General features: G+C 40.5%; 1 protein-coding gene across 15 annotated transcripts; it reads left to right on the top strand.

The window, feature by feature from the left end:
• The first annotated feature begins 3,161 nt into the window (after positions 1-3,161).
• On the top strand, positions 3,162-41,387 carry GPBP1 (GC-rich promoter binding protein 1). 15 transcript variants are annotated; one of them, XR_004237390.1, is made up of 15 exons: positions 3,199-3,214; positions 3,730-3,929; positions 4,060-5,104; positions 6,018-6,085; positions 20,761-20,880; positions 26,095-26,243; positions 26,726-26,949; positions 27,579-27,645; positions 29,727-29,911; positions 30,876-31,016; positions 31,493-31,657; positions 35,287-35,471; positions 36,702-36,846; positions 38,913-39,015; positions 40,085-41,387. XR_004237390.1 is itself a non-coding variant. In XM_032095586.1 (13 exons), exons 4-13 carry the CDS (start codon positions 20,828-20,830, stop codon positions 38,946-38,948), a joined length of 1,350 nt encoding a protein of 449 aa, XP_031951477.1. In that variant the 5' UTR covers positions 3,231-3,929; positions 4,060-5,104; positions 6,018-6,085; positions 20,761-20,827; the 3' UTR covers positions 38,949-39,018. The 15 variants fall into 15 exon arrangements, 4 of the variants coding, with proteins under 4 accessions (XP_031951477.1, XP_031951481.1, XP_031951478.1 ...); XR_004237394.1 differs by lacking the exon at positions 3,199-3,214 and adding an exon at positions 17,172-17,263 and having other exon boundaries at positions 3,232-3,929; XR_004237399.1 differs by lacking the exon at positions 3,199-3,214 and adding an exon at positions 17,172-17,263 and having other exon boundaries at positions 3,233-3,929; positions 26,120-26,243.
• The last annotated feature ends 19,561 nt before the right edge of the window (positions 41,388-60,948 follow it).

The raw sequence follows: 60,948 nt of genomic DNA, 5'->3' as shown, positions 1-60,948 counted from the left end.
CTGCTGGAAACTCAGCCCAGTAGAGAGGAGGAATTCTAGGTTCCTGGAGCGTGTGGAAGACAACTTCCTCACACAGATTATGTGTGTGAGCCAGCAAAGGAAGACCTCACTGCACCTGCTGTTTGTGAATAGAGAAGAACTGGGGCTGATGTGATGGTCAGAGGCTGTCTTGGGCATAGTGAGAGCTCTCACAAAATGAGAGGTTTCAATTCTTGGTGAAAAAAGAGAGGGCATCAACAAAACTTCTGCCTTGGCCTATCAGAGGGCAAACTTTGGCCTGTTCAGGACAGTGGTTCAGAGAGTCCCTTGCAAAACAGTCCATAATAACAAAGGGAACCAGGAAGGCTGGACATACTTTAAGAAGGAAATCTTAGAGGCACAAGAGCAGCCCATCCCTATTTGCCGAAAGATGAGCCAGGGCAGGGAAAGAAGACTGGCCTGGCTGAATAGGGAGCTTTTCCTGGAACTCAGGGTAAAAAAGAGATTTTATGACCTTTGGAAGAAAGCAACTCGGGAAGTGTACAAGGATGTTATTAGGTCATGTAGACTGAAAATTAGGCAAAAGCTCAGGTAGAACTTAATCTGGCTACTCCTGTAAAAGACAATTAAAAGAGTTTTTATAAAAAAAATAACAACAAAAGGAGGACCAAGGAAAATCTCCATACCTTATTGGATGCAGAGGGGAACATGGTAATCATGGATGAGAAAAAGGCTGAGGGATGAGAAAAAGGCTGAGGTACTTAATTCCTTCTTCGCCTCAACCTTTAACAAGAAGACAGTTATTATAAAAGCAACCAGCCCTCTGAGCTGGTAGACAGGGACAAGGAGCAGAATAGAGCCCCTTTAATCCAGAAGTTAGTTGGTGGCCTGCTTAGACACTCCAAAGTGTAGAGAGCTAGATGGAATCCACCTAAGGATACTGAGGGAGCTGGTGGAAGAGCTCACCAAGCCACTCTCCATCATTTACCAACAGCCCTGACTAACCAGGAAGGTCTCAGTTGACTTGAGTGGAGGTTGGCCAATGTGACACCCATCTACAATAAGGTTTGGAAGGATGTTCTGGGGAGCTACAGGCCTGAAGTTGGTGCCTGCCAAGGCTGTGGAACACATCATCTTGAGTGTGATAGTGCAATCATATGGCACGTGCAGGACAGCCAAGGGATCAGGCCCACCCAGCATGGTGTCATAAAAAGTAGGTCCTGCTTGGCCAACCTGATCTTTTTCTATGACCAGGTGACTTGCTTAGTGGATGAAGGAAAGGTTGTGTATGTTGTCTACATGGACGTTAGTAAAAACTCTGATACTGTCTCCAATGCCAATCTCCTGGAAATGTTGGCAGCCCATGTCTTGGACAGGTGCACTCTTCACTGCATAAAAGCTGTCGGGATGGCTGAGCCCAGAGTGTGTTGGAGAGTGCAGTTACATCCAGCTGGTGGCCGGTCACGGGTAGGTTTCGCCGGGGCTCAGTACTGGGGGCACTTCCGTTTAATATCTTTATCAATGATCTGGATGAGTGGATTGAGTGTGTATCCTCAGTGTTGCAGACAACAACAAGCTGGGTGGGAGTATTGATCTGCAGAAGTGCAGGAAGGCTCTGCAGACGGTTCTGGACAGGATGGATTAATGGGCTGAGGCCAGTGGTGCGAGGTTCATCAAGGCCAAGTGCTGGGTTGTTGGTTCATAGCTGGGCCAGGTGTTTCCTGTTCACAGTTTCAGGTTTGGCATCAGGCTGTGCAAATAATCAAGGGGCACAGGGAATGCTCTCACACCCTGCCTGGGAATCCTTGCTTCTGCAGCACAGGCAAATAAAAGGACAAACAGTTTCAAGAATGAGGAGAAAGGAGATGTCACTGCAGTCCAGATTGTGATGAGAACCTAGAAAAACACTGCTGGTGTCAGAAATCAGAACTGGGGTTTAACTGCTCAGAGTTCAGCTGAAGATTAATGTAACCATAATTGTTTCAGAGCTGTTTCAGAGCTTCTGTCAGTTTAAAGATGAAATTAGCATGTGCTTTTTCTACTTTATTTTCTCAGCTGTTGATTTTTAGTAAATTTTCTGGTAATTGTTACTTTCTAGTGATTTCTATTAAGTTATGAAAAATAGTTTACTTTAGCCACATCTACAAGCCTATAAAATGCATTTTTAAAAAAAGAATTCTACAGCTTGAGACAATTTTTGCCAAAAGTGAGTGCATAATCTCACAATATACAACAACTTAAAACTTGGGAAGGAAACTGCCGAAGAAAATCTAGAATCAAATGCAGGGGCTACAAACACTTGCCAGCATTCTTTCTAACGATACCTAAATATAATTTTCTAAGTTTAATTTTTACCTCATCAATTGAAGAAAACAATTTTAGTTGCGTTGGTAACAGGATTTCAAAACTGCAAACCCCCAATTTAAACAGTCAGATCCCAGGCACTAAGAATCTACCCGTCACGTTTCTCTCAAAACTGCACGCGCGGAGTAACTGCGCGGAACACCTGAGCATTTCCACTCGTGCTCTTGTACACCGAAGCCGTTTCCATCGATTTAGAGAAGATACTGATATTTGGTTTGATTAACTGGTGGTTATTGGTTCTTACTGGCCTCGGCCCCCGCCGGTGCCGCGATTAAACCGCGCTGCGGGCGCGGGCGGCGCTCGGCCCAGCGCCGGCTCTGTCCGCAGCTCCGGGCACGGCGAGGGCTCTGCGCTTGCCGGCGCCCGCCGCACCCCGCCTCCTCGGCCGGCGGGGACCTCACCGGCACACAGCAGGCTGGCGTCGGGCCGCGCTGGGCGGGCGCTCCCACCCACATACGCGGCGGACGGACCTTCCAGCCGGGGTCCCGCGGCGCCCACCCGGGCCGGTCCGACGGACCCGCGGCCCGAGCCCGTGTCTCGGTGTGGGTGCCCCGTGCCGGCACCGCCTCGGCGCTCTTTCCGCGGGCGCAGGCGGGGCTGCGCCACTGCACGGTTAATTACGGCGGCGCCGGGGTCTCCCGCCGTGGGGGCGGGGCGCGCGCTGGGGATTCCCAGTCCCGCGCGGAACGTTCGGGATGGCTCCCGTGACGTCACGGCGGGGGCGGTGCCGGGGAGCCCCTCCCGCCCCTCCCGGGCTCCCGCGCGGGGGCTCTCGCGAAGCTTGCGCGTGCGCGCGCGCGCGGGGAGCACTGCGGCGCGGAGCAGCGCCATTTTGATAGAGCGGGGCGAGCGCGCGGCGCGTGTGCGCGGGGTGCGCGCGTGCGCGTGTGCGCGCGTGCGTGTGCACGCGCGTGAGGCGGCGGCCGCCGGGGCGTCCCTGGGGGGGACACTCGGGATACCCCCAGGACACTCTCGGGAACGAGCACGGGGCAGACACGGAGCAGCCGGGCTGCCGCTCTCCCTCCCGCGCCGTGCTGCCCGGACCGCCCTCGAGGACGGCAGGGGGAGGTGCTCCCGGTGGCGGGAGCGGGGCGGCTCCCGGGAGGGCAGAGGACGAGCGCCCGGCGCAGGCCGTGTGAGCCGAGAGCCGGGGTTCTGTGTGCCTGCACACCCCGGAGCGGGCGGTTTGTCTGTCCGCACACCCCGGCAGCGGGGTCTGTCTGTCCGTACACGCCGGGAAAGGTCGCGCTGGAGCTTCACCGGCGGCTCGCTGGCCCAGCTCAGCGCTTCCCGCCCGGGTGCCTTCTGCAGATCTGTTCACCTTTACCAATAAAACGAGAAATGACCCTTTCTTTCCCTGTTTTTTCTGCTTCTCTTTCCCCCCAGCCCCCACTCCCTGTCTCCCCTCGCTCCCGCCCTCTCTTTCTCTCGGGATTGAGAGGCAGGGGAAGGTTTTCGCTGATAGGCTGCGTCCTCCGTCAAGCGTTCCTGCCGCCCTCTCCGGGATGTGAGTGGAGGTGTAACCGAGGCTTCCGTTCTCGGGCTCGGCTCCCTGACTGCATCCGTGTTTGTTCTTTAGGATCCAGGTTTCTGCTAGTTTCTGGTTTTAAGATTCAGGTTTTTCGGTTTTGTTTTGTGTTTGTCTAGCGCCAGTCCAGATTTCATAAGGGAAAACTGATTTTTCTGTGTTTTGTGTTTTTTTTTTTTTTACCGTAGGTGGCTTGAACGACAGAGTCAGTCCTGGATGTTTGCAGCCTTTTGCTTCAGCTCGCAGAGAAGAAAAAAGGTGAAAACTGACCTGCAGCAGCTGCTTCCTCTGAAGGAGAAGAAATATCAGCCACTACTCTGGGATTACTTGTCCGTGCTTCGTCCTGAAAAGGCCTCTGAAACAATCAGACATCTGAGAAGAGAATTGAAAAAGTCTTGAGGTTTTTTCTTCTAGCAGTGTCGAGCACATCACCCTTGGATTCTTTTGTCCACATGGCATGGATACATGGCTAAATTTATTAAGTTCTGAATACTTCAGCTGCCAAAATGAAGTGCTTTCCTCTTTTTAGATATCCTTTTTCTTCTCAGCAGCATTTTGTCTGAGTCAGAGGCGTAACCAGTTTTGTTAACTGGCTACAGGTTAAATGTGGCCTGAGTCACTCTGGAGGCATTGCTGAAAAGTTTCATGGCAGATTGTTTTTCCTCCCTTATTTTATTTTTTAGATTTTCTGGCATAGTCTTCTCTCACTTTGCAATAAGACCTATTTTCTAAATGAAGAATTTAATAGATGTTTGTTTATCTTTTTATATTTTATTTAATATTTTTGTTTAAAAATGTTGTTGCCTATAGGCAGTATGGCAGTATCCAGATAACTGTTGTTTACAGTTGCCTGTGCTGCCAGAAGGTAGGAAATGTTCTACAGTTCATATGTGAAATTTGGGGTTTTGCCTTCACAGTCTGTGGTCTAAAACCTGTATTTATTTCACCTGGAACTGATGTTGCGTATAGTGATATCTACATGGAATAGACAAGAGAAGAAGCTGTCAGAGAAAAGAAAAGGTTTTTAGGACGGACATTTGGCAGACTTTGTAAATAGCCTTGCAGGATCTGTAAGCAAGAAGGATGGGTAGCTGATTTCTGTGAGGTCAAATCTATGTCAAACTGCTACGAATGTAGTATCAAGGGGAACTCGGGATATTATCTCAAGGAAAACAAACTGGAAAAATATAAATCACGCAGTACCTAACACTTTGTGCAGTCCTCTTGGATTAGGTAAGTGTTGTAGTGTTCATAAATCAATTTACTCTTGAAAAAACATTTTACCAGTAGGACAGTTAAACCAGTAATTTTTACTGACTAGAGGTTCTTTTGTTGTTGTGGTTTTTTTCGTTGTTGGTGGTTTTTGGGGTTTTTTTTGTTTTTTTGTTTTGTTTTGGGGGGGTTGTTTGTTTGTTTTGGTTTTTTTGTTTTTGTTTTTTTGAGAATGTTGAATATTGAAGCTTGTTAATTTTTACTTGATGGTCTTTATAATTAATGAAATAATTCCTTAAGAATTTGAAGAATACAGGTACAAGAAAAAATGTGTAGGTGAGAGTGTGATTTTTATGGGCGATTAAGAAGTAGATACACCTAGACTAAATCCATAAGAAAAAAGTAGATGCATTTAGACTAAATCTATAAGAAATTTAGCCTTCATGTTGATGTTCTAGTCTCAGCAGTTATTGTTACATCCTTTTGACCAAGTCTTCCGGATAGCTTGCATGTTTCAGTCCTTCCATTTGTGTTAGGTGTGTTTGCAGCATCAGAGTAGTAACACTATAGAGGTTTTTTTACTCTTTTTTTTTTTTTTTTTGCTTTCCACTATTCTTTGTCACTTATGAAAGCCAGAGGTTTTTTTACCAAAAGTTATTTTGCTGCTTATGCAGGCTAGCTTTTTTCTGTGTTGATACTTTAAGATCGGCTTCAGTGTATTTTTTATTCTGTAATGGGAATGAGTTAGTCTGACTGGTGTGCAAGTATAGCACCATAAAAAAACCTTGTTTCCTTTGAAGGATTTGAAATGAAATCTCGTGGTGAACTGGCTAATCTTCCTTGTTATTTTTAGATGTATTGTAGTTTCCTTCCTCCCACAGTGATTAAATATTTTTTAATTTTGGAATGAATGTGTTTATAATATTTTTTGTAGGTTTGCATTCAGCTGAACTGCTACTGCCTCAAAGAAAATTAAGATGGACAGAGCAACTTAATTCAGAAGTCAGTGGTAATTTTACTGAAGTTCTCTATCCCCTACCCCACCTTGATGATTCATAAGGCTTTAAATAATTAAAGCATTATTGGACAGACTTTAAACTGAGCGTCTGGTAGAGGTTACACATTTACCTCAGTTGTCACCTTTTAAAATATTTTTGAGAGCTTCTGCGATACTGAAGTATTATTAATAGTGAATGAAAAAAAAGGTTTTCTCTAAGGGCAGTGCAAAGATATTTGGGAAGATTGCTTGTGTTAAAACCTTGTAGAAAAAGTGTAGTTAAGCATGTGAAACTTAAGCCTAAGTATTTAAAAATTACTGTAGTGTGTGTTAAGTCCTGTAGCTTGTTATTTTGACCACAAATGAAGGACTTGCATCTACATAAATTTTGTAAATTCTCGGTCTCACTAAAGTTCTTACCTGTGTGTGTCAGTATCTAAAAGTTGAACTGGCTTAGGTTTTCTGCTTTGGATGTTCTTGCTGTTTTGTTATTTTAACTTCTGTTTCAATTTTGTTGTTTTGAAAATATGGAAGCTATGGAATGTGAGTAGGGGGCTGTTTCTGTAATTTCTGGCTATGACTTGTGGCTCTTCTGTGTTGAGTCTTGGTGTGACTGGGATTGACTGGTGAGCTGAGCCACTTGTTAAGGAACCAAACTAATGGAAAGAATGATCTTGTACATTCCTTTACTTGTATCAATACGTTTTGTTTGAAAGCATTTGGTAAATTGAGAGTTCAGGTGTGAGTAGCCATTTCATTTGATTGTTGTCTATTGTATGCTCATGAGAGTAATAGAAATATTCACTTCTTAACTCATAGAAACATGATGTGTTGCTTTTTTTCCCAATATATTAGTTTTCAATGCTGTGAGATACTTTTATTTCTTTTCAAGAGGCTCTCACTGAAATCAAGGAGCTACAGCCCCCACTTACTATTTTGGGTGACATTTATCTAGACTCTTCTCCTGCAAGTTTTGAAGAGTTTGCTTTTTAGCTTCATTAAATTAATTCTGTATTTACACCTCTCTGTTTGCTGGTAGGATAATTCTTTTATTCCTTTCACAGTACATACGCTTGGGAAGTTGTAGTGTCCCACACTTAAGGGGAAAGGAGAGCCCAAGATTCATAAATGCTTGTGGTTGAAAGGGACAACAAAAGTTAGTGGAGCCACAAAAAAATCACCAAAATTACAGTTTTGTCTGTAAATTGCACACTTGGCATTGAAACGGGTATGTCTGTCCCTGGCCTACCATATAAGCACACAGCTTACATAGTAGGGATAGGGTAGAAGGGAAGAGATGAATTGAGGAGAAGGGAGAGAGAGGAAAAGAAAGAAAGAGAGAAAAAGAGATCACTAGTCCTGGTTCCTAGTGTTGGTCTAGCTGATGTGATGTCCTGGGGTGTGCAGCCAGGGCTTGACAGGGTACCTTTTTATAGATAGGTTTTCTTCCCCTGAAGCTAAGGTTTTCAGTTTCTATGCAGATCAGTTATCTTGCATGGTCCATTCTTTGAGGCCTTCCTGGAAATGGGTTGGAGGGGTTTGGGGGGACCTTGGTGGTCTCATTATCCCCCTACTGCATTGGTCTTTGGGTAACAGTTCATGCCCGCTTCTGTGCTGATGCTATGTTTTTGTTGTTTTGTCCATGGATTAGAATAAGGATGTTTGTCCCAGAAGAGTGCTGCCCTACCTCTGCATGGCCCCTTCTCCGGCCACATCCCGTTTACCAGCAATCATTGGTTGGCTCTGCAGTCATCCAGCTATTGATGTTCGAGATATACAAGTTAGTCCCTTACCCTCAGGGATTATATAGAAGGGTATTTTTTTCTTATTTGTGTGCATATGTGTTTGACTAGGATTCAGGAATATTTTACAGCTGTGCCCTTGTACCTGAGCAAAATTTGTACCTATTAAGGAGAGAATGCCAAGCATGCTGGTCCACTTTAATTTCTTCCCTAGATTTTTGTTTTTCAAGTGCTTATAGTCTCTTAAGTGCTTTGCAGACAACTATGAAGGTAATGTCCTTGCACCCAAAATCTTACACTTTAAGCCTTGATGTAAACATAGCTTTTGTAGTGGAATAAATGCCATCAGGTATCTTTTACTGATGTGTTTATTCTGGTAGGTTCATAAAATGGGTACAGTTGAACTGGCTAATTCTTTAGAATGGTGTAGGCTGCTCTACTGTTTGAAAAAACTGTTGGTGGAAACTTGGGAAAATAAGTACCCTTTAATCTTGCAGCAAAGCTGAAATGGAATTACATCAGTAAAATGGTAGAGGCAAATTGTGCCGGTATTTAGTGTTGTACAAGTTAATGTACTTGTGCTCCTTTTATTTTGTCCTCCATTCTAATGAGATTATTCCATTTAACATGTGTGGATGAAGCTGTTACCGTGACAGTTCATCAATAACGTCTGAGGAAGTTGCTTTTATTTCATTTTTTTTAGTAGTAGTAGTAAATTCTGTCCTGCAGCGACAACTATTTGCAGACCTCATAAACAAATGTGAATGAAACTTGGCATGCTTTTTGTTTTGTTTTTTCTTACTCTGTGTATTTGAGTAGCTGAACATGGCAACTGATGATAATGCTCTTTGTGGTGCTATCAACTCTTCCACAGTCTTCCTCCTTTCATATCTTGGGTAAACGTAGGGAAACAGCTGAAATAGGGAATTGTTTATCTGCTTTATATGCTCAGCACAGGGCAAAACTTCTACCTTTTTCAACTGCTACTTATTCCTTGTGATGACTCCAAAGTGCTAAAGAATTCCTGGTGATTTCCTACATAATGTATGCTAACTAAGGCAGTGATGTAATTGGACTCACACGTCAGCTTTTGAGTTTGAACCTTGCTAAAGGGCAAAAAATGAACATCTATCAGGCTTTAGGCTAAATGATCAGTACCATTTAGTTGAATCATTACACATCAAAGTCTGTAGACTCTCAAGTGGGAGAACCTGTGTGGCTGTGGTTTACTTTCAATTGTGAAGTTATTTCGTGTTATAAAATAGTTTGCATTTTGGGTTTTTACATCAACATTTTGGTACAGTGCCAAAATGAAAACTTGTGGCTAAAAAGTCATCATTATGTTATTTGAAGCACTTAGCAGCTTCATCTGCATCTAAAACACTTCTTAAAAGATGTTTTGATTGTTGTAACATCTATATTTGATTCACAAAGATGAAGTTTAAAACCTGTTGCTTGTGAACCGTAATTATACGTAGAAAAGGGGACCATATGATGAAGACCAATGCTCACATTCTAGATCCTTATGCAAAACAGTGTGCTTTAGTTAGTTCATTCTCCCATAAAGAACTTGCGCCCTAAGTAGAAATGAAGGTGGATTTTTTTTGGGTTAGGTTTTCTGGTTTTTGTCTAAGTCTATGTACAGCTAGGTGTTAAAGCTGTGGCCTTACTAAAGAATGTGTTGGCTTTAATTGGTTAAAAAATTGACCATTACATTTTGACTCTGTACACTTCTCATGCCTAAGCGTAAGTGTTCAGATCTAACAGAGGACCTTGCTCCTTCCTCAGTGCTCTGCAGGAAATCTTAGTTTTTATGCTTGTTTTTAAAACATGAGGCAAGAAGGTAAATTATAAATTCAATGGGTATCTTCTTTTGTACTTCTCTATTGTCCATTGGTAGAATATATATGAGGACAGTTCTGTATTAGATGGTGGGGACAGCAAAACTAAAACTAGAGATTGTGCTCGCTCTGCAGTAGCGTGATGGAGAAATAAGAGGCTGCAGTTGAACTGCTTCAGAATTTTTTGTTTAACCAGTGGGAGAGATTCTCAAAAATTTAGCTCCCTTTCCTTGCTATTGAAGTTATGAGTTTTTGGCAATAAATTCTAGAAAACAAAAGAATGTGAGAGAATTACCATACCCAAACCTAACCTTTTTTTAAAAACAGTTTTACATTGAAATGTCACAAGGGGTGACGTGACCACTTTCCCTTCAGAGTGTTAAAAGTTTGACTGTGAAGATGTAAATTTACTCTGTTGTTGTGGCTGTTCAGTTACAAAGAGAGAAAAGAAAGGAAGAAACTTCAACTGAAGATTCTATTTGTCATGCTTTTGCAGCAAGTTATGATCGGTAGAAATGCTTCCAGTTTCAAAAAACCTAAAAAGCTTGTGTAAGAGTTTAGTATTATATTCTGATTTATTAACATGCAAATTTTGGATAGCAAAATAACTTGAAATTAGCTTATTTTGATTTGTTGAAACCACATGAATCACAGAGTAGTAAGGAAGATGCCTAGTAAACTGTGTCTTCAAAAGAGAAATGAAAATTTGGATGTGTAGGTTTTAAATAGAAGTATTGCTTAGAGCTTACTTTTAGCAACTTGACTTCAAATTAGTGCTACTCTTGACTAGAGATAGCAGAGAGGTGTAACAGGGAAGGATCTGGTATCCCTGGAAATTTCTCTTTTGAGAGAAGATGTGTTTTATGGCAGAAGAAGAAACCTTTGGTGGCGTGGGTTATTTTGAAAGCCTGCTTAGTTTGAAAAAAGTCCCGAATGATTCTTTATATAAAGAGAGAGAGTGTATAGTCTGATGGCTGGGTCTTGTGCACATAGTTTCTTTGCTTAATTCAGACCAACACTTGGTAGTTTGCCTATGGCTCACGATAAAGAGCTGAAGCCAAGATTTGAAGCTGGCCCATGATGGGAGGACTGAAGGGACAGTATTCTGACTACTTTGTTGAACCCTCTGAGATTCATACATATGCTCTTGTTTGTCTTCTGATGAAATAAGAATTTGATATGTATGCTGGCGCTCATTATAAAGGAAGCAAAGCAGCAGCAGTAGCAACAAATTGAGACACTGAATATAACCTTTTTTTCCCCCCTGCTCTCAACAACATTATAGTGTACTTTAATTCTCATGGCTTACAACCTTCTTTTACCCCATTTATTATATTATGCTAAAAATTACATTGACAAAGTGAGGGTGGGTTGTCAGGTGTGTAGAGTAGAAGTGGAGTGAAGGGTCCCCTATGTAATTTGTGGTGTGTTGTACTTACTATAATGATAATCTGTGAGGCATTAGATAAAAGCTCATAGGAATGTGCCACTTAGATCTGCATACATGCTAATTTTAGACTTCCTTGGAAAATACGAATGCAGATATCATCTCAGTGCTTTTAACATTTATTCTGTTCGCGGTTTTCTCTGTGCTAATCATTTAACTGAATGTCTAAACTGGTCTTCAGGGAGCGTGAAGAAATTTGTATCTCTCTGCTAATTCACTGAATTCATGGCTTGAACTTTCCCCCCCGCCTCCATTACAAGATTTGAAATTCCATTCATAAGCTTCAAGTATTCCTACCTGTTTGAGTTTATATTGCCGTTTATTTTAATGGTCTTCTGACAATCTCTCAAGTTCCCAAGTGTCACAGAAACTATTTCCTGTAAGATGATGTAGACTACACAGAGACAGAGCATAAGTATAGAACATGAAAATACAGAACTATTTTCCCTTGATTTTGCTTGTCTTCTGGTGATGGGTTCACCTGTCAGGATTTGGTTTGGTTTTTTTCCAATTTTAGATTTATTTTAAAATTTGTTTTTCCTACAAAACTTCGGTGAGCTTCATTTAAATAGGATGTAGTTATACTATGGTAAATCCATTCCAAAAGCACACAACTTTCAATAGATTAAATTTTTAAAATGTAGGAGTTTTGGCTATTTTACTATGTTATTGGCCTGTTTTTTTCTTGTTATAGTAATGACACTGTTTTATCTGTTTCTTCATGTTAGAACATTATGAAAAAGCAAAGCTGTTTTTATTTATTCTCACAGTTCAGACAAATAGTGTTACCAAATGTATCTTACCTGTAGTAATTGTTTAAAGTATTGAAGATAGCTTTCTGAGCTAGAGAAATACCTTTATTTTGTTCAGTGAAAGAGACTTCCATGAGGTTGGATCTATTCAGTTCCAGTGAGACTGTCTCTGCCAGCTGAATACTGGTTAGACAAGTTAAACAACGGCCTTCAAATTGGGTGGGGACCATCTCTGGTCTCATGTCCTTGTCATCTTCAAGCTGTGCTGTGCTTTTTTCTCCACCCTCAGTGAAGAAAGAATCAGGTTAGGGAGCACTTAAAAAACTTCTAAGTCCAAGGGGCTTGACAGGATGCTGAGGGTTCCATGATGGGTGTTCCATTCTTCCATGAGTGCTGATGCTATTGCAAGGCCATTCCTTATTATCTTTGAGAGGTCTAATGGTCTTTGGGAGGGGTTCTCAAGTAAGAGAAGAGAGCAAGTATTAATCTTGTCATCAGGAAGGATGAGAAGGAGAATCCAGGGAACTACAGGCCAGTCAGGGACACTTCGGTCCATGGGAAGGTTGTACACCAGCTGATCCTGGAAGGGTGTTTCCAAACACTTGAACAACAGGAAGGTGAGTGAGAGCAGTCAAATGGCTTTAAGAAGGGGAAATCACACTTGAACAAGCTAGTAACCCTCTACAATGAGGTGACTAGCTTGCTAGACGAACAGAGAGTGATGTATGGTGTTCCTATTGACCTTAGTAAGGCTTTTGATATTGTCTTCCATGACATCATCACGGAAAAGCTGACAAGTATGTGTGGAGAAGTCAGCAGTGAGGTGTATCCAGAACTATCCGAGTGGTCAGGCACAGCTTGGCAGGGACGTAATCAGTGGCACAAAGGCCATTTGGAAGAAGCTGAACAATGTACCCCAAGGATCAGGACTGGAGGTCCTGCTGTAGAACATCTTCATTAAAGTGCTGGACAGTGGGGCAGAGTTTACCCTCAGCAAGTTTGCAGGTAATATAAGATAGGGAGAACTGGCCGATACAGACACTTGGTGTTTGTGCTGCTGTGCAGAAGAATGTGAATAGAGGATCCTCATGAAGCAAAGGGAAAATGTGAATTTTCTGGAATAGCAGCTGCATATGCCAGCTACAGAGAAGGACCTGGGAGTCCTGTTGACCAGCAAGCCAACCATGAACCAGCACTGCATCCTCATAATGAGTAAAGCCAAAATCTCTCTGGGTGACAGTGGGAAGAGTGCTGCCAGCAGGTTGAGGGGAGTTCAGCTTTGTCTTGTATGCGGCCCTGGTGAAGCGACATGTGGAGGACTGTGTCACCCCTGCAGGCCGTGTAACATGGTTACAGGGTCTCTGATATAAGAAAGGGTGGGACTTGGTGGAGAGAGTTCAGTAAAGGACCACAAATACAATAAAGGGACCACAGTATCTTTCCAATGGGCAGAGGCTGATACTTGGTTTGACGTTCTAGGGAGGTAAAATTGGCCATTAGTCTTGGTTTGAAGTTCTAGGGAAGTACAAGTTGGCCATTAGTCTTTCAGAGTTATCTCTGGGTGTTATATTTTAATTTTTCAGAAGGTTCTTTCCGCATTTAAAATTAGTAAGCCATTAAACTCACTTCTCATGTAGAATTGTGTAAAGGTGAAAATTATGAGGGAGACTTTAGTTTTGTTAATACTATTGATGGGACTAGAGACTCTTGGTACAAGAGTAAGACAGGTTTCCATCAGAAGATGTTGCAAGGTAGCTTTGTTATAGGGTGGTGCCTAAAGTTCATGGGCCTCTTTGTCATAAAGAGTTGCATTGTTGAGATTTTCCTGCTATAATCTGTGAAGGGTGTGGACCTGGAAAAAAAAAGGTAGGATTACATGTTTTTACGCTTGATCCTTAGGAGCTGTGAAATTGTTACAGTGTTTGTAGGTAAGTATATTGAAAAAGTAATGCTAAATGTATTTCCTCTAGAGCTACTTAAACTGAATAATGAAAATCTCAAATCACAGCACTTAAATTGAATGCATATTATTTTATATTCCATGGTCCTTTCCGGATTCTGTATTTTAATAATCAGGTCTATTCTTTTTCTTATTTGAAAATTTTCTTATTTTTTCTTATTTGAACTTGTTTGTAGAAAAACATAACATGGAACTGAAATCCCAAATGCTTTTATTACATCTTCTTTCTCTGTCCTGCCATCTTGCAGTATTTCAGAAGGTGATTTCTTTTACCCTGCCATCTATGGGCTCTCTTGTCCACTTATTCAGACAGTGCAGAGATTGCCTCCAGCTGAATTCTCAGAACAGTCAGTTTTCCAATTCCTGTATTGTGCCATTCCAGAGATGCTCTGTGGCTATTTTTAGTGTTGTGTAAATAGAGATATTTTTTTTAATGCTGTAAAGGTTTGATGAATACAGTTGAAACAAGAAGAAATTCTGGGTAAAGGATTGTCTTTAAAAGGAACCAGGAGTGACTAGGTGAATTATGTTTTTTGTGTAACCAGTTTATTCCAGACCTCAGTAGCCTTTGTTTTCATGATACATTTAAGGCCAGATTAAATACTTTTGTAGAGGAATTTGCTATTCTACTGTGTTGTCAGAAGCAGTGCAGAAGACACGATGTGACTTTCTACTATGTGAAAGTAGTCTGCTTACACTGTAAATTTTCCAGAGTTTGAACTGGAGACTTCCTTATTTTATTTTTTTTAAATTTTATTTTCTTTTATTTTGAATTTTATTTTTAGTTTATTTGTAGCTTATTTTTAGTGTAGCTTATTTTGTAGTTTATTTTATTTTTCATTTTAGTTTTAATTATTTTAAAGCTTTGTCTGTACTAACTGTTTCCAGCATTTTATAGATGCCTGGCATGGGGGAAAAAGAATAGTCTGTGTCTGTCTTCATGTCTTATCCTTTTTCTTGGTAATGTTTCGCAGCACAACTGCTTCTTGGTGTAGTGCTGCAGCTAAGTGAGGTAGTAAATACACACAATTTTGTCTGTACTGGCTCTGCAGTTGCCCTGTACTGGGTCTGGTGTGTGACTGCAGTGTATTCGCATTTTTGATGTGCTACGCAGAGATACAATCTGGAGTAACAGATGCTTGCTGGGGTTCTGCACTGTGCTTAGCCTGTGGTGCTCTCAGGCTGTACTAGTGGTTGGAAATACTGCCACATACCGCCAGCCAGCCTGCCTACTTGGTGGAATTGCCCCAGGGTGAAGGGTGTGAAATCCATGACTAACATGGCTGTGGTGGCAGCAGTCCCAAATTTAGCACAAATGGTGTGAGAATGAGCAAGCATTTTTTTCCCCATGTCCCCATAGTAAATAGAGGAGAAAAACCCCAAGAATTAAAGAAATTAATTTTTGCTGCAAGAAATTACGTAACTTTATTAAAATGTGACAAACTGTGTTTGTTAAAGCCCAGATGTACTCCATAACACTGTTTCAGCTAGTTTGTTTATCTGCATCTCCTTGATCTGTGTATTTCATGCCCCTGTTTCATGTGAGAATTGCATGGTGGAGGTTTTAGTTTATAAAATAGCTTTGCAAATGAAACTTAAATGTTAATAGGTTTGCTTGTCCTAGTAAGAGTGAAGCAAATGTTGCAGACAAAGTAAAAATTTTAATATTAAGATGAAGTTTGAGGAAGCACTTCACTAAAGTGATCTGAAGGCAAGCTAATCTGAAAGTTGTGAATAGAAGAGTATTTCTGCTTTTGTACCATATTGAATTCTATATGTGTTATTGCAGGAAAAAACCAGGATTTTACTTGCATGTTGGTTGTAGTGGGTGTTCTTCATGCTTAAAAAGTTAGTTTTTTAAACTGTATATTGATTTCAATTAACAGGGGAGAGAAAAAGAGTTGCTGGAGAGACATCAGTCTTGTGTGGTTAGCACTGAAAATGGGGAACAAGTGGATTAGCTTTTACAGCGTTACTTTTGTGTAATGCATCATCCTGGACGTTAAACTCTTTAATTACAATTATTAGGGTCTGATTTAGAAGTGTAATAGACATCGTCAGGATTGAGTATTTGTCTAAGTCTTAAAGCTGTTTCAGAATATTGTTCTTCTGATCTTCAGGACCGCGTGTCTGTCCACCCACCTTCAATCTACTGTGACTGATACCTTGTGATTCTGGTGGTGTTTTGGATTAAGATACCTCCTTTCTTGCTGAAATTTACTCCTTTGGATGTTCATAACCACTTTCTAAATACACCTTATGTCATTATTTTTTGAGGCAAAGTAAGCCAGTAGACTTTTCTTGTCTGTGATCACTGTAATAGCTTGTTACTGCACCAAGTAAAATCTTGAATTCCTGTGCTGTTATTCTTAAGTGTGATTTCACTTGTATCTTGTTCTGTGGGGATTTAAAAAAGAAAAATGTAGTAGTGCGGAGAAAATGGACTGTTGTCTTTAATGTTTGATTTCTTCATTTAATTTGGTAAGCACAAGATAAACTAATGATACTTGCTTTAGCTTCATTTTTGTTTTGCAGGTTTGGGTGTTGACTCTAGGTGTTGTTTCTTAGCCTTTTCCCAGAAGTCCTGATTCATGCAATTGCTTTCTGATTCCCTTTTCATAGCATGTTACTTTTTTTTGTAAAACAAAGGCAATGCAACAATTTTTCCCAGATGCTATGCAGATAACAAATTTGTTTAGAATATAGTGTCTCCTGCTGGTTTACAAATGGTGAGAAATAGTGTCTGTCACAAAAGAACCGATTGACTCAACCATGAAAGAAGCCTAGCCCAACCTCTTCTGTGTGTTGGTTGAGTGTATTTGGTGCAGTGTTCCTCTTTCAGCTGCAAAAGTGGCTCAAAGTAGATGACTGAGTAATACTTATGACAAACCTCTTCACTGTACATCATCTGGAACCAGCTATTCATTGCTCCTTGGTAGTCACTGACTTATTACTGAAGATCGTATGTCACAAAACTATAGAATTAAATTTTATTTAATTGAATATTGGATTAATTATTACATGTTACTTGAAGAAAAGTGCTTTACAGACTTCTTTCGGATCCCTCCCTCAAGATCTAAAACTTAAGAACAGGATTTCTTCCTTTGCTGTAAACTATTCTATTACCCACAACACAGCAATACATGACTTTCATCTAAATTTATGGGCTATAGAAGACTTTGTTTATTGAGGTCACTAAGGTCGCTACATACTACTTGAATTGGTCACAAGAGGCTATTGCTGAGATGAGACAATAGTTTGACCAGTCTGATTAAAGATGTTTAAATGTATTTGAGTGTTAATAGTATGAGGATAGCAGTATTTCAGTATCTTTTTCTTACCTTTCTAGAATTGTGCAGCTCTGCTTCAGCAGCAGAGAACCTGAGCCAAGTTAGCTTTTGCCACAGTTTGGTTGAAGAATGGCAGATTTTGTGCTAATAGGTAATGGTGGCTTAAATATTAATGATAAATTTTGGGCCTGCTCTTTTGTTATGAAGAGAGTTTCTGAAAGCACTGGAATTGTGTTTGAATCGGTGGTGTTTACCTCACTGAGTTTACTTCTGATAACTGTATTAAGGCTGGGAGTACATCAGGTGCTTTGTTAGTGTTACTGAAACAGCATTTATGTGGTGTGTATGCAAGAGAAAATTTGCTAGTAGACATATGGTTTTGTGTCAGTGTAATTAAAGTAGTGTCATGCTACTGACTTACATTCTATTCAAATACTTTAAATATTGTTTTTGTTTAATTTAAAAGTAGTAGATAGTATGTATCTGTGTAAAGATTGGAAGTGCTTTGGTGGACGCAGAATGCAGACACTCTTGACTTTTTGGGATAGCTTAGGTAGGGGACCTGAATAGCAGGAAAGGAAGGAAAAAAGAACCTTTTTAATGTTAGAATGTGTTGCAGAATAATTTGCTAGTTGTTGGTCTAGCTTAAAGTTGGAAAACAAGCAAGAAACACACTAGTGTTGGCAACCAAGCTGATTGCAAAGGGTTTAAGCATAGTAAATCCTGCCTGTGGCAGCAGAGTTGCCTTGCTGACATCTCATTCTTATGTTTTGTGATCTGTTTTCAATTTATCAAAAATACCTTCCTGAGAATGAAGAGTATCCTAGAACTATCATAGAGCTATCAAATATGTGTCAGATCATTTGAACAGAGATCATGGTTGTAATAAAAATGTTTTTATATATAGGGCAAACTTGTTGACAACATCAGAAAGCTAGAAGCTGTAGGAATGTTTATGAAACCTGGTAAAATATGGAACCAGCAACTTTAAGCTGGGTAGGCTATGTCCTTTAAAGCAGTTCTAAAATATCTTTTCCTGACCTGCCCTTTGTTTCCCACTTTAATTACGGCTGGGATGTTCGTGCCTAATCAGAATTAGATAGGTTTAATAATGAAAGTACTCTCAGTTCCCATGTCTAATTGCTAGACCAATCGTATGTACAACGAGGTGAAAGAAAATGTTTTCTTGACTTCGGTGTGGAGCATCCAGTATCCACAGGAGTTGTTTTTCATGTTAGTCCTTAACTGCAAACCTCTGAATTTGGTCAGGTAGTGTTTTAGAAATACATCTGTGCTTTTTTTCTTGCTAGTTTTTTATCAAACCTATTTGGAAGAATTAGCCCAGAAGTTTGTCTCTATAGGCTTATTGAAACTTACGTATATATTCTGTTGCTGACTTTGTGCTCTGAGTTTTGTGTAGTTTTGGTCTCTGTCTTTACCGTTAGTTTATTGCTTTCTAAGAAGGGGACTGACTCATCTGACAGAGCAGCACTGATGAAACTTTTCAGAGCTTTTTTAGCTGAGAACATGAGGAAGACTTGAATCTGCTTCTAGAATAATTTTTGTGTGAAGAAATAGACAGCCAGTGTCAGTGAGCTGTGGGAAAAGGTATTTTTACAAAATACCTTTCCAGTCCTTGGGATAGTTGGTGATCACCCAGTCTTTTGTGCAAAGGATTAAAGGTAAGGATGTTAGTGAGTTAATAACAAACTTTTCTCATAGCAGATGCATAAATAATGTTGGAAAGCTTGACTAGTTTTCTAAAAACAGTAAGATAAATCTATTAATAAAGTTAGAATGTTAATGTATTTGTTGTCCTGTACCTAATAGTTGATGCACCAGTAACTTGAATAATACTTTGTGGAATCTTTATGGTCTTACTCAGTATAAACCTAATCTTACTCATTGTTTCTCAGACTGTAAGTGCCTCAGTCTGAAGACTTTGTTGTTGTTGTGTTGATCGTTCAGTACTGAAAATCTGTGTTGATAATTTCTGAAGATTTCATGATTCTTCTGCTTGGAGATGAGAAGAACTGTGTCTAAGTGAAGGAGAATGAAATTTTTTGTTGCTGGAATCTGCTCAGATTTGTTGTTTCTTAATTTGACATCTCTTGGTTCATTTGTAAACATACGCCTTTTTGTATATTATTGCTGAATTGGATGTATCAGTAAAAGTGAACATGGTTCCTTTTAGAAGGAGAATCCATTTCTGTGATGGTTCATTGACTCTAGAACTTTTTTCATTTTTATTTTACTGCTTTGATATAACTCGAATATTTAGAAAATTTCTCTGGAGTTTTTGTTGAAATTAGTTCAGGAATAAGTGTTGAATGATTTCAGCAGAGTAATTTATAGTTACTTATAGTTACTTTAACCTTGTCTTTATTTAACTGTAATAATTGTACATCCTACCTTACAGTTTTAACTATGGTATTGGAGGTACCTAAAAAGTTAAGTATGAGCTCACATCATTAAAAAGAACCAACAGCTCATTTAAGTACAGTTCTATACTAAGTTAAATCTAACAAATCTGTTAGACTTTGTTTTAGAAGCTGGAATAGTCTTGTCTGTCAATGGAAATCTGCTATAGCTTGCAATATTCTGGTTCAGGCCAGAGAACAGCAATAATTATAGTTACCAAGTTCAGATTCTACATCTCTTACTAATACTAACATTACAGCAGCCATAGATTGAAGTGAACTACCTCTGTGCTCACTGACTAAAAGATATGCACTCTGCTGGGCAGAGATGTGGAATGTACATTTATCTGGGTCTCCCTGTGAAATGTGTGTGGGTGTTTATTATGTTTTCACTAGCTGAATTTCTAATAGCATGTATATCATGCTTAAAATATTTTTGAGTCATTGGCTGTTTTGCAGTGATCAGCTGCAGAGCATGATTCACTTACACTTGTATAATTCAGGCAGTGTTTCATCCATGTCTTTCCTGTCTGTGCTATAGTTCAGCTTCAGGTAATGCAGTTCACATTACCTTGCATTCTCTTGCTTATTGAGAAATATTTTCTTACCTGTGGAAGAGTGTAGGATAGAAAAAGTATTCTTAGGTTTTAACTGTAAACCATTACATTCTTTGGCCCTTTTTCAAACTGGAGAATTTTACTGGATTTTGACACTCTGGACATGCAGACTCTGTTTCCATTGAATCTAGAGACATCGTGAGGTTTGTGATGATCCCAAATATCTAGGTTTTTCATAAGGAACTTTCATATGGCCACTGAGACTAACTGTTAGGGATTAATTTTAAAAAATCAGCTTCTAGGAAGCTAATAAGATAGCTACTGAAATCTGTTCTAGATAGTACCAGAAAGTATTTTAGCAAGCTAATTCTGCCATAGTGTTCTGGATCAGACCTTACACAAGATGCTTCATCCTGTTTATAAGAGGAAATAAAGGAAGAAATGTTACAGTATTTTCATTATTCCTGTGATATATTTGATTTAGTGACATTTTATTTAGTTACAAAAGCACACATTTGATGCTGTAAATGAGATGAGGATAGTTAGATTCTAAACCAGATGTGAGGAAAATAATACAGAAAAACAGGAGGGAGATACTGAACAAAAGACAAGTGTAATGCCCTTGTAACATAAGCATCTGAAAGGACTAATTCCTTTTCTTCTGATTACAGGGACTTGCCATGAGGTGCTAAGCCTTTTTTTCTTTGATTCGGGGAGACTGGACCTAAATGGCGCAGCATGACTTTGCTCCAGCCTGGCTTAATTTTCCTACTCCGCCATCATCAACAAAGGTATGTTTTGTACTGTTCTTTTGAAAAGGCACTCTCTTTATTAGGGAAGTCTAAGTGTCATAACCTTAGTCACAATAAAAATGCAAATCTCTTCATGAATACTGTGATGACAGATGACTCCAGTAGAGTTTTTGCTTGAGCAGCTTAGTTCATGTAAAGAAGCACATGCCTGGCTTTAGCTGTGGTTGGGTTAAGCTTGCCTTCATCAGGAGTTTAAAATGAACTATTGTGTTCTATGCTACGAGTACCAAGATGGGGCATGTACTTGATGTTCTTGCTTCTGATTTTTCTCTGTGTCCTGTAAATTTTACAGAAGTATTATCCTGTGTCATAGGTTAGCAAGCATAGTCCCGGAAGGGATGTCCTTGCTAAGGGGTGCTTACAGTTTCTTCTGGGAACTGATAGAACCTATCAGCTGGCCAGTTTGAATATGGACAATTCTCTAAGCCACTTAAAGTTGTGACCACCTCTGTGATCCACATTTAAGAATAGGCAAACTCCCCCCCAAGCTCTCTCTCGTTTCCGGCGCTGGCACAGGTGGCTGCAGTCCCATGTGGGGGCCAGTGGGCCCGGCCAGGCCCTGCTCGGGCCAGGCCAGGCCGGGCCACGGCCATCCTGGAGCCGATGGGCCCTGTTCCAGCCGTGGAACCCCCCCCACTGCCTTGCCGTGGGCAGCCGGAGCGGCTTGGCTCTCCCTCCTCTCCACTTCGATAAGCCCCATTCCAGCTGCAAGGCTGCGGTGAGATTAACCGTTTTATTGCTGTGAAGAGCTGGAAACCTGAGGGAAGAGAAAGAGGAGATGCTTAAAGCTGAAATTCTGTTGTGAAGCTATGATATATCAGAGTATCCTGTTGTAATTCCATGAAGATATGGGGGGTGGAGTGTTCAGCTCGTAAGCAAAAGCACCTGTGCTGAGATAGGCAGATGCTGACACAGCTGTAATTTCATGAGAAGTTTGGACAGGGAGAGATGGACCAGATGGGGACTTTTGCTCCAAACGGGAAAGGAGAAACCTCAGTTCCTAGAGATGCTCCCAGAGATAGTCCTAATGATGATGATGATGAAGACCCTTTGCTCCCAGGGAAGGAGAAGGGCCTCTGTTTTTTGTTTCTGAATGGCTCAACCTTAAAATTGTACCCCAAAAAACTTCAAGAGTGGACCCTCGAAAGCAGTTGTGGGAAAAGCTGCAAGTTGGGGGAAAGGACTCACATGCAGGCAGAGAGACTCCTCTTCCTAAATGGACTGAACAATATTTGGAAGTGGGCGGCTGTCTCGTTGTGATAATGTTTTCATAGCACGAGCAAGAAGAGACTTCTCTTTCTAAATGGACTGAACAAGGTTATTATGGAAGTGGTAAACAGACTGAACATCTTAAGGGTTGTCTTTTTACATTGTCAGTGGGAGAAGGGAGGAAGGTGGGGGGAGGAGGAGAGTTCTGAAGGTGGTAAAATTTTTTTTTCCCTTCTTTTAGGTCTGTTAATAAACTTCTTTGTATTCTTTCAAGTTTGGTGCCTGTTTTGCGTTTCTCCTAATTCTTATCTCACAGCAGATAAACAGTAATGAGTATTTTAGACCAAACCACTACATCCTGTCATCCAAGTGATTAAAACTATGCTTTTTTAGACTTTCTGAAATGGCTCTGCAGTTGATGGTGGAATGCTTGTTGCTGCTGATGGAGTGTGATGCTTTCACTCTGTTACACATCTTTACTCTGGTTGTTTCATCTAGACTACTGTTACTTTATATAATGGGACAGCTTGGAAATGGGAAATAATAATCTCTTAATTGTTAGAATTTGTAAATATTCCTGGAAGTCTTGAGTATGTCTTTCTCAGAAATGTTTTTTCCTGGCCTATCTTTCTACTCTTCATTAATTTGTGGAATGCAGAAGCAGAGTCAGCGCTGGATATTAAAACTCTTCTCTGCTTCCCTATTCGTAGACCTATCTTCACTGTAATAGTTTGAATTCTATATTTGTATCTGCTGCTCTGAGGATTGCTTTGCTTTTCTTCAGGGTATTTATATAAGGTTCATGCAGTCTTTCATGTCCATGTAAAATGCTTAGCCTTGAGAAACTTAACGGCAGTAGGCTTGTGGTATTGTCAAATGCACAGATAGCTGGCAGTGTTAGTTGTGTTCCTAGTGCTTTGCTTATGTATGTCTACACAAACATGAAGGCATTTTTTTAGTCAGGTCATTAAATGTCCTTATTTATATCACTCTGTTTATGTTTCTTCTACCTTGACCTAGCTAGATTGATTGTTTAGTATAATCTGCTTCTGGGAACATCAGGCCTATCCGTTCTGGGATATGTAGTCTCTGAAAATCCAAATTAGGATGCAGACTCTTTGTTTTCTTTCTCTGTGATTTCTGATGCATTCAATTGTTTTAGTCTGATTTTTTCAATTGAATATGTTTTAAATTGGGAAAGTATTTGGAGCTTAATTTAGTATGGTGTCACAACTGCAAAACAATCTTCACCACATATTTGAAGAGTCTGCTGCAAGAGCTTTACCTGCATGCTTTGTGTCAATATAGCAGGATAAAAGTAAGTTCCAGAACTACTTCACTATCACTAGAATATATCTGGGTTGTACTTGTCACCTCATTTCTGAATTGAGTGAAATTTCATTGGAAGTGTATTTTGTGGCTTCTGTTCTCTTCCATGATTCTTTGCCTCACGGAGTTTAGTTAGATTTTCTTCTCTTTCAAAAGCTCCATGCTGTATGCTTACTCTCTTTTAATATTTGTGTGTCATTGTCAGAATGCACCTTATTTCCCTGGATTACCTGCTCCCTCAATGACGAGCATTCTGTGATACACAGCACATTTGCATATTAAGTTCTTGAAAAGTCTGTTTGGTAGTTCTTAGTTCACAGAATAAGACTTGTAAATCCTCTACAAGACAGGTCTCAAATGTTGCGGCCCCCTGTCCCCTCTATTTCCTAAAATAGATTTATTTTCTGCTTCATGCATATCAAAAAAGACGAAGAGAAGAGGAGATAAGAGGGATGAAGAGGAAGGTTGGGGTGAGAAAGCAAAGGTGTCTGTTTTGTTCAGAATGGAGCTGGAGTGAGCCTATGGTATCAACAACATTTAGTCTTGAGAAGGAGAAATTGAGCTCTACTTGGTCAGTTTTTATTTTCCTGAACTGTAATCACTTTCAGGGGTTACACCTACAGGAGCCTGGTTTTCCCTTTGAGCACTTACTAGCTGAGATGTGTTTCCTTACATAGCTCAAGGCTGGCATTATAGAAACCTGCTGCCGGGAAGCTGTGATTGTGAATGAGCTGTTTAATGTGACCTAGAGATTACAGCTTGATTGAAATCCATCTCATCTATTGCTGCTGATTTCCTTTTAACAGCAAGCTTTTCTCGTCTCTCTCTCGATTACAGCAAAATCCACCTAAGTGGGTGTGTATCTGTCACTCAGTGGGTTTTGTTCCGGTCTGGAACTAAGGTGTTTGTGTCAGTGCAGTCTTGCAGATGGGCAGGTGGAATGAGAAGGTGTTGTAAATAGTGAAACCATCTTGGGATATGAACAAAACTTCTAAGAAAGTATTGCTGTAAAAAGGATATAGGGACATTGCAGATAAAGTAAATTTTTACAAGTTCACCTCTACTTCTTTTTAAGCCGTTAGACTTCCTGTATTTCTTAAAATCTGTTTCATTTCTATCCCTTTTTCTTGATTGGCTGAACCAAATCGGATAATTTCTCAACTTCCAGAAATTGCCAATAAATTTCCTATTAATTACAAAGCTTACTGTGATCTCTGCCTTGAGAGGCTTTGTAGACTGGTATCTCCATCATGTGGGGAAAATGGAAACTGCATGATCTTTGCGCACTATTTAGAAGCTTCAGATTTGTTATAGCATGTACTGCTCAAATACTATATATAAAATGCTGTCAGTTATACTTTGCAAAAAAAGGTTGATAGTTTTGACGTTAATACAAAAAAATTTAAATTCCAAAAGCAATATTAAGAGCTTGTTGTGTGTAAATGAACAAATGAAGCATCTTCTAAAATTTCACCCAAGATTGGCAGATCTAGCACTTTCTGAAACTTTTGGCAGCTTAGTCAAAATCTGTTTAAGGATTTTCTTTTACTTAAATATTTAGATCAATTTGGTAATTTTTGAAGTACTTTTAATAGTTTTTTGAAGTTTTCTGGTTTTTTCTCTCTCCAAGGAGAGTTTGTCAAGTAATTCACTTCCTAGGTCTCAAATTGAGAGGGTAGTCCCTCTCTATTTGACTTCTGTACAATTTGGAAATACATGCTTTGATTTTTAAATATATACTTATTTGAGTTTGAATTTTGAGAAGTGAATATTGAACAGCACCTTGAGCTCTACAAGGGCATTTTCCATAGAGCTTTGGGTATCTTTTTTTGTGTGTGGGGTAGGTGGGAAGAAGGAAGTAATTTTAAAGGTGCACCCAGACATAAGGAAGACATGGGTTGTGCAAGGCAAGATATTTTTTTGGTTTAATCCCTTTAGATATGAATTCTAGTCAGGATGTGGTTGATTTCTTAGCGCTATGCTCAAGATAAGATTTTATTTTATAAACTACTTCCTACTGATACATTAAATATTTATTTCTTTAAAATTTCTCTAATGTGTACTTATAAGCTGAAAATTTGAAGTATCTTTATAAATCTGGACACTATTGATTCTACATTTTATTAGTATTTCGTAACTACTTGTGTTTGCCTTATTAAGTTAAAATGACAAGGTTAATGAATCACACTTTATTTGGGGATAGCTGCCTTGGGTGGAAGTGGTTCCTTGCTTTCTGTGGAATGCATGTATGTAGTCTCTGAAAATCCAAATTAAGATCCCAGACTTCTTTTCTGCCTTCCAAATTGTGATCTTCTGTCCTTTCTTACCTATTAAAAATTTTTTTCTTCTGCTGCGGCACATGTCACTTGTGCTCTGTTCTGCTGCCAAAACAAAAGTAGATGCTTTTTATCTGGTGTCACAAACATGTGACTTAAGGGCTGTTTCAGTGTCCTGGAGCAGAAGATGCAGCTTCCACTTTGTTAGCCTGAGAGATGGCAACACAGCTCTGAACTTGACACAACCCTGACCTCAGAATGTGAGGACTGCTTCATGGTCTGTCATTCAAAGTTCTTGAAAGAATAAATTGTATATTACCATAAACAATGTGCATGTTACAGTTCTGATGATTAAGTTTTGTTATTAACCAGATCTCAGGTCTACCACTTGTGCTCCTTTACAGTCATCACTGAATTTTGAGAAACATTCTGAAAATTTTTCATGGGCAGAGAATCGTTATGAAGCAAATCGTAGAAGGCACAACTCTTCAGAGGGATTTGATCCTAACATTGGAAGGCCGAATGGAGGTATAATTTATGGAACACTGTGAATATGTTTGCATCATTTCTTTGTAACACTAGCTAGAAAAGAAGTCTGATGATGATAGCTCATGTATGCTAAATCCTTTTTCTGCAGTGAAAGACTGATAATGGAAAGACACATCTTGGAGAGGATGTGAGCACTATGGGTTGGTCAAAGTAATGTGATTCCAGGTGTATTTCTGTCTTGAGTAGAATAAAAGTGTTGAGTTAATACTCTAGCCAACAGCATATAAATGAGCAGCCAGAAAAAGGGGTTGACTTGGCATAGTGTTGGCTGGGTATCTTCTTTCTCTGTCACTGTTTCGTAAGATCCTTCCCTGCTGCTTATGTGAAATAAAACATGTTTACTGTGCTGTCGTATCCCAGTATATGGAGCTGCTGACTTAACTACTTTAACAATTCTGCAAAGTAAAATATGCTTTTAAAATTGTTTGTAATTGTATTTCTTTAAAATTTAAAAATCCAAGGTCATTTTGGGCGAAAAGAGAGGAATGGTTGGCGTTCACAAGGCAGAAATGGTCCAGAAAATATGAACCATCGTGGGGGATACCATGGTGGAGGTTCCCGTACTCGTAGCAGCACCTTCCATTGTGGAAAAGGCCAAGGCCTGCATGAAAACAGTGTACCTGATAATGAAACCTCCAAAAAGGAAGACAGAGAAGTACCCAACCAGTTTGAGGCTGAGGATTTTGTAAGTAAATTATAATTACCATAAAAAAGGTTTATTTTTGTGTGCGTTTTGTCCATTACAAGTTACATCATGAGATTTTACCAGTTTCAGATCGTGATATAAGGAATCATCTTTTCCATAAGTAAGGGAATGTTAGTAGTTTGTCCATTAACTTGTTTCTCATTTTATATCCAGATTTTGTCACTGTATGTTTATTACTGTTACTTGTGTATTTAAGTGAAACTACGGTTGGATTCCAGTTTGGTGTGGTATGTGTATGTATTAGATTCTACACAGTTACCTTATTGGAAATCTGAAATAGTAACAAAGTAATCTTCATGCCTATGGCCTTTTGAGATCCCATGCTTCAACCTGCAATTAAGATGTAAGGAGAAGGGTGATCTTGCTCTTTGAAGAAACATGCATTGCTGTTTTTTGCTTTCTCTGGGCACTTCATGTAATGACATTGGCTGCTGCCTGAGATATTTTGTTGGAGAAGAGAAACAAGTGAGCATTGACCTGTTTGGTTCATGGGGGAAGTGTTTAGTCTGTCAGCAGAGGTTGTGCTGCTGGTGTTACTGTGATTGTTTATTTCATTCATCCCACAATTCAAGAGTTAATTTTTTAATAATGATAAACCTTTCTTTCAGCCATCTTTAAACCCTGAATATGAGAGGGAACCAAACCAGAATAAATCTCTAACTGCAGGTGTGTGGGGTGAGTATTTTTGATGTTTTTAAATGCAAAAATGTAGCAGAGATCTGAAGTTGTTTTATTTGAAACACAAGCCTCTTTTTAGAATTATAAAGGTATAGATTGAGAAAACTTCAGTACTGTTACAATGTAGGTAACTTTTTGTTAAAGGGCTAGCACTTCTGTTTGAATATCAGTCAGCTGGTCTGCATCTACAGATGCAGCCACAACTAGTATTCTTTCCCAGAAGAAGTATCCATCTTTTTTGTAAAGATGTCAAGAATTTGTCTTCATCTTTATTTTCAAGAGGAGGTGCAATGAAGGTTGGTCACCTAAATTAGTGGTGTTGATTGCTAGCTGAAGGGTTTGTAAAAGAATGCTTCTGATTGATCAGATATGTTGGAAGAGTTTGGAGAGAAACATGGGAGAGCTGGAAGAGTAGGTTAGCTTGCAGAGATTTAAGGTCTCTTCCTGGAAGCAAATGTCATGTGCTGTTGGTTGTGTTTGTGAATTATTTGTATAACAAATACAATCCTGAGCATGGGCATTGAGCAGGCCTGTAGTCTGGGACTGTTTTCTCATCTTCATCTGATTACGTTTGGCTATCATTTACAATTCTAATTGGCTTTGTGTAGTCAATTGTTTACCCCTAAGAAGGTGGTAGCTTTAGATGGCAGGGGTTTTAAAATAATAAAGGTACTCAAAATAAGAACATTTCTCTTTATTTAAAAAAAAATAATTAAACATAAAAGCTTTTACTTGTATACTTAAACTACTGCTAGTACTGAGATTTTAAAGGTATTTTAATTTGCTGATTCTGGTTCTCATACTTAACCAGTATTTTTTGCACTCTAAAGTGACATTAGATATAGGCCAACACCTCAGTATAAATATGTAATTGCTATAAACCTTTGCAGCATCATAAATAATTGGACAGCTTTCTGGTTTTGTGGTGTTAGCAGCTTTGCACGTGATAATCTATCTTTCAATAAAAGAGTCTTGTTTTGTAATTGAAAAACTTAAATTAAGGCTGCTATTATTGCCTTTAAAAGGGAACAGTATTCAGGACAGAGGAGTGTTACAGTCCCTTCTAATACCTGTTAAAAATGTGTGCATCTTTTAGATTGCATTTTACCCTGCGTATATGTGATTGGGAGCCTGTGAGTATTGTGGAAAGTCTTGTCATGAGGTTTAATGAGAATGAAGTTATGACAAATATTTTGTAGCATCTACCTACTAAACAAAGCTAAAGTCATGTATGCTTTTAAGATAGGGTTTTGGTTTTTTTTTTTTTTAAACTGAGGATATAGTGACTCTGAAGTAGAATTGCTTGCAGGGAGAGGAGGTAGTACTTGAAAAGGCTCTTAGCAGTGGAATGCATGTACAAAAAATACATTTTTTTCACTTTTTGGCAATTTTAGAACTGTTTTTAGTAAATGTTCCTTAATACTGCTAAAGGACAGTTTCTCTAGTTAGACAGCTGACTGTATGTCTCCTAATTTGTGCTCCAGTGAACATGGAAATTTTGTCCTGTTGTGTCCATCTGAGGCATGGAGCTAGAGAAACTGGTCATTGCCGTGGTCTAAAGTGTAGTGCACATCTTGTCTCATGTTTATGGAACCTCAGTGTGGAGCTCTAAACTGAGCTGTTAATAAATATATAACTAATTATTCTTTAGGAAATCTTAAGGGGAATACGAAAGCCATAATTTCTTTTGAAGTTTGGGGAGCTATCAATAACTAACAGTATTTTGATTTTAGAATTGCTATGCAGCATTCTCTAGAACTGTGTAGCAGACTTCTTTGAAGAGTATCTTTTCTTTCAAAAAATGCAATTCCTGCATTGCCAAGTGAAATATTTTTAAAATTATGACAGTGGGGAATGGAACAGAGCCTGTGTTTTACCAGACTTGCACACTGTGTTATTTGTGGAACTAATACTGAGCTAAGTTCCTGATTTATGCCTGTTTACTCTAGACCATATGGCTGTCCCATACCTTAGGAACTAAAAACTGGCAAGATTGTGTACACATGCACATACACACACACACATACATATATATATATATCTATATACACACACACTTCTTTTTTTTTTTATTCCAGAGTACCCTTTAAATCCTAAATCTAGATCTCAGAGAATGCTGGTCATTAAAAAAGGCAGTACAAAAGAACTGCGAATATCTGGATTCCCAGTAGTGGGAAGTCTTCATTCACAGCCAGTAAAGAATGGAACTGGCACTAGTGTTTATAAAGGATTAGTCCCCAAACCTGTCACTCCACCGGCAAAGGTGAGTATTGGATACCAGTGTCATGAAAAACATGCTGAGAAAAATCATACTGTAATTCTGAATGTGCTTATTCCATCCCTTAGAGTACAGTTCCTGGATTATCATGTATTCAACACTTGCAAAGTGCAACACAACCCAAAAATGAGTAGAAACAACTTTGCATTTTTCTTTCTAAATTATTAATTTAGTCTCTCTTTGCTTCTCAACTACCATTTTTGAGAAGTGTAGGAGCTGCACAAGTGAGAGTAAAAATGATATTTCTAACTTACAGAATAGCAGTGCATTTTGTATATATGATTTTAACAGAACAAAGTTAGATGTGTAGTGGAGAGGTATAGTCAGCATGATAATACCATCAGATTTTATCCCAGTTGTAGGCAAAGATGATATTATAACCTATTAGTGTCATTCTGGTCTCCTTCCAAATGCAGCTTTCCGTGTGCAGAATCACAGAATATTTTGAGTTGGAAGGGACCCACAAGGATCATCAAGTCCAGCTCTTAAGTGAATGGTCCCTATGGACTTCAAACCCATGACCTTGGCATTATTAGCACCAGGCTCTAACCAACTGAGCTATTTTCAGTGGCTTCATCTCTACTTTTTTGTTTCCGGATTTTTTTTTGTGCTCTTGAGAGCATGTGATGGATTAGTTCTTAACTCTGTAACATTCTGAATCTTAGATAATACTTCCAGCTGTTGAAGTCCCATATTTCATTTTCAATACCTGAAATACGAGGATCTTAATGGTTTTGAAATTTTAGTCTTTATAAAAACAGTGTGAACAGTATTTATGAGCAGATGAATTGCTCATAAACAGCCTCTTTTCCACAAGAAAACAGATGTTTGCACTACATTAAGGTTGCAGTTATGATTTGCTTTTGCTTAATCATTTTTCTGAAGATTCTTGAAACGAATCCTTTTGTAGTTAATGGTTCTTTACATTTCTGTTTATATTTCTGTCTAGCCGACACAGTGGAAAAGCCAAGCAAAAGAAAATAAACTTGGGCATGCATTTCCTCATGAACCTGCATATGCTGTTGGCAATTTCAGTTCTTTCAAATCAACTGTCAAGGCATTTGCTGTAACACAAAATTCAGTTAAAGAGGTAAAGCAGTGTCTGTAGTCAAATCTATGTAACATTTAATGTTATATATGATAATGTTTAAGTGAGGGCGATCAGTAAATTTTATGCAGAATTATATTAAATATGTTTTTTTGGAAGTTAGTGTGTGAGAAAGATGGAAGGCACATCACTGGCCTTAAAGTACTGCACAGTTCGCTTTGTGGGTTTGATTTGGAATAAAAACCTGCATTAGGAAATAAAGCCTGATATGTTTAGACTTCAAGACTGCTAAAGGTATTACGTGTTTCAGAAGGCCCACTGTTCATGAGCAGTGCTCCATAAACTTGCATCTCTGGGTTTACATCTACAAACTGTGTATACCAAAATACAAATCTTCCCTCTGCTTTTGACTGTGAATATATGTGAAACCTAAAACAACATATACCCTTGTCTAAAATAAAAATTTTCTAAATGAGAACACTTCTACCATTCTTTCTTTTTCTGACTTCCTACACTAGTATAATCGGTCAAGTTCTTCATCCCCTGTTGACAAATCTGGTCAGCCTCGTTTAACAAAATTGACAAGAATGCGGACTGATAAGAAGAGTGAATTTCTGAAAGCATTGAAACGAGATAGAGTGAAAGAGGAACATGAAGATGAGAATCATGATGGACAAGAGAAGGTAATTTTGTTCATACCTATTGTAGATCCAGTAGGTTTCAGGCAAACCATAAACTACTTTTTATTTTGCTGTAAACAGCTCTTAAATAATGGTTTTGAATCTCTAAATGATGGAAAAGAATTATATTTTGATGAATTTAAAAACATTTTTCCAAGTACTACTCTTCCTCCAGTGCTGCTTTGTAGTTTCTTTTTGTCTTTCTGCAGTATCTGTTAGTCATGTTAATGACTTAGGTACTTGTGTGTCTTTAGCAACAATAAAAAGGATAAATTAAGCTTAGTAAACTAACCTAATCATAGACGAATTTATGTTGGGAAATACCATTAAGATCATCGAGTCCAACCATTAACCCCATACTGTCAAGTCTGCCAGTAAACCATGTATTCAGTGTCACATCTACATGTCTTTAAAATACCTTCAGGGATGGTAACTCAGTCACTTCCTTGGGCAGCCCATTCCAGTGCTTGACTACCCTTCCTGTGAAGAAAGTCTTCCTGGTGCCTAATCTGAGTCTTCCCTGACACAACTTGAGGCCATTTCTCGTGTTCTATCACAGGGTTGGCCAACCCCCACCTGGGCACAGCCTCCTTTCAGGCAGTTGTAGAGACTGATAAGGTCTCCCCTGAGCCTCCTTTTCTCCAGACTAAACACCCCCAGCTCCCTCAGCTGCTCCTCACAGGACTTGTGCTCCAGACCCTTCCCCAGCTCTGTTGCCCTTCTCTGGACTCCCTCCAGCACCTCAATGTCTTTCTTGCAGTGAGGGGCCCAGAACTGGACACAGCACTCGAGGTGTGGCCTCACCAGTGCCCAGTACAGGGGGACAATCCCTGCCCTGGTCCTGCTGGCCACACTATTGCTGATCCAGGCCGGGATGCCATTGGTCTTCTTGGCCACCTGGGCACACCCTGGCTCATGTTGAGCTGCTGTCACCAGCACCCCCAGGTCCTTTCCAGCCCCTCTGTCCCAGCCTGTAGCGCTGCCTGTGGCTGTTGTGACCCAAGGGCAGGACCCAGCACTTGGCCTTGTTGAACCTCACACCACTGTCCTCAACCCATGGATCCAGCCTGTCCAGATCCCCCTGCAGAGCCTTCCTGCCCTCCAGCAGATCAACATTTACACTCAGCTTGATGTCACCAGTGAACCAACTGAGAGTGCACTTGTCAGATCATTGATAAAGACAATAAACAGAAGTGCTCCCACTACTGAGCCCAGGGGAACTTCACCCATGACCGGCCACCAGCTGAATATGACTGCACTCACAACACTCTCTGGGCCTGGCCATCCAGGCAGTTTTTATCCAGTGAAGAGTGCACCTGTTCAAGTCATGGGCTGCCAGCTTCTGCAGAATTCTGTGGGAAACTTTGTCAAAGAAGGGCTTTATTAAAGTCCAAGCAGAAAACATCAACAACCTTTTCTTCATCCACTAACCAGGTCACCTTGTCATAGAAGGAGATCAGGCTGGCCAAACCTATACACTGGGCCCGATCCCCTGGTTGTTCTGCATGTGCTGTGTGATGGCACTCACAGTGATCTTGCCCGTGACCTTCCTTGGCACCAAGGCCAGTCTGACAGGCCTGTAGTTCCCTGGAATTTCTTTCCAACCCCTTTTATAAATGGATGTCACATTTGCCAACGTCTGGTTGCTTGGGACCTCTCCGGTAATCCAGGACTGCTGGTAAATGATGGAAAGTGGCTCAGTGAACTTCCGGCTCCCTCCGTACTCTTGTGTGAATCCCATCTGGCCCCAACAGACTTGTGGAGGGCAGTGTTTCATACCTGGGCTGCTAGTTATCCTACAAAACAAAAACCTTGGTTCTGCTTCCCAAACCATTTCCTTTCCAACTATTATTTAGGTAACCAGAAGTTCTCTATTTTGGTCTAATCATAGGAGCAAGAGCTCAATATATGCAAAAACCACCGGTTTTTACTAATTTGGAACTTGAAGGCCTATAATGTCTGTGTATTATATGCATCAGGTTTCTTTCAGTCTGAATTGATTTATGCAGTGCTTGACTCATACCCGAGAATATTTGTGCCAATGCTACCAGCCACCAACAAGTTATCATACATAGACCAAGTGAAGATAAGTATTTTATTATTCAGAATGAGATGATTACAAGCCTTTTTGCTGTAAATGAGTGGTTTAAAATGTCTTATTAAAACAAAAAATTCCATAAATTATAAATCAGCCAGATAAAAAAGTGATTTTGAGAAAGAGATACTAGGTTTCTGAGATACTAAAAAGGAAACTGTGCCAGTGTACATTGCTCATAAAAGTGAGATTGACTTTTCTGATCCTGATGCTATTTCAGCCAAGGTAGAATTTACTGTAATGGGACTGTACAACTTAGCTATATATGTGAGCTATCTTTTCATTGGGCATTCTGTGACTGAGTGCCCTGAGATGAATATTGGAGGTAGTTTTGTTCATGTGTTCAGAAAATACACAAAGATTTTGATTTAAGATTAAGAAGATCTTGAGGTTCAGAATTCTGAAATAATTAGGCAAATTTTACTCAGCAGCTGAATCACACTTGGAAGATGTTTTTCCCTATATATTGCAATTGCTTAATAAATTTCTAAGTTTTTCTTGATATTATGTGATATTCTTCAGGCATATAATGTAACAGCTGAATTTATGTTTACTGGGATATGTGTTCTTAACAATATCTTGCTGACGATTCTAAAATTTCTGAAAGCAGACAACATGTGAGTGGGAGGGAAATGCTGATGGTCTTGATCCTGTGCTCTGAGGTACGGTTTCTTAGAGCTGTAGAAGATTGCATGATTTCCTCCTGCTATAGGTAATGCTTTTATGTGCCCAGTTTAGGGATTTTGTTGTTGAAATGGTGTTAACTAGATAATGATTGTACTCTTCTTTGTTTTTACAGTTGGTAATACTTCAGAGGCTATTTGGCTCATTCATAAATAAGAATTACGGGTTGCTGAATGAGTAGAGTAGAAAGAAATACCTCACGTTTATAAGATAAAGACCTTTTAATCTTTGAGTGAACCGGAACAGTTTGCTTTCTAAATAAATTTTCTTCCTGGTTTGTATTTCATGGCTAGTAATTTACAGTTGCTGTTCACAGTAGCCTGAGAAGGTGGAGTTGAGTGCATGTGCGTAAGTGAACTTGTCTGAATTTAAAGAGCAGTATCCAGTCTTTCTGAATTCATGGCAGAGAATTTGCTATTTGAGATATGGGTGTTGTGACCTGCCCCTTAAACAAAGTAAATTTGAGAACTCATATATTTTCAGACTTCTCCTGACACACATAGCTCTGATATTTATTAGGAAAATTATAAATTCAACAGCCTGTTACTTTCATGAGTATGAAGGGCAGCTGAAGTAAGTTTGAATTTTAAGGTGTGTAAACTTTGCAGAAAAAAAATGTGGAGAAAAGCATGCGAGTTGCTTTCTGCATTACTTGATCAGTAGCATACCTTAAGAATTCTATAGTATGCAGGTATTGCAAACGCCAGAAGGGTGAACAGAATTACCCCGAAGTACACAGTCTCTGCACTTAATTTAAACTAAACAGAACCACTGAATTCCACCACTTCTGGATATTTACTTGTGGATGGAATTCACTTTAAATTTTGTAATGTAAAATTATTTTTATATTTAGGACGAGGAGTCCTTCAGCGTGCATAATGGCAACAGTCCTCATCGTGAGAGAGATATAAACCGAAACTTTGAAAATGAGATTCCACAGGAGAACGGCAATGCTTCAATTACACCTCAGCAGATCATTCAGTCTTCAGCTTTCCCTCAGGCAAATGTTCTTTCAAGCTCACTTGAGGCAGAGCATAGGTATGTACTTTATATAACATAAAGAGTGTTCCTTTATGGTAGCTGAGCATGTTCATAAATACTTACTAGTTCAGAAGTCAGAATCTGAAAACTGAGAACACATAAAGTGTTTCTTGAGTAATGTCAAATTTGTCTTTTAGACATGTACTAATTTAACATGAGATATACTTTGTTTCTTAGACCTGTGTACTGACCTACATCCAATTTTTAGGGAAGAAAGTTTATTTCCTAGTAAAGAATATAGCAAACTGCATAGTGACTTCATCCCTCTGATTTTGGTTTAGGTATTTGGGAGGAACAATGCATGTAATTTCTGTTTGTATGAATAATATTTAAAATGCTGCATCTTATATAAAACTCCAGCAAGTTTTTCATCATTATTGAAGTAATTAATTACTTTTGTAGCTGATTTGTTGACACTGTTAGTGATATCACAGGATAGTCCACTGGAAGGTAGGAAAGTAATTTCACAAAAAGGATTGAAACAATTTTATTATCCCAGTAAAGCAACTCCAGTAGCAGTTGGTAGATATGAGAATGATGCTGCTTGGAAAATCACAACCAAGTCTGGAAATGAGCTAGTCATGAGCTCTGTCAGATTCTTATAGTTTCTGGCAACTACAGAATTGCAGTGACAGATTAGACAGATTTTTTTCTGTGATAGAGTCTATACATTGGACTAGAGGACTCTTTGTTTTGTAGCACCTGTAGAAGAAACTTTCATTTCCTCTTACTCCTCATGAGTATGAAGAGTACAACGCACCCTGCTCTGTTCTTTTTTTTCCACCATTGGCTATGGAAACAGAAAGCCTTGGCCTAGTCTTGGAGTAGCAACATCACTGACATGAGTGACACCAGGTGGGATGAGTTCTGTCACTGGAGTGTTGTGGATGGTGGCAGGCTCCTCAGGACGCACAGACAGGCAGGAGAGGTGCGGGAGTGGCATTGTATCTAATGGAGGGGCTGGAATATATGGAGCTTGCAGCTGGCAATGGCATGGTTAAGGGTCTCTGGATAAGGATTAAGGAGCAAACAAAGAAAGCAGATGTCATGGCTGGAGTCCACTGTAGGCCACTCACTCAGGATGATGACACCGACTGTCCTTTAAGGAGCTAAGGAACGCCTCTGAATCAACTGCTGCTGTCCTAATGGGGGACTTCAACTTGCCAGATGTTAACTTGGAATACCATGGACATGTGAAGGCTACAAAAATGCTGCTTGTCATTGCAGGGAGAAAATCCGTGACTTTCAGAAAGAGACAATGTTCTTCATTCAGAGTGTGGCTGGGCACTGGAACAGACTTCCCAGGGAAGTGGTCACAGCACCAAGCCTGAGAGAGTTCAAGAAGTGTTCGGACAGTGTTCTCAGTCACAGGGTGTGATTCTTGGAGTTGTTCTGTGCAGGGCCAGGGGTTGGATGCAATGTTCCTTGTGGGTCCCTAGGATTCTGTAAAATCTTTGGCTGCTAGAGGCTGATGATTTTTTAACTGGAAGATGGCAGTCAAATCTAACTCTTAGTTTTTCAATTCAAATTACTTTAAATGGCCTTAATAGGATTTCTGGGAAAATGTATTTCTTTTGTGATATCTCAGAGGGGCTGTGTCCATACTGCCTCAGCCCTTTGGCTGTGAGCTCTGCATGCACATGGGACAGATTTTATGGTCAGCCTTTTTGTGGTAAATTTTACTTGGGGTCACCAGCTTAGCTCCCAGGTTACTTTTGCATACCTAGTAAGAGTATTGGCACATTTTGTAGAAAAGGGCTTCCTTCCTACTGGGGAAGTTTCCAACGTGCAGCAATCCTGTTACCAAGTTTGCTAATCCAAAGTGATTTTTTTACGTAGTTCACACTTTTAACCATTCTAGAATGGTGTTGATTTAAGGGACATTGGTGCTGCTAACTTTACACAATGTTGCTTTAAAGTTAGTTAGCCATTACCCTAAATTTTACTTCCATTAACAGGAGCTCTGTAACCATTTACTTAATTGAATGCAGTGTTAGTGTCTGAGCTTGCTTGCAGTAAAACTTGCTAACTCAACTATCACTGAACTCCATTTGGCCTTATGTTTTTCTGTATGGCTATACAAATGTATGTATTCTCTTAGCGTTTTGGATGACTTGCATATATTTTTACTGCTTCCTGATTATTTGATTGTTTCTGCCTGTTACACTGTCCAGTTTGGTCCAAATGCTACAGGGGATTCAATTTCCATTTCTTTTACTCTCTTACTGATGGTTTTTTTCTCCTTCTACAGTTTTCTCCTCCTTCTACAGTTCCAGGCTTTTGTTATGGTTCTAAAAACAGTCATTGGTGGCTTTGGTTATCTTCAAGTTTCCCCAGTGCACATCCACTGTATTGGGATATAGAGTTCTTTGTGGGGAGGTTTGTGTTGAAGGGCATTTTTTGCTGATGTCTGCCTAAATGAAGTGCCTGGCATATGATATCAGCTGTGAGTTTGTCTTGCTTTCCCATTTTAATATGTTGACTGTTTTTTAGCTTTTAATGTCAGCTCTGGCATATATTTTAGAAACCTCTTTATTTTCTGTGGAATAGCTTTAGTCTGCTTTAATGTTTAAGGTCAAAAGATGCCTAGTTTGCCTGAAGAAGGTGCTAATCCTTTTGGCAAAAACTTTGCAGCAGCAAACTTAATAACTTCACAGTTATTATGTCACAGTGTTTTCATCCCTCAGATGACCCCTGTTTTCACAGCATCTTCAATGTAAAACCACTTTCTTCTTGCTCAGATACTTCCATCCCTCTTTTGGAACTAGCCAAAACATGTTGAGATATACATCTTTGTATATCTCAAGCTTAGTTACAGGAGGAATCTTTCTTCTTCTCATTTTTCCCCTTACCCCAAAATTCACTCCTAGGTGTTCAAGCTGAAATACCAGCACGTGCTGTTGGGTGAGACTCAGTTGTGAAGAAGCCTGACACAGCTCTTGACATGAACATTTTTATAAAAAAGAAATTACATGAGGCCATTGCATTCTGAATTGGCTTCCATTGAAGGACACCACCAATATTCCTCACTCTTTGCTTTGTTATTCAGGAGAACTTGCAGAGTCCCTCAGTGTGTCTTTGTCTCTTCATACTGTTCTCAGGGGAGTACATTGCTACTTCACTAACAGTTATAAGTTATGTTAAGAAAATACATTCTTACTGTTCCACCTGACACAGATATTAGAATGAAATTACTGTTTTTACCACATATAGTGGTAGAATAGGGTCATCTTTGAGGGATCTGGGAACTTAGCTTCTGTGCTTTACATATCTTTTATAAACTTCGAACTCACACTTACGTAAGAGTATGTTTAAAAAAAAATACAGGCTGATTAATCAATGCATTTGTTGCAGATCTTTAGACATGTAAGTAGGCAGAGCTTGAAATATCTGAGTGTGTGTAGCAAATTCCTTAATGTTGTCCTTCATAACTTAAAGGTTGTTAAAGGAGATGGGCTGGCAAGAAGACAGTGAAAATGATGAAACATGTGCTCCACTAACTGAGGATGAGATGAGGGAGTTCCAAGTCATTAGTGAACAGGTAACATTAAGTTAATTTTCCTTTTTAAACCTGTAGTTGGTTACCCTAGATGCCTATTTTTGAGGAGGATGTGCAGTAATTTTGATTGTTAGGGACGTTGCTGTTCTACTGCCATTTCAGGACTGTGCTTTTAGAAGTACAGTTGCTTCAAAAAACCAATGCTGACTGTAGCTCAGCCTATTCACAGAGTATCAAGGGAAGGGTAGGGGGTGCTTCTGAGTAGTCTCAGTATTGCTGTTGGTAGAAGTGCACAGACTTTAAAGCTCCTCAGCTTAGCCTAAGGAAAGAGAGTCTTCTTCCAAGGTAAATTTTATGTAGTTTCCTTGCTACTCCGCAAGGTGCATTTTCTTTTTTGGGAATTGAGAGACATTTAATTTACTAGTGACAAAGTATGAAAAGGCAATCTAGACTTGATTTTTCCTTAATTTTTTTTTTTTTTGTTAGGAGTGTTGAGTATACTTGGTGGGGTCAGTGGGAACGAGTCAGAAGGGAGAATTGTGTGTGGTGCTAAATCTGAACATTCAGTATTTCTATGTCTAGCAACATACATATTGAGTAGAGCATTTGGAATATTGAACTCTCAAATGCTTGTCTTAGTGCACACCTGCATTAAATGTGAAAATGCAGTAATTCCTTTCCTTTTATAGAATCCATGTCTTTGACATTCCAGTTGCTGAGAAGTCCATTCCTTTCTGCTGCATCTCTTCTGGGCCCCTTCCCTATTGCCCCTTGCCATTCTGAGCACAGATCTTTGCAGCACTGTGGGAAAGGGGACTGCCTTGCAGGGAGAGACCATTTGGGAGGAGGGATCTGTGGGCCAAGATGTGTGGGGACGTGGGTGAGAACAGGGTGAACTCTCGTTGACTGCAGGAGTTCAGCACAACTGGAGACGTGGATACAGGTGGCTGGCCAGGAGTGAAGGCTTGCAGGGGAGTTATCCTTTGTGTGTGTATCTGAAAAGCTGTGGATCCAATGTAGCCCAGAGGTGAAGATGCAAAGTGTTGAATTGCAACAGATGGTGGTGTTTGGCATTTTCTTTCTCTAAATGTATCATGTTTTCACATTTCAGTTACAAAAAAAATGGCCTTCGGAAAAACGGCATTTTGAAAAATGGCCTCATCTGTAATTTTAAATTTAGCCCCTGGAAAAACAGCACTTTCAAACTTGCTCTGGAGAATGAGGATTCTGAGACGAGCAGCAGTGATACATCTGATGATGATGATGTGTGAAGACTTCTGTAACACCTGTAGAAGCCCATTTGTTCTCGTGAAGATTTGGGGATGTGTTGTCCAAAAAACAAGAATTATAGTTTCTGTAGTTACATGCCCACTACAGGGACAATGATTGGATTTTTCTGTGAAGGAAGCAAAGAATGTTTTGTTGGGTGTGTTGAAAATCACTATAATTTCTCTGTAAATGAATGTTGTAGAATGAGGCCTTGGGTTCATCCAGCATTGACTTTCATCACCGAAGCATTTCTGACTAGCAGTGTGACAGTGTTACAAATCAGACTTTCTCACTTAATAATAAAAGCAAAGAATTGTGTAATGTCTTGGAAAGCTTCTGTCTTAAAATGTCTAAGGAGAAGAAGCGCAACTTGACACAGTGTTTTGCTTGCCAAATAATTTCTTTCCTACAGTGGAGATCAGTGAGTCCACTTTGTACACAAAATGGGCAATGTAGCATGTTGGCTAAAATGAGCAAAGTGCACTAAAACTCTTTTCCTTAATTGAGCTGTTGAACTGTTCTACAAATAACTGCTCTCTAGCCATTTGTAGTGTTGTCGTTATTAATGGCAAAAGACTCTGATGTTACAGTTCCAAATTTCTAGAATTAACTTTTAAATTGAAAGCTTTAAGGGGGTATTGCAAGACCCTTATTTCTCACAGTGACTTGTGGGAAAATAAGCAGTTTGATTTTACGATTCAACATGCAGAAAAATCGTAACACTGACTGGATTTGTCCACTACATGGGAAATAAACTGATTTACGGAGTATTGTCTCAGTGCATAGCATCATGGGTATTGTTTTTAGATCTGCTAAGTTTTGTTTGCATTTATATTACATGTACTCTGGCAGCAATGCAGTTCTGTATTTCAGAACAAGGTAAAAATACTTGCATCACCAGATCTTGCTTTTATAGCAGCAGAAGTATATGTGTGCAATAACCACCTGTTTTGCTTATTCTGTGTCAGACTTTTTCTTTATGATCTCACATTTAAAAAACAATATTGTATTATTTATAGTTTTATTTGGTTTATTTTAGTTTTTAAATATTTTCCACAGTTGTATAAGCTGTGTAACATTAATTCATAAGCACAACTGCTCTCGGGGATGTCACATATGTTTATAACATAGCAGATATATATATAGACACTTCCCTTTCAAGATGTTTTTGAATTCTATAGTAAATTATTTCCAGTTTAGAACTTGAAAGCAAAAAATATTTGTAAAGTTGAGATTTTGTCCATATTTCTTTAGGAAAATACTTTTTTTATAAGGTGGCATAATTTTGGGCCAAAGTTGGTATGTTTCCCTTTTTTATTTATTGTTAATTTAAATAGATATTTCTTTTCAAGAGGCCAGTTTTTGTATTAGAAGAGGCTTGCAAATGTTGATGTAGTTAACTTTAGCATGGTGTATTGAAATACTCCATTTTCTAATCTCAAGAGGATGAAAATGATTCTTTTTTAAAAAGTAAACAGCCATATTTGTAATGATGTTTTTCTTACCTGCATGCCTTATACACCTTTCTCCTTCCCCTCTCCTGTAGTTTTTTTTTAACTGACTTTGACACGTTAGTGTCCTGTGTTCGCTCTCTGGTTTTCATGTAGTATCAATAGGATGTTCTGCCTATCCTAATTATGTAGTGAAATGTGGATGCGCTATTTTAATACTAAGTGAAAATGGTTTATGCCTTGGCATTTCTCAGAGAGCGTTGTAGCCTTTCCCTCCCTTCTTTATTCAGTTTAGTAGTAAATGTCACCTCAGCAATTAACTCTTTGGGAAGATAATATAATTACAGAAGAATTGTGTTAAAATTGTGTGGACTTTGGAAATTTACAAGTTGCAATTGAGAAAATTCTCTTTAGGGAAAGTAAAAATACTAGTCATACTTGGTACTACTTTTTTGCTAGTTTATATGCTGAAACTGGTAATGGAAGCACTGATTATAATGAGCTGTGATCAAAGAAGTTAACAGGAACTGGGCAGTGGTTTTGCTTTGTAGAGTGAAACACTTTTGCAGTCTTTGTAACTTTTCTCTGTGTAGTTTCTTCTCTTGTGTCTGCTGATACATGTGGAATAATTTCTGGTCCCGTTCAGTGGTCCATTCTGCCAGTTCAGAGATTCCTCAGAGGTCTGGCTGGCCCCTGGCTTAAATGGTTATCTGCCTGCTCTGTCACTTCTGTTTGCCCTCACGGCAGTGTGGGAATGGGTGAGATTTGGTATTTCCACTGAGGAATTGGATTCCCTTATGTTATATTTACTTATGATAAAGCTGAGTAGAGTATCTGTCATCTTTTGTGTCACCTTAAGAAACTCTTAGTCACTTACTGTGGAACTCTCAGTTTTTTATTTTCTTGGGAAATGTCACTCGAAGCAATTTTTGGTTTTTGTAGTGTACTTCCATAAAATGTATGAAAGCACTTTATTGCACAGCTCCCCTCCCTTTTGTTCAGTGCTTGATGATGGTAGAGAAGAATGAAATCTGATTCTCTAGTATTTAAAAATGAAACTTCATCTGTCTTTGGTTTTGTTCCTTTCCCAGAGCAATTTAAGTAGTGTCTTGGCCTCTTTCTTCTCTCATATGTAAACCATGATCCATTCCCAGAAGAAGTTCTCTAGTTTTTCTACTTGAGCAGGTGTCTGCCTTAAAGGATTGAGAAGCTGGTGGCTAAGCTTGCCCATTTCCTTAGTGGATACTGGTAAGCTTTGGAGGTAATTTGTCAGTAGTGGGCTGACAGAGCTTGACTTCAGTGATGGTAATCACAGATGGCTGCATGCATGCATGATTTGAAGTCACTACCATTTCTCTTTATCTTCCTGGCTTTATTGCCAGAGAACCATGTGTTTCTGGTTCCCTGTTCCAGCCCTCTTCAAAAGCAAACAGGAATGATCAGTCACTTACTGATTTTTCTGATCCACTGTTGATGGAGAGTATGTTCTCTGCCTGCTGCTGGCATGGAGGGTGCCTCAGTTTATGGTGGGGAGCTTGGGATCCTTCACCTCTTCCAGAATGAGCAGAGGCCTCCCTCACTGACTTGTACAGGGCCTTTCTCTCTCTTAAGGCCTAAGAAGCCAGTTATCTTTGCTGAAAAAAAACTACATTAAAGTTGTCCACTGATTCCTCCAGGTAACCTGGGGTGTAAAAGTGCCCTTACCTAAAAGATGCATCACTGCTAGAGTAGGGTAGGAGTGGGGAGAGAGGCCAGAGTGCTCTGAGGAGGTAGGGGGAACTGGTACTTGACTGAAACAGAATAAAAAAAATTATGCACAGTCTGGCCTAGGTCAACACTGGGCAGCTACAATGCAGGTTAAACCTTCATTTTCCTTCACTTTTTGTAGTTGGTTGGTTGATTGGTTTTTGGGGGTTTTTTTGTTTGTTTGGGGGTTTGGTTTTGTTTAGTTTTTTCCTGGTTTGTTATTGTTTTGTTTTGTATTTGAATTTTTGGCTGCTACTAAAACTTCTGAAAGGCAGATGGATTCACCTTTGAATTTTTGTTAGATGTTGTGGTGCAGAGACAGCCAATTGGTAGCAAAAGAACCTGCTCAGAAGCTGCTCTGTTTGGACCAAGGGAGCAGGACACAGCCAAGACACCTTCACGCACTAGGACTCATTGGCTTCTTTCCCAAATGCCCAAAGGCAGGTAGCAACTACAGGTAGAGCTGGCTTCAAGGAGTGAGGGTAGAGAGATAAGGCTGGAGTAGAATCTTCTGAGTAGTGGAAAGCAGATTCTAAGGTAATAGTGATAACCAAGGATGAAGAGGACTCTGCAGAGGCATAGCTCTCATGGCTGGGTGGTAGAAACAGCTGGGCAAAATGAAGCATGGTCAGCTTGGCTGTGCTGAGTAGAGGGGCTTTGGCAGTGCTGCAGCTGTGGATGAGGAGCTGGGCCTGATATGCCTGGTGGGGCTGTGGGAGCACTTAGGGAGAGAGCCATGAGGGCAGCTGGTGACACTCCAGCTCAGAAACCTGCCTGGGGGAAGAGAAGCTGCAAGGAGAAGGACCAACCATATGAAGTTCAGCAAGCGAAAGTGGTGGATTCTGGGCACCTGGCATGGGGCAGCCCTGGATGTATGGACAGACTGGGGAATGAGAGGCTGGAGAGCAGTGCCATGGAAAGGGCCCTGGGGGTCCTGGTCAGTGGCAAGTTGAACAGGAGGCAGCAGTGCCCTGGCAGCCAGGAGGGCCAAGCGTGTCCTGGGGGGCATCAGGCACAGCATCGCCAGCCGGGCAAGGGAGGGGATTGTCCCCTCTGCTCTGCACTGGGGCGGCCTCACCTCCAGTGCTGGGGCAGCTTTGGGTGCTGCAGTGTAATAAAGTTATTAAACTGTTAGAGAGCATCCAAAGGAGGGCAACAAAGATGGTGAAGAGCCTTGAGAGGAGGTCGTATGAGGACCAGCAGGGTCACTTGTTCTGTTCAGCCTGAAGGAGACTGAGGGGAGACCTCATTGCAGTTACAACTTCCTTGTGAGGGGAAGAGGAAGGGCAGGCACTGATCTCTTCCCTGTGGTGACCGGTGACAGGACTGAGGGAATGGCCTGGAGTTGTGTCAAGCGAGGTTTGGGTTGGATATTAGAAAAGCATTCTTCACCCAGAGGGTGGCTGGGCACAGGGACAGGCTCCCCAGGGCAGTGGTCACAGCACCAAGCCTGACAGAGTTCAAGAAGTGTTTGGACAATGCTCTCAGGCACATGGTGTGACTCTTGGGGTGTCCTGTGCAGGGCCTGGAGTCGGACTTTGAGATACTTGTGTGTCCTTTTCAACTCAGCTTTATTCAGTGGTTCTGTGACTGATGGAAAGTGGGTGCTTACTGTTTCATAGGGCAGCCTGTACCTGGCACAGGCTGCAAATACCAGTAAGTAGATGAGCAGATGTCTGAGTACTTTAATGGTGTTTAAGCCCTGTTAAACAGTAAACGTGGAAGCAAGTGGAGGAAATGTGGGTGAAATAGTTCTGGCTGAGCAGTGAGTTTTGCTTGGTGGTTATGTGGATAAGGGAGGCAGGGAAGCTGAGCAAAGGAGACTGGTACTGCCACTATTTCACTGTTAATTTTGTTTTAAAAGGATGATAGAACCCCTCTCTGCTATATGATGTAACTATTAGGATTTACCAAACCAGGGTAGACACAGACTTTATTAGCTAATATGTAGCAAGCCTCAGCAAAGCTGGTACCTTTTTGATGACCTCTGAAACGGTGGCAATCTTGGCAGAGCTGTGGTGTGACAAGGGGACGTGGTGTTGTTGGCTTTCCTGGGAGGTGAGCTGAGGGACCTGGTGTGGGGGAGCTGGGTGGTCAGTGGGTTGACCCCGTGCTCCATGGAAGGATGCAGGGAGCTCTGTGAACCAGGGAAAGATATTTCATAGCAGTGCTAAGGTTAGGGGTGTCCAGCAGCAGCAATATTCTGGCTGCTGTTTTCATCATGTGTCGATGTATGTCGAGTGTGAGGAACGATCCTTCTACCGTTGAAATTTCTTCCTGAAACTTTCAAAACAATAGGATAACATATATAAGTCAGTGCTGCAGAGGGCACTAGCACCCTGTCACTCCCCTCTATGTGTTTATTAATTGCCTGGGTCTATTGATGTCATTCGAGCAGAAGGGAGGTTTTTGCAGTGGTGCCTGCAGGCTCTAGGAGCCAGAAGATGGTGCTGGAGATCTTCTGCTTGCTCTGCTCCTGCTCTGCCCACAGCTTTTGTGCAACTACTATTAATATGGTGTTGTTCTTCTCAACTAGTGTAATTAAGTATTCTAGGAGTTTTTAATATTTTACTGCGCCAGCACCTAAATGTAGAGACAATTACACTGTTCATGGAACTGCCCGACTTTGGTACAATACATGCCTGTACTCATGAAATGTGTGAAATGGCAGTCTGTTTTAAATTGGAATTTGGCTAGAAATGTTTTTAAGCAGAACAGCCTGCATGGATAGGTCTGTTGTAAATCAAGGAGGGAAAGACTGTTCTGACATATTTTTAGCTACACAAACTCTGTGCGTGCAAGAAAATTAGTTTAAAGAAAAGACAGAACTAAAATCGGTTGCGTTCTCTATTCTGCTGTGATTCTCCCCTGAAGTAAATCCCCTATTTGAGGTTTGCAGGTTGCCTTATGTGCTGCAGTGATGCTGTCTGAAAGTTAGCAGTTAGGTTTGGGTAAAGGTGATGTTTCTCAGTTAAAACTTGGCCTCTTTTGAGACGTGTCCTTGCCAGTTCGCAGTAGGACAGCTACTTCTTTGCTTTAAAAAAACTAGTTAAAATGGACAACAGAAAAAGGCTTATTCTGATTCTGTTAATCACTAAAAGCTGACACTAGAGGACAGAAGAGAGATAGTTGAGACGTGCTGTCATTTTTTTATTTGCAGCTAGATTGCATCTCTTCAGAGCTGGGATGACATGGCTTTTTATAGTCTGCAACTTGCAGCTCACTTCTAGGAGTTTTCCAGTGGATTTTTGTAAGAAGATTTAATCTCTGTCTTGCCCTGCAGTTCTGGTGCCGATGCATGCTTATTGGAAATGAGCCATGAGCACTTCTAAGAATTTTTGTGGCTTTTGGACAAAAATCTTCAATTTTGAGGGGCTAGCATTAAGCACCTTTATTTGGACATGTAATTGCCTCATTTTTCAGAGATGGAGAGCAAATCCCTTGCTGTTCACCAGTGGGAGTAACAAATACAATGAATGAAAACAAGACTTCACAACTTGATTTTAGACTTCTAATTAGAAGAAAATTTCCTTTAGTTATCCAGACCTAAGGGAGTTAGGCAATAACATGTATTAATGTGCCAGCCTGCCCCTGTGGATATGAGGTGATACTGCCTCTCTTGCTCGGGGAGACAGGCAACACTCCTCCCTAGTTTCTTCTTTAATCACACGGCTGGAGAAGGAGATGCTGCAGGTGTTTGTGTCCTTGGTTAAATGCCCTTCAGTTCCTCAGTCACATTTGTAGTTGCGGGCACATTGTCCTGCTCTGTGGGGTGAGAGAGCTGCTTAACCATTTTTATAAATAAAAATCAATGGCTACATGTGTAATGGAAGTCAAGTATTTACACAGCACAAAGCTCTTCTTTGGTAGGGCTTTGGGGATTCATGCAGGTACAAGTGAAATAAAGGTGCCCACTGTTGTCTCCATCTCCTTGGAAAACATCAGGTATTCATCCAAGAATGGGAAAATAAATCCGTAGACCTTTCTCCTGTTACTTCTGTACTGGAGGAGTTAATCCCCCAACTGCCCACACAAGAGTTTTTGCTCTATCTCTCATGCAAGCCTCCACTTTGTTCACCATTCAAATCAGGGCCCAGACTTTCACACCTTCAAAAAAAAAAACCAAACCAAAACACACTTGCAAAGGGTAATTGGAAAGAAATCTTCTGCCCTCATCTTCTTCCAGTTCTTCAATTGCTTTTTTTGCCCTGTAAGAAGAACTTGGGGGTTCCAGTTCTCCCTTCACTCAGCAGCAGTACCCTGAGTGTTTCAAATCTGAGGGTTTCTCTCAATCATGCCGGAGGCAGAGCAGATCACATCTTTCACAGGTTGGTGGTGACAGCGATGGTGCACAGGCTGGGGCGTGCGCAGCGGGTGCATCACGCTGCTGTAAGCAGATGGCATCGCTGCCGCAGTGCTTGAGGCAGAGCTGTACGGCAGAGGAAATTCTAACAGCTCCAGACCCATTAAATCATTTTCATTGCCTGTAAGTCGGGCCCAAATCATTCCTTTTTATAGGAAAGAACATTTTGTAGTCTATGTTGCTCTACTGGTAAAGGCAGAATACATAAAGCACATCAAAATATGAGGGATCAGGCTGCTGAGACAGGAGGTGCTTGAAGGAAGACACTTGGGTGTACAGTGGATGGACAATTGAGCAAGCTGAAATACAGGAGAGGTAACTAACTGTCTCATAAATGTCACTATATGATGTGATGTAAGCATGCAGCAGGTTCTGGAGGTGAGAGTAAGGTACACAGGTTGCTGAAGTGGGCAGACCTGCAGCTGTTGCTGAAGGTGCCTGGTTTGACACAACTTGAGTGAGTGCCTCACTGCAGCTTGTGCTGCTTTGTGTAAGCAGACTATACCCTTATCCTCCCTCCAGGCTTGGACTACCTCCTGACAGTAATAACAAGTTACTGTCTATGTTTGTTACTGATTAAAATCCTGCCTTGATGAAGCAAAATATAAGCTCTCTTCTAAGGCCTGAGTGCTCACAGGTTGTTTTCAAGTGTGGTAGGTATGGAATGAATAAATCTAAATGACAATCTGGAAGAGCTGATTGGGTGGAACTCTGCTGTCTCCTCCCTGACTTACCTGTTCAGTCACCTGCAGATGGCACCTGTGCAGGCGTAATACCTGCAGGTCTCCCTAAAAGCATCTCTTCAGTGGCTAGTTCTTGTGTTGGCCACTCATTTTTCAGTATTACTAAACCCCACACTGACTTTTAAGTATATCAAGCAGTTCCCCTCAGAGCAGGGAGGCTGGTCTGTCCCTCTGCCATGCCTTTCCCATGTATGAGGAGCACTGCAGGGCACGAGGCTGTTGCTGGGGTCACTGCTGGGGCCCACTGATGCCAGTCCACCCACCAAGGACAGGACAAATGGTTCAGCTTTTCAGGACTTTTCAAGAAAACCAATTTTCTTTTCCTGAAATATGTGATTTGTATTTATGTTTGAGCAGTGAATTGGCTTACTATGCAAGGAAATCAGAGGCAACCCTTCCAAAGGTTATTTACTGTATGTCTAAAAAACACAGTTTGTAATTGAGAAACAGAGAACTCTTCTCACACAGTGTTTGTACATGCAGATTAATATATTCTGTGGTTGAAGTGAACACTCAGTCCAATGAACTCATCCATGTTTGTTTGTTGGTTTTTAAAGACCTTACAGCGTGCTTGTGTTTACATTTGGGAAACAAAAGTAGCAATCAGCAGTTTTTGGCTTTCGTGTATCAGATCTTTCCTAAATGGAATGTAAGTACACTTTTGTAGTAATTAGCTTTGTGTTGACTTTATTTATTATATTCTTTCCAAACATTACATGAACAAAATAAAAGGGTAGGGGCAAAGCAATTTTTTTTTAACCAATGTTTCTATAACTTGTTACCTGCAGGTCTTAAATCTTCATTTTCTTCTGCTTATTGAGCAATGCAAGTAATTCACTTCATATCTTATTGATTTTGAGCATTTTCAAATTGATTTAAACAATTTTCACTTTTCTTTCTGGATCTCTGCAGTATTCCTACACACAGGTTTTATAAATTGCAAAGTTCTCATGCATCAGAATAATATTTAATTTTCAGCCATGCAGGGACAGCTTGATTAAACCATATTTCTTTTCTACTGAAAATCAAGATTTTCTTGGCTCTAAGGTCAGCTGGCAATGTTCATATAAATATACTGATTTGTGTTTTATGAGTTTTAATATCTTTTTTTATTCTGGTTCTACAATGCTCAACAAAAGCTCTGGGTGGAGTTGGTCACATAATTTTTATGAATATTATATATAGCTGAACAGGATTTACACAGCTTTCTTCAGTAGGAACCAACAGAACTTCAAATTTCAGAATCATAGAATGGTGGATGCTTTCAGGGATTGCTGGAGGTCATCTTTCCCAGCCTCCTTGCTGCCTGGAGATGGTTACCCAGGATCATGTCCACATGGCTTTTGAATATCCCCAAGGATGGGCAATGGGTTAAAATTCTTCAAGATTGCTCTTGCCTGTGGGAGTAATGTGGCCCTGGGCTTGCAGTTCCCACATTCTGCTGGTGGTCACCCCCAAGGCAGTGCCCCTGGGCTCCAGGCTCTGTGGTGCCACTGCTGGGGCTGTGTGTCACTGTGACTCAGGGGCAGCAGTGGGGCTGTGCATGGCCCCACATGCCACAACCCGTGTGACCTCTGCCAAAATGCTGTGTGCCCTGGCACCGAGTTCTGCTATACAGACCTGCCCAGGGGAGGTTCAGAGCTGCCAGCCCACCCTGCTGCTCTGAGATTTTCCCTGTTATTGCTGCTGTAGGGACAGTGTGAAAGCCTCTGTGTACCTCAAATGTGATTGCCCACAGAAATCTGCAAGCCACCCTGGACTTTGCAGTATGTTGGTTCTGGCTGCTGCCCTTCCAGAGCCGCAGCAGCGCTGGGAAAGGGTTCAGTGCCAGTACAGTGTTGTATGAGTGTGGCCACCCTGCCAAGCCTTTGGTGATTGCTAAGTGCTAAACAACTGCTGACAGTGGAGAGCTGCCTGTGTTCACTGCTATCAGTCCATCCCCTGTGTTTATCACTGGCAAGAAAAGCACACAAACCAAGGGAAGCAGCCTGGAAGAACAGTGGATAGGAAGGCAGAGGAACAGCCTTTTCTTTGTATAGAATTTGTAGGAAAAGTTTTAGCAGGCCTGACATTTGACCACCTCAGAGGTTGTCCTTTTGCAGATGAAGCTGCTCTCCTGAGTCAAGATATCCAATAGTTCTGTGTTGTCAGGAGTGTGAGAATTGATCCTTAGGGAGGAGGAGAGGAGGAGAAGCAGCCCTTGGGAAGAACTGTGTAACCTACGTCCAGCAGAGTGGTAGCAGCTGCTGATGTGATCACTTTGAGATCATGGAGAAAAAGGTGGTTGTCTCTTAGATTCCTCCAGATTCTTGAAAGTTTAACTGTGAACACAGGAATGTTTTTGCCAGGACAAACAAGCAAGTGGATATTTAGGAAAACAAAACAACATCTAGAGTTTGGCAAAAAAACTTATGAATGGTTGGAATCAGCAGCAGGTGAAAAGCTTGTGTGTTAAAACAAGCTAAAGACCTGGTAATGTCAAGCACTGTTCAACAAGGGCAGGGGAGAGGTATTGCTCCCAGACAGCTTGCTACCATTTATTCAAGGCATAATTCCCTGGAATTAATAACATGAAGAATTTTGTCTGCAAGGTGTGCCACTCGCTTGAAAGCAGCACTAGTGTCTGACCTAAAGTAGTGAATATTATACAAATTGAAGAAGTACAGAAGTAACTGGGAGGACAAACATGTTAGCTCTGCATTTCTGCTGTGCTAGGGCATGAAGAAAATTAGTCTTCCTGACGTTTCTACAGAATTCCTTCTCATTTTCTCATGGAATTGTCCATCAAAATAGAGCCAGCTCCAGGATATGTATCATCTTCAAAGTGAGGTTATAGGCAGGTATAGGGGAACTGGAGGCAAGGTAACTGCTCACGTGTGCAGTGGTGGAACCAGAAAGGGAAACTTTTTTCTGGCACCTGGGCTCTCTGCATGTGGGGCTCCCTCCTTCCTGTGGGTTTGTGGTACCATCAGCTGATGCTGGGGAACACTGCCAGGTAAATTGACCGGTGTACTCCTGCGTAATTTTTATTCCTGTAGTTCCTGTTTCAGTGGCCTTTGTCTTGCTTAAGTAGTGAGGTAGTTTCAGCTGCCTTCCTTTTGGTTTCCAGTGTAAATCTGGCGAATTAGGCTGTGATAATTCAATTGCATAAACCTGGCTTACAAAGCTTATAATCTCTTTTAAAAGAATTAAACCCATTTTCACAGAGCAAGTAAAATTCTGTTTATTAAAATGTACTGTGTTTATTAAAATGTTTATTGAAGTGGAGCTATATTCACATTTTTATGAGCAATCCTTAATATGATACTAGCAGTTGTACAGTGTTACTTTTCATGTCACTATAAGATGGCTGTATTTTATATAGCTGTGGAACGAAGGGGATAACAGGCAGCAGGTTATTTCCACAGCCATGCTGGTGTCCCTCTCTCATGTTGTGCACTCTTTGGAAGCAGCTCCTGAAACACTATTTTTTGTGAATATCTTTACAATCTGGACAGACTTGTACAGAACTACTACTTGTAATTCAGCCAGCAAGAAAAGGAGAGATCTGAGGTTTTAGAGGTTAAGGTATAGCAGAGGTGGAAAACAAGCAGGTGACAATTCTTCTAATAGACATGTATTTGATGCTCTAAGCATTGTGCAGGGAAAGCAGTGCCTCGCTCTCTGTCTACTCCCTTCCATCACAGTCAATCAGATGTGAATGAAGACTAATGAACTATTTTTCAAACAAGTCCTTAATCAGGAGCTAGTGCTGTAATAATTAAATCCTAGTTCCTTGAGGGCTTGTTGAAGTAGTTACTGATTTAAGGACATCTTTGACTTGAAAGTACGTCTGTGAGGGAGTATTTGGAAAGCAGTAAGTAGCTCTAACCTTCTCAGAGGCCTTGTTTATTTGATTGTAATATAAATAATGCAGCATTTTAAGGTCAGACTCTGGGGAAGGTTATTCCTTGTGTGTATTCTGGTAAAGGTGAGCTAAGATTAGTGTTTGAAGAGGATACACCTTTGAAGGGTTTGCTATATTTAGGAGTTGGTGTCAAGTTCTAAATCAATAACTTATCTGGAAACTCGTGCACGGATTTTGTGAAGCATATTCCTGCAGAGACGGGGGACAAGCACTGCCTACACGTGTTGCTCTCACAGTGAGGCCTCACCATGACAAGATGTTACATAATGCATGTGAAAGCTACAGCTCAGTGACTGGGGTGGAAGATAAGATTTCAGGCAAATGCTAAGTGTGAAGAAATCATAGCTCATCAGAAACAGTTGAGCTCCTACTGTGCTGGATGTTGTGTTCAATATCTTGATGCCAAAGTTCAATGGCTGATCCTGAAGGCCATGTGCTTTATAATAGAAGTGTAAGTGCTTTAGATTATTTTCCTGTTGTAATTATTTATCCAACCAATGACAGAGTTTCCCCCAGCCCCTTTTAATAGAGGACATTAATGCTTAGGGTGACTTCTTGTTCCTTCACCTTGCAAGTCTGGCAGTGCTGGTTTTGGAGATCTGTGGGAGGTGGCACATTGCCAGTGCCCACCAGAAGGTACACTTTGCAGGCAGATTACATTAGATGTACTCAGAAACAATCAACTTCCTTTGAAACATTGGGAGTAGTTTTCCATACCTTAAATTAAAGAAGTTCCATCTACGTCAAACTCTTGATTTCCAGGAAAGATGAAGATTGTTCAACAGGATTATATCAACACCAGATTTTTTTTTAACCTAAGGAGTATCTGACTAAATGCAAGAGCCCTAGCAGAAACTGCTGACCTTTTGCATGATTACAGACTCTGCCTTGCTGAAGAACTGTAAATGAATCATCCTGCAGTGAAATATAAACAGGATGCTGCCCTTCCATTGCTGCTTTGTTTACCAACATGTGCTCATCGAACTGCAATGGTATCAAATTAGGTGCCAAGAGCAGTTTGTAGCAACACAGGAATCTAAGGTCAGAACAGTGGGAATGGGTATTGCTCCCCTTCCCCACCCACTGACTGCAAGCACAAGAGCAAAGCAGTGGAGTTCTCATCCTCTGCTCCCAGGTCTGAATAGTCCTGTTTTGAGACTGATTAGGGTTAGAGTTACTGGTGATGTCTGAAGTGCATGGAGGGCATGATTTGGGACTCTCTTTCTTTTGTTCAGGTTTCACCTGAAGCCACAAAACTCAACCAAATCTCAGAGTGAAATGAGAGTCATTCCCTCTCTTTTCTCCTGCCAGGTTTCTTGCCCACAAGAAAGTGAAGCAGCAAGATGCCAAAGTAAGTCCTAAAAGTTCAAAGAACATGAAACAGAGCAGCCAAAATAACCCTGCTGGTTTGGTTCACGTCCAGGTTGGCTGTTTATTCCTATATTTTTCCCCATGCTGTTTTTTTTTTTTTTCCTGCTCAATATAGGTGAAGCCATGGAAATCCAGCTTTGCCCTCTGTTCTCTGTAACAGCACTAGGAAAGCAACCTGATGCTGAATTGGAACAAAACAAGTAACTGCTGAGCCAAGATGGTTCAAGAAGGCCTTGAGCAAATTAATGGAAGTAGATTGAATACAAAAACTCTGATTCAGGAAAGCCTGTAGGTACGATGTCCACAGAAATTATCAATATGGTGCCATTCTGCTTGCATTTGTGCTTCTGTTCCTGGCTGCTGGGGAGGCAGGGTGCCCACCTGGACCTAGTCCAAACATGATATTTTTTCTTATGGGTAGATTTGGTGAATTTTAAGTTCATAAAAATAACTTCAGTTTTTTGTGCTTAGTTGACTTTATGGTATTTTTGAAATACATCACGTTTGGGTCTAGCATTACTGGGATTTAGAAAGGGGCACGAAATTTTATGCTCTGGGCATCCTGCAACTATATCAAGGTCTGAGGTTCTTAAAATAGTTTGCTTGGTATGAAAGCCAGCATGAATACATGGCAAAATGGTAGCACAGTATGAAGGCAAGTAAAGAGGAGAGAGACCAGTGATGTCTATGAAATAAAATGATTTGGAGATGCTTTAAGGAGTAAAAAAGGGTGCAAGGACATGTCAGTATATGTCAGTGTCTGTGAAACTGAATTCTGTATTCTGAATTCTCCTGGCAGTCTCTGTGCCTTTTGCTCCTGGTTTACTCCCCTTTGGACAGTCTTGTAATGTATGACTTCTGTTTATATAGGGCAAGATGATTGAAAGGCGTTTGAAATATGGTTGTGGGTCCCAACCCGCAGGACAACCAAAGAGTTTAAAGATTATTAATGATCTTTGTGAGTCAAAATAGCTCATGTTTGTTTTGGTTTTCTTAAAATTGAAATCAGATAATCCCAGAGATAATGCCTTTAGGATGCTTGCATTTGAGTTGGTTTCTTGCCCTGCTACTTTCCTCCTTGAAGGAAATTTAGCTACAAAAGATAGATACTCTGATTTCCAAATCAAGCATAGAATTGAAAGGGATAGCAGGAACTGGACATAGGAGTCTGAAATAAAACTGAAGGCCACAGTAGACCAACTCATGTGAGATAGGGACACATGCTGGTGAGTCCTTCCCTAGTCCTGCCTGGTTGCATGTCTATTTGTTTAGTTGCGGACTTCAGTTTAAGCAGGCGCAGTGAAAGCTCTATGGTGTCTAAAGGTATCACAGGGTGGATGTAAACAGCTGAAAATCCTGCTTGTAGAGTTGTCCCTTGCTCAGTTGACGGAAAACTTGGGAATAGAGGCACAGAAATGGATCATTTCTCCACTGCATTTATAAAAATGATCAAATCTCCACAAAAAACTTCAGGTTTTTTAAACTTTTTTTTAAACTCTGTCATCCTTCCTGGAATGGTGGGAGCACAAGAACTCTCCATATTTGGGTTTTCTTATTTATGGAGATGAATTCTAGGAATCACATTGAATTCTAGGAATCACACTGAATTCTTTGTAAAACCTGATCTGTGCTGAGGTTTGTTTACTGTCTGCAGGATTACAGGAATGAATCCGAAGAGTTTGCACTCAAATTAGGTCTTTTTTTCCACATTGTTTTTCGAAGTTTGCATGTTCAAGTGAACAGGTGTATGCTGTAAGCTCCCCCTAGCAAGAGATGCTCTTGTCATTTGTGAAAAGGAAAACAATGTTCCAAGAAAGCTTTTTATGTGACTTAAAATGTTCAGTTGCAAAGAACACCTGGACTATGAAGAGCTAAGGTCAAGTGTCACATGCCTATAAAAGGATAATTTTGGATTTGAAAATTTTAATGGTTTGTCATGGGATGCTTCTCAAAGACTGATCAGTGAGTCCTAATTTCTGCAAAAGTGGAGCTAGGGAGGGGAAAGTACACTTTATGCAAGTACAAAGACAATTTCACTGGGGCTGGGAAAGGGCCTCATTTCTGTTATGTTAATTTGAGAATTCATAGTGTAATTTTTTCCAGACAGGTCCTGTTGTGCATATTCTATGGTTGTGTGTGCCCTGTGATTCCTGTTGTCTGTGGTCCAGGTCTTTTATACCAGAAAACAGCACTGATTTAAGTAGTGTGTTACAAAGGACCATAAGGTTTTGTAATCTGGTGCTGCTAGTCATGCACATGGCAGACACCTTCAAAACTTACTGTCTATTTAGTTTTGCCTTTTCACCATTTTTCCACAGAAATGACAATTTGCTGAGAAGCAGCAAACCCTTTGCCTATCACTGCTCTGCTTTGTGGTAGAGGTTGTTGTGAAGCTAGCTGTATTAAATACTGCCCAGGAAAATCCTGGCTTTGTGCTGATCCTCCTGCCTGGGAACTTCTGGTGCTGCATGATTAACCATCCTCCTGGATCATCCAGATATTGCTGTTTGGAAGACAGCCCCTTTTATTTCATCCATTCACTGGCCAAAATTATCTCTGCTAGTCTGAGTTTAAGATACAAATGGGGGTGTAATTTCATGGCACTGGCAGAGAACATCTACCAGATCACTGCTATCAGGACAGGATTTTACTTCTGGAGCAGTTGCCTGCTGGCTATATGGTTCTCCATGCTCTAGTGCCCCTTGAATTGGCTCAGGTGTCCTTGATCCCTTGGTGAGCTGATTCAGCTCATTAATTTGGGGGAAAAAAACCCCAAGCCTATTTGATTTTTTTTCTGAGAAAAATGAAATTCTGTCTTCTGGTGAGTGTGAGATGTTGCTTGACCCATCTTTTAAAATGTCTCCCTGGCTTTCAGACAGCCTGTTTACATGCACTTCCTGGTGAACTTTCTCTTTTTCTTCAGAAAAGAGGCTGTTGGTATGGCTCTGCAGCTGTTCCAGATGCCTTCATGTTAGCATGACCCGTCAGTGTAGCATCTCATAAATCACCAGTGCATCTGAAACCAATCGAGCCAGAAGGAAGCATACCAAATGCACACAAATAGCATGTTGTTTGGAAATTGCATGGTTGATGGAAATGGTCTTTCGTGTGCATCTCATCCTGACAAAACTCATCACTTGTTTGTTTTCTGCTGTTTTAAGCTAATGGACTCAAAGTCAGGCTTTTTAATATTTTGCAATAAAGTAGTTAAAATCAAACAAAGCAAAGACAGTTTAACTATTTTTTATATGCTTCATTTTCCAGAGCTCTTTGCAATTTGTGCAGTCGGGGTCATTAGGAAAAGTATGTGGTGGGAAGGCAGAGAACAAAAGGACAGCATATGGTGATTTCTTACATGTAATAATTGTTTGTGAAGAGCTCAGGTGAGAGCTTGCTCTCAGCCAGTGGAACGGATCAGGACTACTTCATATTCACCCTTTGATTTTCCACAACTTCCGTGTCAGTTGCCTGACACAGTCTGTTGTGGGGTTCCAGGTGATGATATGACCTGCTCTGGCCTGGCTCAAGCCTCTCAGTGCCTCTGCCTGACCCTCGTGCTGACCTCGGCAGGACAGGGAGCAGATGGTGGGGGACGTGCAGGGCTCAGTGCTAGTGACAGCCTCTTTTCTGAACACAGGATTGAAGTCCTGCTTTCCTGGAGGCTGGCCCTCCATGGAGGAAACACTGATCCCCAGGGCCTCAGGCTTCGTAGTGAAAATGAAATACTGGAAATGTTGTTTTCTAAAAGGTTACCTTGTTTTGCAAATGCCACTTGCACTCATCTCTTGTTTTGCCTGGTTCTGGAACATATTGGGCCCAAGGTGGAGTGTTAATCTTGCTTTAAAGCTTGCACCCCGCTGGGTCTCTACACTTAAAGGATTTTTTCTTGTAATACACTATTTATGCTGATTTAGCTTTTTCATCTTAATGTACTGTATCTGAGCCCTTAAATTCACAATAACTTCTGTCACTATTAGATGTCCCTTAGTTCACACCTGTACACTGCAAATTATTTTCAAGCCTAATTTCTGAGTTTCAGATTTTTGGTAGATATATCAGGGTCTCAAAATTTCTTTGGACGCTTTTATTTTGCAATTGCTAACTGAGTTCATGGAACAAAGTACCTCTTTTCCATTTTAGAGATGATGAACTGTTTGGTTCACATGTGCTTCTAATACCTTTCTGAGGTGGGAAAAAAGGTGTGGGAATGAGCAACTTCTGTGGATGTTTTCCATTGTCCATGTAGTTATCAGCACACAGCCCTTTAATTAAATCAGATAATAACTAATTGCCCAGAGTAGGTATTTTTCTTATCTATCACCCCCAAGGAGGCTTTTTAATGAACATAATAGTGAGATTTGAAGATGCTGGAGCAGCCTTGTCTCCTAGCTAGCAGCAGGTCACCAGTCATGCTGTGCTGTGTGTGCTGCTATACTCCAGAGATGGCAGAGCTTCCTTCTAATCCTCACTTTAAACGAGAAGGAAATTTTTATTCTTCTTAGGTAAAATATGCTAGTTTATATTCCAAAAAACCATTAACTAATTATAAATAGAAGAGCTGACATCAGTTACCATGACTTCCATTGCTCTTGAGATGGCACAATGAGTTCTCACCCACAGAAAAGGAGAGTGAGTCAGGCCTTTGTCTGTTTCGATGAGATTTTGTTGAAAACCTGGGAAGGAACATGAGAGACTAAAGGAGTGGGAAGAAGTACAATAAACACATGTAGGAAGAGAGGCAAAATATGGGAAAATGCCCTCTAAGAAGGGGAGTCAGGCTTATGTTGTAGAAAGCCTGTCCCCTCCTTCAGCAGCAAAAATTCACATTATTTATTAAGGCTGTTTAACGCTTTCCATTAGAAGACTTTTTATTTCTTTTCAACTAAGTTTCCTATTACTTTGACAGACTTTAACTGCATGGGCTGAAATAATGGGTGTCGTGAGTCTGCCTCAGGCTGACAGGTATATGTGTTTTTGAAGGGGGTTTTGAAGGGTGTGCAGAAGGCTTTGCCCATGACTACCTGAATGCTACAGGCAGGGAATGTTGGATGGGAAGAGGTTTGAGTGGCTGGGGACAGCTGCACTTCTCCAGGTTTCTGTTTTTCCATCCCACTCTCTGTCTCTGCAGACTTCCAGTGAGTGGTGGTTAGCTTGGCTTGGGAAATAAAAATACCTTTGTGTATTTGAGCAGAAAGAAGTGAAGCAGTGGCTATGAAATAGTCTTAAAGATGTAACTGGGGCAAGAATATGTTGACTGTGGTGGAAAAGGGGAGGTCACAGCTGGGCAAGGTCATGCAGAAAGGTCCAGGATACTCCTGTGGAGCCTGGGAAGGGGCAGTGTGGATGAGGAACACAACGACAAAGTTCAGCAGCAGAGTAACAACATAATTATGTTGTCTGAGTGTGGCTTGAATAGTGGGCAGTAAATAATATCATCCACAGGGAGAACCAGAAATACTGATTGAGCAAAAGTGTTCGCAGGGAAAGGGCTGGTTTACAGCATCTTCCAATCAGAGAGTTCTGGGTAAAAACTTCAAAAATTGCCCACAATTTTCCTTTTTCTTTTTTCTTTTCATTTAGAGGCAAAACTTATATCTGGGTTTTTGGTTTTGTTTTCATTTTTTTAAAGTGAAAATCAATCTGCTACCCTAATTTTTATGAAAAAATTCGTAAAATGAAAAGGGGAGAGTTAGAACAAAATGTTCTGAAAATATTTAAACAAAACAAATAATAAGGCAATAGTAATTTTCAGAACAGCAGCTTTTAGCCTGAAATCAAGCTGAGAACCAAAACGCTGAGAATGAAAGCAGCAGACTTGTCTTGGCTAGGTAAAAACATTTGTGTCCCAACTACACTGTGAATGTAACTCAAATTCTGGCGTTCTGTACATTTCACATACTGGCTTTTCAGTCTTAATAATAGTTTTCTTCTGCAGTTGAGTGTGGTCTGGAAGGACACTGTGCAGGTGGTGGTCTGGGGGTTATAATTCTCGTTGTGCTGAAATTGTGGGGCTTGGCTGCCTTCAGCTTTTCACAGCAAAGATCTCCTTATCTCTTTTGTCTGTGAAAGACAGAAACAGAATGGAAACAAAGAGTGGAGGTGGAAAACACTATGTGGGAGCCTCTGGTCCAGGGCAGATGGCAGATGATAAAGACTTGGCCCTGATGCTTGGCTAACAAACTCATCCTGAAAGGGGCAGAAGGACCCATGAGAATCCCATGGTGCACTTGCAGCTGGAGCTGAAGAGGCAGGAGACTACTTTCAGAGCTATCTGAGGACTTTGTTGTTGCCAATGTTCCTTTGCCATAATAATTGGTAGCAAAGCAGTTTCGACTGAGCAGAGGCCAATAACTGTATGCAGCCCAGCATTCAAGTTGTACTGGGTATTTTAATGAAATGCTTTCCCAGGCTGCCAAACTATGCCCCTCCGCTAATAACATTTAAAGCAATAGGCCTGTGGCTTCTTTTGTAAGCCTATGTTTATATTTGTTCTACTGAAAGGACCTAGTTTTGACATATTTAATTAGTGGTAAGAGCCCAGACTAAAAGCTTGCAGGTCTGAAGAATACCTCAGCTCTTCACAAGCAGCTACTAAATATCTGCTCTCAGAAACTTACTGTGGTTGATTCTGGTTCAGTTAATACTTCAGTGTGTGTATGCTTTCATCTGCTGGGCTGTGGTTCTGGGAAGCCCTGACCAGGCATGCAGCTGCTAAATCCCCAGATATATATGTGATATTTAATTTCCATGCACTCTTTACTTGCCTAAAGTTTCATATCTCTTGGGCCAATGCCGTATAGCTGCTTGTGTATAAAATGCGCAGAAACCACTGCACCTTACTGATAGGTAGTCATCCTTATAATTGTGTACAGCAGCTGCTTAACCTCACAGAGCAACACTAAATTTCAAATGAGCATGTGAAAGGAAGAAAAGTAATAAAACTTCAGGAATAGTTCTAAGGCAGAATATGACAAATTTGTATCTTCTGTCATTCTAATTCCTCTGGGAAGTAACTTTTTGTTAAGAAACAGATTTTGTTTTGTTTCTTTCTGTTAAATGGAACATATCTAGGATGAAGCTGCTGAGATGCAACAAATCCAAACCATAAACAATCAGCTCACAGTG

The sequence above is a fragment of the Corvus moneduloides genome, chromosome Z (assembly GCF_009650955.1).
Source record: "Corvus moneduloides isolate bCorMon1 chromosome Z, bCorMon1.pri, whole genome shotgun sequence".
In the NCBI taxonomy this organism is placed as follows: Eukaryota; Metazoa; Chordata; class Aves; order Passeriformes; family Corvidae; genus Corvus; species Corvus moneduloides.
The sequence above is the reverse complement of the archived record's forward strand: the minus strand, read 5'-3'. Positions and strand labels throughout refer to the sequence as shown.

What these genes read in the sequence shown, in the direction of transcription:
- GPBP1 (XM_032095590.1), top strand. Translation starts at nt 20,818, where the DNA reads ATGGCGCAGCATGACTTTGCTCCAGCCTGGCTTAATTTTCCTACTCCG. An exon ending in AGTTTGAGGCTGAGGATTTT is followed by an intron (nt 26,950 to 27,578) that starts GTAAGTAAATTA and finishes CCTTTCTTTCAG; the next exon opens with CCATCTTTAAACCCTGAATA. An exon ending in TCTAACTGCAGGTGTGTGGG is followed by an intron (nt 27,646 to 29,726) that starts GTGAGTATTTTT and finishes TTTTTATTCCAG; the next exon opens with AGTACCCTTTAAATCCTAAA.